This window comes from Nuphar pumila, chromosome 5 (genome assembly GCF_984573655.1).
Source record: "Nuphar pumila chromosome 5, dmNupPumi1.hap1.1, whole genome shotgun sequence".
NCBI classification, from domain to species: domain Eukaryota; kingdom Viridiplantae; phylum Streptophyta; class Magnoliopsida; order Nymphaeales; family Nymphaeaceae; genus Nuphar; species Nuphar pumila.
The window spans coordinates 118,061,879-118,133,967 of NC_143253.1; the positions used below are offsets into that span (position 1 = coordinate 118,061,879).

General features: G+C 38.4%; 2 protein-coding genes and 2 long non-coding RNA genes across 4 annotated transcripts in view; 1 reads left to right on the forward strand and 3 right to left on the reverse strand.

Moving 5' to 3' along the window:
• Window positions 1–1,309, forward strand: part of LOC149838325 (putative magnesium transporter NIPA6) — a 7,857-nt gene extending 6,548 nt beyond the window's left edge. The window contains exons 8-9 of the mRNA XM_090006518.1: window positions 40–157; window positions 659–1,309. Coding sequence (XP_089862644.1) covers window positions 40–157; window positions 659–792 — 252 coding nt within the window. The 3' untranslated portion in view covers window positions 793–1,309. The remainder of the gene's footprint in view (window positions 1–39; window positions 158–658) is intronic.
• A 13,674-nt stretch (window positions 1,310–14,983) lies between these two features.
• On the reverse strand, window positions 14,984–16,176 carry LOC149838326 (uncharacterized). The gene is made up of 2 exons (XR_016432178.1): window positions 15,433–16,176; window positions 14,984–15,312 (listed from the first exon to the last, which is right to left on the reverse strand). It is a non-coding gene; the product is annotated as an uncharacterized LOC149838326 (long non-coding RNA).
• A 25,600-nt stretch (window positions 16,177–41,776) lies between these two features.
• Window positions 41,777–53,225, reverse strand: LOC149838327 (putative 1-phosphatidylinositol-3-phosphate 5-kinase FAB1D). Its single transcript, XM_090006519.1, has 13 exons — window positions 52,910–53,225; window positions 52,036–52,258; window positions 51,888–51,921; window positions 50,974–51,759; window positions 50,738–50,885; window positions 50,317–50,655; window positions 45,615–46,541; window positions 45,167–45,501; window positions 44,935–45,061; window positions 44,683–44,850; window positions 42,864–44,561; window positions 42,509–42,775; window positions 41,777–42,410 (listed from the first exon to the last, which is right to left on the reverse strand). Exons 2-13 carry the CDS (start codon window positions 52,088–52,090, stop codon window positions 42,114–42,116), a joined length of 5,181 nt encoding a protein of 1,726 aa, XP_089862645.1. The 5' UTR covers window positions 52,091–52,258; window positions 52,910–53,225; the 3' UTR covers window positions 41,777–42,113.
• Window positions 48,594–50,305, reverse strand: LOC149838328 (uncharacterized). The gene is made up of 2 exons (XR_016431953.1): window positions 49,687–50,305; window positions 48,594–49,515 (listed from the first exon to the last, which is right to left on the reverse strand). It is a non-coding gene; the product is annotated as an uncharacterized LOC149838328 (long non-coding RNA).
• Window positions 53,226–72,089: the final 18,864 nt, after the last annotated feature.

The window sequence follows — 72,089 nt, forward strand, 5'->3', positions numbered from 1 at the left end:
GGCATTTTATATCGTTTTTCCTTGTTGTACATCATACAGGACTGGTCTGGCCAGAGTGCAAGTAGCATAGCATCAGAGATTTGTGGAATCATCACAGTGCTTTCAGGAACTACAATATTGCATACGACAAAAGAACCTGAACCACCTCCAAAAGCAAGTAAGTCCGGAGTTATTTGATATTTCTTGCATCTGCCATTTTTCTACTAAAAACTTGGTCTGACAATGTAATTTGCCATGTTTGTTGGTCAAACTGAAGCTGAAAATTCATCATGTTTAATGTGATCTTGTGTGGTATATTCATGCTTGAATTCAGGGTCTACTGGAGCCACCAAGTCATGCATACCAGATGCATGGGCAGCCTCATTGGCTCTTTACTGATATAAATCGTTTAATACTATTTCTCTTTCCTTGGAAAGGAAAAGAAGACCCCCTCTGAAACTATAAGGCAGAGCCCTTTAATATTCCTAGTACGCATAATTGTTCTTTTTATTCTTTAAATTTTCTGGGTTTTCCAGCTGGACTGTTTTCTACTGGATCACCCCAATTTTCAACATTGTGGTTCCCCCCAAAACTGAGTCTGTCTGCTCTTATTCTGCATACAGTCTTCATTCTTTAAGTTGATTACTTATGTTATACTAATCTCAAGGAACTTATGCAGACTTATATTCACCACTTTCTCCTTCAATATCATGGCATGTGCGTCTACCCAACGGAGAGCTTGAGAAGCAAAAGGATGAGGATGGATTAACTCCAGATTTTATTACTATTCTCCGCCAGGATTACTTTGTGTAGAGCAGGAGGTTTTCCATGGCTTTCATAGTACTGCTGCTGCACTTGAGTTTGGAGTAACTGGTGAATTCATGGATCAGTGATTCGCCCAGTTCTGGTAGTTCTCGCATTGCGGTATTCCGCTTTTAGGATCCACATCAGCAGTTCATTGACTGTTATATCACGGAGAGATCCATCGCTTACTGATGCAGAGCCTATCAGTAGCTCCAGATCAGTGCTTGCATATTAATCAAATAATTTATTTGTCTGTTTCCTTCCCCATAACTGTTTCTTTGGAACAGCCAGTTATCTGTTGTGATGGCCTTGTGTATTTTGGTCTCTTCCATTTGTTTTGTTTTTTACTTCAGGTGCCTTCATTTTTGTTGCCTGTACAAGTCAAGAAATGATGCAGGAACTGTATATCAACGCTCTACCGATTATATTTGTAAGTCCAATCATTAATTCATGTGTAATTTTTTTGGAGCATTACTGTGTCCAAATGAAAAGAAAGCAAAGAAACAATGCTGCCAGAATGAATCAATAGCGGAAATTAACTGCCTTCAGGTTGATTTCCATGTATACGATTAGGACTTGCATCTTAATGTCCCATCTGTTTTTTGAAATTTTGATATGATGTATTGATATATTTTTATCCTTCTATTGTGGCGGTGGTGCACGCATAGAGGAACCTCTTGGTAACCAATATTTGTTTCCATCCCAGCAATGGCACATCGCTCATCTCAAAATTACTGTTGAGGCATCTCTGTTGGTAATGAAATCACGTCAGGCATACATAATTCGATGCATCTTTCATATGTTTGATTCAGTTAGATGGGTCTCAAACTGACCTAAAAATCAAGTGTCCTGGTGATACCGATGCATGTAAGGTGTGTTGGAAGGGAGATGAGAAGGGTGGGAAAAGGATTAGTCAACTACATTCTCGTGAGGATATAGTTGAAATCGGAAGATAGGAGGCCAAATGCCTTCCATTGTCCCAAATCCGGGACCCCAAACAGCAGACGGTGCAGGGGATTCTGTGAAACCTCATCTCCACTATCATCTCCCTCTCAAATTCAGCTTCCAAACAGAGCCTAAATATATATTGGGAAGGCACTGCAAGAAGTTAATTGGAAAAAACAATTGGGAGTTTAAACTTTGGAACTCCAGTGTAACTGGTGATCATAAAGTGCCTTATTGTCATTCAGCTAAGAAAAGACTAAACTTTTTATTATAATGGCATCGACTTGTTTATCATTGTTTACATGTGAACGGATGATCATGTTAGATCATATTTCAGATCACATCGTTTCACAATCAACATCATGATATAAATTCGAATATGTATTAACAAAATAAACATGATTAACAGTCAATCGAAATGAAAACAGGGAGTAGACATGTCGTTTTCATATTATACCAAAATTCAGACAAATACAAAGGACCAAACAGATGCATAGAACATAATAAAAATAATAGTAACATGTTAATTCTATGTAACAGGCTAAGGTGTATGAAAATACTCCCTTTAGAAAAGATTCGCCTTTACATACGGTGCAAAAAGGGTCCGGCGTCTTTCTCTCAGGATACAATAGCCTCGACGATCTAGATTGGTGCACTCCGACGGTAGATCGCCCTTTGAAGACTACCTCTCAGAACTGTTGTTGCAGAAAACCCTTTTCTGGAAAACGCAGGAGAGAAAAAAAAAAGAAGAAACCTTTCACGTTTTGTGGATCTACGGTAACTCTCTAACCATGCCCTTTTATAACTCCTGAACGGTTACAAAAGACGTGGAAGAGACTCGTTATCATTCGATCTAACGGATGTGACCATCCAACTGATCGATCTGTTATCCATGCTCCTTTTCCTATTTATTTTAATCTAAATAAAAATGGTAATGCGGGACAAAAAGAACATTGGACTTAGAATGGAAATGGCCCTAAAGGGCCAAGAACCTGGACCCGAGCCTGAGCCTGACCCGGCTCAGCTCGGTGGGCGGGCGCATGCGCATGTGTGTGGTAGTCATCCCACTCCCTTATTCTTAGAATCTCTATGTAGGTTATAAAGCTTACAACTTTCTTGAGATTCTTCAATATGGGATTATTCCATATCATCAAAGTTCAAACACACTCCATAAAGGAGTGGTCCCCACATATTTTCTTTATTTGAATTCACTCATCTCCTCTTTCTACATCCAACATTCTCCCACAAATTCAAAGAATGAAAACATGAGGAAACAAAGAGGCAAGATGGAGTAATCTGCAGCAGGACATAACATGCTTTCAGTAATAGTACCTTTCGGTTTGAACTACTACCTTAATTGACTAACTTTATCCCTACAAGAACGAAGTGAACTAAAGTCTTGAACTTGAACCTTTGATGTAGGAGTGTCCATTAGCAACAACACGATAAAGGTTCTAATTGTAATCTATAGGGGTTGTGCGTTAATCGCCATGCGTCCGAATCCTATTTCATGAGTGACTTCATGAATAACCCAATTCCTTAAACTGTGGCCACACAGTCACACTCACATAGGTGGGCTTCTTCAGAGATGCACTGCTAACATCTCGCCTCGAAGGCTTTAAACCCATTCAGAGTTTTAACTCTTCCTTAACTTGCAACTACAACACCTTTTCAGAGTAATCAAGGGAAAAGACACAAATACATAGTATCACATTAAGAATGTGCTATCCAGTTCACCTTATAGCTTGCTATTATCACATTGAACATACTTTGTGGGATCTCCAATCAGATAGGTTGGGTTGCTACTGTAGATGAATTATTGATGGGTTTCAGTCTCATCCTCTCTCTGGATTTCAAGACTAATGACTTATTTAGTTCTTTTGTTAATGGATCAGTTGTGTTTTCTTTGGATTCAACATAGTCCACAACAACCACTAACTAAGACACCAGTTCCCTTACGGATTTTATTCTGACTTGGATGTGTCTTCTCTGCTTTTGATTTTTGCAATTGTAGTCATATTGTCACAATGCACAGATATTGCAAGAATTGATTTTCTCATTAAAGAAAGTTTCTCTAGAAGTCTCTTTAACCACTCAACTTTCATTTCTGTGATATCTAAAGCACGAAGCTCAACATCAAAAGTAGATCGTGACAAGATGATCTGCTTTACTGATCTCCAAGCGACTGCACCGCCACCCAAGGTAAATATATACCCTGTTACGCCATAACTCTTAGAATTCATGGCTATCCAGCTTGCATCAATATATCCCTCAAGAACGGTAGGGAATCTCTTGTAATACAAACTCAAGGAGATAGTTTCTTTCAAGTACCTAAGTACATTGTCCAATGCCTTCCAATGAGTGTGATTTGGACAACTTGTGTATCTACTTAATTTTATCACAGAGAACGAAATATCTAGTCTCATGCAATTTGCAAGATACATCAAACTTTCAATAATCTGAGAATATCTTAATTGAGACACAGGGACACCAGTCGTATTCTTATAAAGAGGAGTAGAAGAGTCATATGGAGTTGCTACAGATCTTTCTTGGTTATAGTGAAATTTCTCAAATACTTTCTCAACATAATGAGATTGGAAAATAGTTATATCATCAGTTGAACGAGTCAACTTTAAGCGTAAGATCACATTTGCAATTCTCATATCTTTCATATCAAATTTACTACTAAGAAATGACTTTGTCTCATTCACAATTCGCATATTGGAACCAAATAATAGAATATCATCTACATACAAGCATAAAATAATGCATGCATCACTTTTAATTTTATAATAAATACATTTATCAGATTCATTAACAACAAAGTCAAATGATAAAATAACTTTATCAAACTTCTCATGTCATTGTTTAGGAGCTTGTTTTAGTTCATATAATGATTTAACAAGTCTACAAACTTTATTTTCATTACTAGGAGCCACAAAACCCTCAGGTTGATCCATATAGATCTCTTCTTCAAGATCATCATATAAAAAAACAATCTTCACGTCCATTTGATGGACTAAGAGATCATAAATGGAGGCCAGTGTAATAAACACCCTAATCGTAGTCATCCGGGTAACCAGAGAATAGGTGTCAAAATAATTTATTCCTTCCTTTTGTTTGAACCCCTTGGTAACCAGTCTCGCCTTGTATTTATTAATGGATTCATCTGGTTTTAACTTCTTCTTAAAGATCCATTTGCACCCAATAGTGGAACTACCACGAGGGAGGTCAACCAGTTTTCAAGTGCCATTAGAAACAATGGAGTCCATTTCACTATTTATGGCTTCTTTCCAATGTCTTGCTTCTGGAGAAGTCATTGCATCATGAAAAGTGAGAGGATTATCCTCCATAAGATAAGTGATATAATCACTTTCCAAATCCTTATTTATCTATGGTCTCTTGCTCATTCTTGGTTCAACCACTTTCTCAGACTCAATTAGTCTAGAGTGGGAACAAGATGGCTCAACCCTCACATCTGTCATTATTTCCACATGTTCAGGAATGAAACTAGAAGTTGAAGGTATATCTAAAGAAGAAAGATTCTGAGGTACACCAACTTTCATAGGAAATACATCCTCAAAGAATATAGCTTCTCGAAGCTCAATAATAGAGTTTACATCTATGTCAGATATCTCAGATTTAATTACTAAGAACTTATAGGCATAGTTGTTTTCTACATAACCCAAAAAGACATCATCTATGGTTTTAGGACTCAGTTTTTTCCTGTTGTGCTATGGGACAAGTACCTTTGCAAGGCACCCCCACACTTTGAGGTATTTCAAGCTAGATTTTCTATTTCTCCAGAGTTTAAATGGGTTATTATCCTTATGCTTCTGGAGAACTCTATTTAGAATATGGCAAGCCGTATTCAGAGCATCCCCCCACATATAGGTAGGTAATCTGGAACTCCCAAGTAGAGCATTTATCATGTCAGTTAGGGTTCTATTCTTTCTTTCTGCAATCCCATTATATTGAGGAGAATATGGAGTGGTAAACTCATGAACTACGCCAACAGATTTGCAATATTCATCAAGTTTGTTAAAGATATATTCTCCCCCTCTATCAGACCCCAATCTTTTAAGTTTTCTACCAGCTTGTGTTTCTGCTTCATTCTTAAAAATAAGAAACTTATCAAATCTTCGTCTTTTGATTTTAGCATATACACATAACAATATTTAGTGTCATTATCTATAAAAGTAATAAAGTACTTTTTATGATTTCTGGTTAACACTCTATTAAACTCACAGATATCTGTGTGCACCAGATCCAATATTTCATAATCTCTAACAATCATATGAAATGGTTTCCTACATTGTTTTGCTTGCACACAAATCTCATATTTTTTTAGTTTTATCTATGGAATGTTCAGGAATTATCTTCAAGTTCATCATGCATTTTACAAAATTAAAATTCACATGACTCAATCTATTATGCCACAAATCAGATGATTCTATGTTATAAGCAATATTAGACAATGAATCAAAAGAAACATCATTCTCTAATTTATTACTGCAAACATGTTCAACACGAAGTTTAAACAAATCATCATCTAAATACTCTTTGCCAATAAAGGTTTCAGAATGTAAAATAACAACTTTATTACATTTAAAATTAAATTCATAACCCTCTCTAACTAAACATTAACCACTTAAAATGTTCCTTCTAACTACAGGCACATGGTGCACTTTGTGTAGAGAAAGAATTCGTCCTTAAGAAAACTTCAGATCCACGCATCCAATTCCCAACACCTTTGCAGCAGTGGAGTTGCTCATAGTCACGGATCTACCTTCAGCAGCCTGGTATGAGACAAAGACAGACTTATCAACACAAACGTGCATATTAGCTCCAGTATCAACCAACCACTCAGTTGGCTCATAAGCAAGATATATTTGAGGGTTAACAGAGACATACTCAGTGCTGGTACCAATGACCTCAGTCACCATGTTGACTTGAGGAGTATCATCTGTAGTCCTATGAGCTTTGGCTTTCTTGGAAGGATATTCCTTGTCCCAGTGCCCAACCTGTCCACAGTTCCATCACGGTTTGCTCTGTATCTTTTTCTGGATTTTGGCCTTAGGTTTGAATTGGTTTTTCATTACAGGTTTAGATTTTTGACCTTTGCCTTTAAAAGATCTGATCATTACATTGACTTTAGGTTGTTCAGTTGGCATCACAACTTGTTTCTGACTCATATGTTCTTCTTCAATGGCTATGGCTACCATAAGATCATTCAGGGAAATCTTTCTTCTACGGTGTTTGAGACACATACCAAAGTCTACCCAAGACTTAAGAAATTTTTTCATAATAGTCATTACTTGAAATTTCTCAGAAAGTTTCATATCAGCCTCAGCCAAACTATGGAGCAACAACAGAAACTCGTGTGTTTGTTCAACGACCGACTTACCCTCAACCATCTGGTACTTCAAAAACTTGGCAACCGAGTACTTTTCAAGACCTTGGTCTTCGATATTGTACTTTTTATCAAGTTGGTCCCATAAGGTTTTAGCAGTGGAAGAGGAGAAACTGTATACGTCGAACAAAGTGTTGGACAGAGCCAACATAATACAATCATGACATATACCATCCTTCTCTTTTCATGTTACTGCCGCAGTAACAGAGGCTGAATCAGGATCTATTTCAGAAACAATAGGGCATTCAAATTCTAGAATAGAAATCAAGCCTATAGTCGTGAACCAGATTTTCATACGTTGTTGTCAACGCTTGAAATTCTTACTGATACATTTTTTAGGCATACCGGCATGTCTACTTTCAGTATAAAAACTAGATGAAGTCGACATGCTTAGAATCTTCTCTAAGACCGTTAGATCATATTTCAGATCACATCGTTTTACAATCAATATCATGATATAAATTCGAATAGGTATTAACAAAATAAGCATGATTAACAGTCGATCGAAACGAAAACAGGGAACAAACATGTTGATTTTCATATTATACCAAAATCCAGACAAATACAAAGGACCAAACAGATGCATAGAACATAATAAAAACAATAGTAACATGTTAATTCTATGTAACAGGCTAAGGCGTATGAAAATACTCCCCTTAGAGAAGATTCGACCTCACATACGGTGCAAAAAGGGTTTGACGTTCTTCTTCCAAGATACAATAGCCTCAATGATCTGGATCGATGTACTCCGACAGTAGATCGCCCTTCAAAGATTACCTCTCGGGAAACTTTTCACGTTATGTGAATCTGCAGTAACCCTCTAACCACACCCTTTTATAACTCCTGAACGGTTACAAAAGACGTGGAAGGGACCCGTTACCATTTGATCCAACTGATGTAACCATCCAACGGATTCGTTATCCATTCTCCTTTTCTTATTTATTTTAATCCAAATAAAAACAGTAATGCGAGACAAAAAAAATATTGAACTTAGAATGAAAATGACCCTAAAGGGCCAAGAACCCGAACCGACATGGCGGGCGGGCGGGTGCGTGTGGTAGTCATCCCAATCCCTTATTCTTTGAAACAAGTGTTAGAATATTCATGTAGGTTATAAAGCCCACAACTTTCTTGAGATTCTTTAATATGAGACTATTGTACATCATCAAAGTCCAAACACACTCCATAAAGAATTGGTTTCCGCATGTTTTCTTTATTCAAATTCCCTCCACTCCTCTTCCTACATCCAACAGATCATTGTTTTTAATAGGAAAGTACAGGCATGGCTAATGTCATAATCGCGATTGGTACATACTTCAGCCTAATGTTACCAGATATCAGGTATACCAATGTCATAAAACGTTAGGAACGTTAATAAATATCAATAAAGCTCATGCTCAAATGGTTAATAAACTCACCTTATGTCTAATTAAAGCTCATTTCGAACACATGAAAACAAACATCAATGTTTTTTCAATAATATAAATTACTGAAATCACATCTCATGGACATTGGAGGACTAATGGAGAGCAGATCAGGTCATCTGCCAAATCACACTTATAAAGTGTTCTAAAATCATGAACGTTCATCTTGTTAGCAGTGGGACCCACTCAAAACGGGGCCTGACGGTCGACTGTCATTTACCCTGGATGCCAAATCATTACCTAAAATCACCTAAAAATAGGACATTTTTGTGTCCGGTTCAGAAAGCCCCGCCAAGTCCACCTCTCTGTTTCATATCATTGGCGATTCACCTTTTTCCGATTGCAAGGGTTTTCCGGTGAGAAAAACTCCGCTCAATGGAGTGTTCTATGGAATAGAGCCCCATGGGAGATGCTGGTGTCCCTCCCTCCTATGTCCTTCCGATGGTGCATTCCAAACAATGATGGCAGTGCCCAGATGCCAGATGTCATGTGTCCTTGCAACAATCTGACCCCCTGAACACAATGGTACATGCCCTCTCTGGTATTTATCTTATTAGTAATTAGTGAAATCTAGAGTTCGAATTGTTTCAAGGTTCTCTGTTAGTTTGATTGTTGTAAGACATTCCTTGCGGGTTACTTGCAACATTGGTCAGATATCCATTGTAATGAAATGAAATTATTCCCACTGTATTCTTGCAGGCTTAGCTTTTGCATGGACTCCTTGATTGCCTCCTTGTTGAAGTTTTCAATTATTTTCTTCTTTTTGTGAGTGTTTTCATAGTGTGAATGTGTCATGCTACTAGTCATTTTCAAAGGTTGGTCTTGGCTCATCTTGGTCACTCACAGTTGCTCAACACTGTTGCAAACTGTATGCATCCAATATAAAATAAAGAATTTGAAATCAATACCACCGTAGAGGCAAAGGATTTATCAATCTTGAAGGAGGCACTAATACCTGCACTACTGATCTGGTTTCGTGGGTTGTAGTTCTTGTGGTACACCTAGAGTCCCCAGTAAAATAAATGGGCACTTGTGAACAGTGGCTATTGACATCAACACTTCATGGACATGAGCAGTATCAATTATTGAGACAAGCATAAAAGGCATTTGGGTAGAGATTAAGAATATTGTCAATCTTTCTTTAGGGTTTTTTTTTGTCACAAAGTGTTCAATTTTCTACTACTTTCATGGTTTAAGTTTTATGTTAAACTCTTTTAATGAAACCACTCAATCATTGTTTAAGAATTATGAGAACTTTTTCTACTTAAGTTTTAGCATGTTATATGAACATAGTTTTCCCTCACTTCATTGAGGGCTCCTGGTCATAAAAAATGAATAATGTATTTTATCCCAAATTTGTTTGTAATTGAACCGAGGAATCATCCACCTAGGCATATAGCAGACTTGCACAACCAACCATAGAATCGGATTTTTTCATCAAAAAAAACATGATCCAACAATTGATTCCTAACAAATGAATCTTGCTAAACACATTTATAGGATTTGAGTTATAAAATTTAACTTAGAATATTGAAAATCACACACCATGCAGACGGTAGAAGGAACCAATCTCTCTCTCTCTCTCTCTCTCTCTCTCTCTCTCTCTCTCTCTCTCTCTCTCTCTCTCTCTCTCTCTATCTATCTATCTATCTATCTATCTATCTATCTATCTATATATATATATATATATATATAGAGAGAGAGAGAGAGAGAGGGAGAGGGGGGGGTTATATTTGGTACAAACGATTGTACCTACAATCTAGTTTCAATCTCACGATGTGAGTTGTTTAGACACAATCTAATCTTATAGATGTATTCAGCATGCTCAATTTAGTAGGAATCAACTCTTGGATCTTGTTTTCGATGAAAAACCATGTTTTAATGAGTAGGAAAAAATCAATATCTTTATAGCCATTGATTTTTGGATCACAGGAAAAACCTGTGTACATGTCGGATACAATCCAATAACCGGTTCCACTAAACAAAACATGTACATCACATCTATGATGTTAGATGTGAGAAAAAAAACAAAACCAAACAAGAGGCTTCCACCCCATTTGCTTGGTAGTTTGTACCTACAAACACTGTAGCAAATCTTTATATATATATATATATATATATAGAGAGAGAGAGAGAGAGTGAGATAGATAGATAGATAGAGAGAGAGAGAGAGAGAGAGAGAGAGCTGCCGTGTTGGTCCAATACTAATGGGCCAGCCCCTTGCCCAGCTGCAAACCCATGAAACCTAGCACAAAGAAGGCCAGATGCAGCAGCATGCCCATTGGCTGGACTTCCTGTACAGGACCAAACTAGAACCCTTACTCTCCATATTGGTGCACATCTGGATCCTGCTGGGCCTTGCCCAACCCAATATGGTGGATCAGTAGTTTCTCCATTATGCATGTAAATGAATCCCATACGTCTCATAGTTGGATCATCTATCCCAATCTGATCCAATATGCATGTAAATGGATCCCGGCCTCACTTATCATAGTTGGATCACCTATTTATATATAGAATAGTGTGTAGGTGCATGACCACTTTCAAACATGACCAAAACGAACTTGAGCTGAGCGTCCAGCGCCATTGTTTTTGCAAAAAGACTTTTAGGATCTCTGTCACATGGATACGGATTGCTAACACAAACGAAAACGGAATCGGAATGAAACGTAAGACATGTAAACATTTAGCGTATGAAAGCGTAACTTTAATCATTTATATGTATAATGTATTTATTAATCATAGCATATATATATATATATATAAGCTATTTAAGAATACAAATAATGTAGATGCGTGTCATGTGGCATGTCCTTGTATGGTATCCTAAAATGTGTACCCGATCGATTAGACTGCACACCCATACCCGCCCAAGTAACAAACATTCTGGTTCAGGTTATGTTGGACCAAAGAAAATAAAATCCCAAAATCATGGCCTAAACCCAGATAACATTCTGGTGGACCTGAATAACACTATGGTTGGCACTTTCTGTGCCCATACCCAGATACTCGCGTTCAGGTCAGCCAGGTATCCAGGACAAACCCGAACCGTTAACAGCCCTAATAGTACTATATAATATAATGTGTCCCTCTCACACAGGTTAGGATCGTCATTGCAATTGACTGCCTTAAGACACTATGATACTGCAGTAAACTCTTTCTGTACCTACTAAAGTAAGTGATTGGTCACCATGCAATTGGTCCAACAAACTTTGTACTGGTAAGAAGACATTTTTGAATCGGACGGTCAGAGATCAAAGATGCGCCAACAAGTGAAGATCATCCTTGAGTTTCAAAAGTACTTGGGAGATCAAGAACCGGTGCATTAGGTGAAGGGTAGGGATGGCAGTGGGGCGGGGCGGGGGACAAGGTCTCCACCCCCGCCCCGCCTCAAGATTTTATCCTCCACCCCCGCCTCCATCCCCGGCGGGGAATGGATTTTATCCTCCATCCCCGCCTTCATCCCCGTTTCATGTCCTCCATCCCCGGTTCAAACGGGGATGAGGCGGGGCGGGGAAAAGTACACGTCCATCCCCGCCTCCACCCCCGGACGGGGATGGATTTTAACCTTCGTCCCCGCCTCCATCCCTGTTTCATACCCTTCATCCCCGGTCCAAACGGGGCGGGGCCCCGCTTTCCCCCGGTCCACTGCCATCCCTAGTGAAGGGACATTATATTCTGCTCTTTCATGCTTCAATCAACTGGTAACAGTACCATCACCTTCACTCAATATGTGAAGTGGACGCAAAGATATCAACAGCATAAATAATGGTCACAACGCTCAGGCCTTCATCCACTCATTTATCTTTCTTGCTCAAGGATGGAGAACCTTTCATCTCTTCCCTTGAACCAACCAGCCGAGATTGACACAAGTAGGCCGTTCCGATCGCTGAAAGAAGCCGTCGCTCTCTTCGGCAAACGTTTCCTTGTCGGCGACATATACGCCGAGAAGCTGACTTCTCCAGTCCCTGTCAATGGTAAATCTATCACGCTCAAATTTGATAGTCCTACTAATGAAGTTGACTTAGCAAGATCACTGCAAAGATTGGAAGCTGAACTTGATGGTCTAAGCTAGAGGTTAAGAATCTCAAGGCTAGAGAGTCAGCCACCAAGGTCACGATCGCATCGTTGAGCCGCGAGTTTCGAAAGAACATGTCAAAGATGGCCATGGCTGAAGCTTCTGCAACCGCACTGGCTGGTAACAAAGAAGAGAAAAGAAAAGGAGTTGAAGGCCATGATGACAACAATGGTTGTGGTGAGAGGTATAAGAAAAGACCATCCTTAGCTGAACTGACTAGTATGTGTGAAGAGGAAGATGGCTATGACATAGAATGGAAGCAACAAAGTGGCAAGATACTGAAGAAGCCTATCATGGCTCTAGTTAGTGATATGTTTCACAAAAAGCGGATGATGAGTAAATAAGGATAATATGGTATCTGCAAGTTAATGTCATATTTGGTAAAGATTGAAAGTGAAAAATGTGACTTGACCTTTGAAGTAACTGAGACTAGGGCAAAGATTTAAAAAAAAAAAAAAAACTTTGTTGGGGTGAACTATAATTTTGAAGGGCGCACTTCTTTTGAATGTACTTTGCTTCCTTTATCTTTACTTTGAAATTTTCAACTATAATTTACCCTTGTTTATAAAGAAAAGGGCTTCCCAAAAGTTCCATATTTTGTTAAATGTCATAGCATACATTACAAGAAATTGAATGGCTTGAGTTTCTTCAGTGTCAACTGAAAGGAGAAATAAGCGGTAAAAGGAATGTGTAAGTTTTCGTTTGTGAAATAAATAAAATAAAACAAACATTTATTTTCTTATATTGCTGCCTTCATGAAATTATTATATTGACCTTGTTTTCCTACTTTATTTACATTTCCGATTCTTTACCCTTTATTATTTGAATATCACTGTTTCAACAAAAGCCATGAGAAGTAATAATATATATTTAGCAAGTCATGGGCTTTCTATGCATTACTGGAATTAAAATAATTATGCATTTTTGGACTATTTCTAAATGGAGTAATTTCCAAATAAATGATCCACATTTCTATGACGCATCCTTTGCAACCATTTATAATTATAATTGTGTCGTTTATGGACCATAGCCACAAATGTCATTATCGGGATTTTCTCAACAAAGGAAATTTTCGTGATAAATTAAAAAAATTGAGAAAAATATTGGGAAATATAAAAATATATATGAAAAGATTAAAATATAATAAATATAAATGTTGCATTAATAATGTGATATTTATCAAAAATTAAAATATGATATTTTCAAAATAGGCAATACATTAAAAATATTGCATTTTGAGGATTGTATCAGTGTTTGAAAATGATGCGGGAGTGAAGAAACTACAATTCAGGCCCATAAGAGATCCGTTTGGATCCAATTTAGTTTAGAATGATTTGAGTTTGTTTATTTGGATTTTTTATGTAATAGATCTATCTTGAATCCAAAATAGATCTATGGTTTCTCTTGTTTCTCTGTAAATACTCGTTATAAGGGTTTCTCAAAGAGAGTTGATGAATTGAGTTATTATTATTTTTTCTTGAATTTATGCATTACTTTTCTTGGATTTTCATTGCTTCTGCTTTCGTAGCTTATAGAAATAGCGTATCTTCATAAATCAAGTTTTTTTTTTTATTTGCATCAAAGTCGTTTCTGTCAATTACAGGGCATTCAATCCAGGGATCCAACAACACCATGCGTCTGTTAGATTGAAGACTCTGAACTATAAAGATACAAACTCAAGTGTTAAGCTTTAGTAATGTATGGCAGTCTAATTTTTAAGGGTGCGATTTGAATGTCTTGGATCCAAGATCCATGTAGTATTGACCCTAGCATAAGGGTCACACCAATGATACAAGTAAACAAACACTAACTCTGAAATCCATGCAAGGACGAAGATATGAGATTTTTCATCCCCGCCCCAACTGGAGAGAATTCGGGTACCAGACCCAGATTATGTCGGGTCAACAAAATGAATCCCAAACCCAACCCATACAATTTAAAGGGTGTTTAAAATGCACAATTTCCATAAAAACTTGGGTCAGCCAGGTCCCGATGGATATCCAGAAAAATTTGTCCCAAACATGCCTGCATGTTACTCCGGTCGGATTCAGGTCGACCCGAATAATATTCAGTATGGAATTTTTCATGTCCATATACTCGAGAACTTGGGTTCAGTTTGGGCTGGGTATCCAACGCAAAACCGACCAGTTGACAGGCCTACTTATTTTTCTCTCAATTTGAAGATGGAAAATGGAAAAGGAACGTATAGTAATATCAGTCAATAAATGTCTAACAAGAAAAAAGCACATCAGATACCCATTACACTAGGAAATTTTAGTTCATGACTGCACGTGATAAAATCATATAAAATTGTATCCATGATATAAACTGAGAAATCACTTCCACAAATTTTCATAAGATTGATAAAAGTTTCTACTACAATTTTACAGAAATCAAAGTACAAAATCATTACAAGAATTAAAGCAGATAAATGAGCAAAGTTCAGGCTGACATTTATAAAATTCCATGAACCGGAAAATACATGTTTGTTTCAAGCTCATCTCAACTCTTGTTCCCTCTCACAGATGGCGTGATCCTCTCGATACAAACTTCACACACAATCTCATATATCACATCCCCCTCCAGTACTAATTCCAAAGTGACAACACTGGAAATGGCTCATAATGAAATGCCAGATCTTGGGAATTATAATATTCACTTGAGTCATCCTGTCAATGCTTGCAACTCATAAATAACATCAGATAATTAGAAGAAAAAATAAAACACAACTATAGAAAATCGAACATCACTGCCTTCATATTTTGCAACATCCTCACCGAAATTATTACCTTTTGAATCGCTGCATCAATCAAGACAAAATTGTCCAGACATTATCAGCAACATCCTTATCATTACCTCTTCCCATTAGCACCTTCTATGTTTCCTGGAAAATGAAACTTGATGATTGGTTAAAACTACTGTATACGTGTGTACATGCACGAACTCCATATCAACCACAATGAGACATGCCTGAACACGCTGGGGAAAAACAGTCAGATTTTCTAGCACTAAATGTTCAGCTCCACTCCTAGATGGCAATCGATTCCAAATATTGATTATCAAGGAATCTCTGTTATACAACTCGAAGAAGTCACATCAAAATATAAGCACAATTATGAAGAGGGATCGGATAAAAATAGTGCATGGGTGTATCTACTGTGGTTCTGAACCACAATATGTTATTGTGGCAAAATCTAGGTTTACATAAGCCCAAAACAAAAGTCAAAAACTAGCCCTTAGATCATTTTGTGCATGTTCTATTTACTATTTTCATGTGTTAAACTTGACACCAACATAATGTTTTGGCATTGCTAAACGATATTTATCATCATGAATTGTAAGCTAATGAGTGTTCATACTGATAAAAATTGATTCCTATAACATATTGACAGATGATTAAACCTACTAGAATGGCAAATAAACTACACCAGTTTAGTTAGGTCTAACATTTGGTGCATAATTATCAAAAACGCGCCTCAAGGTGCAAATAGCGTGCCTCGCCTTGAGGTGAGGCCCTCTGCGCCTTGAGCCGCAGGTAAATAGCACAAGAAAGAAAAAAAAGAAAAACAAAGAAAGAAAAGAAAGAAAAGAAAGGAAAAGAAAGAAATGGAAGGAAAGAAAGAAAAGGAAGAAAGAAAGAAAGAAAAAAATAAAGAAAACTATTTATATTTGCAATTTTCTGTAGAAGAAGAAAAAAATGTTAATTTCGTTATTTATTTGCAATTTTCTGCTTCTTATTGAGTGTTACTTTATCAAAAAAGTATTTTTATTATTTATTTGTATTTTTAGATATTTTTAAAGGTTTTTTTTGAAGTTAAAGAAAAAAATTCTGAGGCTTATGCCTTACGCCTCGCTTCAGTTTTCGGTGGAGCGCTACGCTACACAACACTTTTCACAACATTGATTTGGTATCTCAACACAAGCAAACAAGAGAATATATGGCATCATAGTTCGAATCCATAACATATCTTGTCATATATATACAATTTTAAACGGCCATGCTGTTTAGCTCACCAGAACTTTCCAACCCTAACAAATTATTTTGAAATTCTAAGTTGATGCTTTACATCAACTTACATCAACTTTCATCAGTACTGATATTTCAGTAATTTGTATAAAAATGTGCATCATCAATTCCTTATATTATGAAAGTACAACAAACAAACACCCCCAATGATAACGTGTAATAACCTCAATTTTTGACAACTATTTGTTTAAATTTATTTGAAAATAATGGGTATTTTTCTAAATTTGGGCCTCAGATCCACATTTCGGATCTAAGATCCATAAAGTGGTCTTTATATCCACATCTAAAATAAAACTAATAATAACAATAATAATAATAAATGAATAAAATTTTAATTTTTAAAATTTATCCGAGGATCCACAGTTGGATCCATTTGGATCCAACTTGTGGATCCATATCGTTTAGGGTCGGGTTACGGGTCTCGGGTCCGGACCCGAGCCGCGCCCCTGTGTAAACAACCTTTTAAAGAAAAGGGGCAACCCGATAAGGGTTGCCCGATAAAACTGTAACACAAACAAGAAAGGGGGGTAGGGAGGTTACGCAGGGCGTAACCGACCCCGCGCCTCTCGGCAGAGGAGGGGGGTCTGGGCCGATAAAAGGAGGAGTGGAGAGAGGGTTTTTCCCTCTTCACTCAGTGTCTCTCTCTTTCTGTCTGTGTGCGCACGCTGGAGGAAGGGGTTTCGATCGCCGGAAAACCTGCGGCAAACAACAGCCGAGTCTACCTGCCACAGTTGCAGTGAGGAGCGACACCCGCAGCCCTGCCTTCGCGTCCCCAGCCTCCGATCGCCGAAGAAATCTTCAAAAAGGTACGGGTCTTCTTGGAATCGGGGTGAGGAATTGAACATGGGTTCGATTCCGTGAGTGGATTTAAGGGGAGGATTTGGGGTTTCTGTCAACCCTAAACCTAAAACCCCAAATCTATGATTTGGGGGTTTCGGAGTTTTTCCTAATGAGGGGTGTTTTCTTTTGTTTTTGTTGGATTTCTGGAAAAAGGGGCGGCTCAAGAGAAGTTGTGGCATTATCGACTTTGATATCGTTATGATGAGCCTGTTAAAATTTTTTTTTTCAAAGGGTCGTTAGTCATTCAGTCCTAAGAAGATAGTTCTTGTGATAATGCTGAAATTTTCTTGTGTTTAAAAATCATTTGATACTATTTAGTTGAATAAATGAAATAGCTTCATTTACACTTTAGTTTAGGCATTAAGATGTTTGGGGATTTTCATTAGGTGACTTTAAGTCTTATTTCCTAAGAGTTTTGTGGATGATTTTCTTAGTACACAGGATTTTCTTCATTAAGCATGAGTGCACAGTTTCCATATTTATAGCTCCATGGCCCGATCCCTTCTTTTAGAAGAAAAAAATTTCTGTGCAAGTTAATGAGCCCAACCTAGTCTTTTGCTCCTGTTGAAATCCTTGCGTTTGATTTGCTTTTGCTTTTGCTTTTGCTGTTTCGATTTGGGTTATCAAGCCTCAGAAATCTATTTCAAATTTTGTCTTGCAATTTCATATTGTGATGTGCCAAATAGGAGGACAGAATTATCAAGTATACATAGCCGACCTCCACTCTTTTGTACAGTCCTCCATTCATATTCGATATAACATGTAAACTGGGCACATTTGTTATCACTAGCTCACTGAATTTTTGTTTGTTTCAAAAGCTTATTGAGAGTTTGACTGTTTTCATTAATGTGTTCTAAGTTGTCCATTTACAGAAGTATTGGTCATCCGCACTGATATTTCAGGTTGTTCATTAACAAAATCTTGAATGGGTTCATTTGTGTTTTTCTGTAGGCGTTCTATTGATAGAAGTTGAAATTCCTTTACTTTACTTTTCACTTTCACATTGACAGAATGTTGCACATCAACCTAATACCCTATAGCTTGAGGGTTATTATTTGTTACACTGTAGCAGGTATATTACTGCTTCTGTTAGACAGGTTTATCATATAAGTTATGCACAAGCCTTATATGAAGGCTACCTGAAATCGTAGGCCCTGGGTAGTGATCAGTTGATCCTTGTGATTTCAAATGTGATTATTTTTCCTAGTACTGGTTGCAAACTGTATTCTTCTTTCCTGTAAATCTATGTAATTTCAATATGATTGGTGGATATGTAGTCGGCTGAATTGAATGGACTGTTTAGTTAGGAAGATGGGGGTCCAGGATAGGTAAGCCCGACCATCTTACCTAGCATATGTCTAACCTTACATTTCTGTCTGATAATTGGTAAATGTTATTTTTGCATTACATGATATCGGTTGTACAATCATGCATGTGAGCATGACTCGGTTACTGGTTTTCTTTTGAGCACGTATGTTTGATGAATATGTGAAACTTTACATATACACTCACACACTCAAAAGAAATATGCATTGGTTAATACACACATATGATGTAGGTACCACGCATAGTGGAAATGCATATGAATGAGCAATGACATGCATATGTTTGGGTTTATGATTGCATGAGTGCACATGCTTTTGGCACTTTGCCCTAGTGTTATGAATGAAACACTAATTTGGTTTTATTATGTGGTGCATCGATGGCCTAAATGGACCATCACCGGCCTGGGGTGCCGTGGGTTTGGTTTGCTTTCACGTATGTTTTAACTGCATTACTTGAACCACATAAGATGGTTTGGCACATTACTACACTGTTTTAGTTGATTATACGGGGTGGAGTTCCGTAAGGGCCCCCGCAAGGGAGGATGCAAGTTTTCACTTTACTATTGCATCACTTGAACCACATAAGATGGTTTGGCACATTACTACACTGTTCTAGTTGATTATACGGGCTGGAGTTCCGTAAGGGCCCCCGCAAGGGAGGATGCGGGTTTTCACTTTACTTTTGCATATGATGTTGCAAACTTAAAGAATTAACTTTAATAAAAATATAATAAAAACAGTGTAATATACATTCTGGGATATCTCATCTGGAGTATGAGAATCTTAGAGATCCGGTCTTGGAGAGACTGTGAGGATACAAAAAAACTCCGTGTGCTATAATTTTGTCACCTGAACTCGATATTGAGGTTCTTTCTCCTGGCTACGGTTTTAGGGAGAGTCCGGCATTTTATCCGAGAGTGGTGTGTTTGACACAGTTGTTGTTTATGGTACCAAGGAAGTAGCACTTGTGGGCGTGGGGTGTCCCATGTGTCCCCAACATTAGATGTGGAGGTCTAATGTTCCGAAGGTGATTCGGTCGAGGGCTAAGTTGGAACCCAGTAATAAAATACAAATTGTGTGCTAAGCTACCCTGGGAACCTACTTGACCTCGGGGATTGTACCCGTTTGGTGTATCCGCGGGCACGGTAATTAAAAAGAGGAACTTAAAGTTGCGTGCATTTAATAGGGCATGCATATGGAAAGATGAAACTTAAATGAAAGATAACAGAAGAAATCATGCATTGCACATAACCATGCATTTTCCTGTTATGCATTAGATCATGCATGTTTGAATCATTCTCTATATCATGACATGATTTGGTGGTAGCATATGATTTACTTCTTGAAATCATGTTGCAAGGTTTGGTTATTTAGTTCTTGATATATGGTACTGCTTTACTGTTCTTGACTGGTGAGCATATGTAATTGTTGGTAGGTATGGATATTTGAATGCTGCAAATTTTATATCTGCACTCACTCAAATCATTGCATGAAATCTTATCCATGTTCTTTGTCTCACCTGGTTTCTTTAGAAATAGATGTGCTCAGAATTTCGGTTCTGACACCCTACTTTGTTGGTTTTTCACAGGAAATGGTGAACAGTGAAGTTGGGCATGCATCTGGGGATGGATGAGAGTGATACTTGAGCTTGACCGCTTTAGTAGGGGACAGAGTGGCTCTTTCTTTTGTCTTAGTTCTTTTTAATTTCTGCAGTTGTTACTTCACTTTTGAGTTGTGTATGACTCTTATTGGTTCATTAATAAAAGAGTTTTAGTTGGTTCTCATGGATGATGGTTGCAAGTTCGTTTGTGGTGGTTGGGCTATCCAATGGAAATTGAAACTGTGAGGACCCCGGATCTCTGGGAAGGTTTCCGCATTGAAATATATATATATATATATATATATATATATATATATATATATATATATATATATATATTCCGCATTTTTAAAGGGTATGGATTGGGGTCGTTACATAACGCCTAAAATTAGCACAGGATTTTAATATTTTATAGAGCAAATACAATTTATAAACTTGTTATTGACCATGTAAAAGCTGATATCACACACACATACATCTTATTGTGTGGTGCCGAACCAATGTAACTTATCATTATACATGATTTAGATAGATTTAATCTCCAAAACCAAAGATCATGCTCGGCCTATTCCATTCACTATTCTCATGCACCAAAATTGAGCCCAACACTATGTCACATGGGTGCGGGTGCGGCGCAATTTCAAAAATTTTGGACACGGGGACTCTGCTATATATATATATATATATATATATATATATATATATATATATATATATATATATATATATAACAATAAATTAATAATAAGATTGTAAATTTTAAGGCAAAAATAAAAAAGTAATTCTTATATATATATATATATATATATATATAATTATATATATAACAATAAATTAATAATAAGATTGTAAATTTTAAAACAAAAATAAAAAAGTAATTCTTAACAACACAGTATGGCAGGGGCCTCCGCCCCCTGCCGGAAAAAAAGAATGAGGCAGGGGGCTCCGCCCCTTGCCGAAAAATAAGAACGAGGCAGGGGGCAGCCCCTGCAGGAAAATACATCTGAGGCAGGGGCAGCCCCCTGCAGGAAAATACATCTGAGGCAGGAGCAGCCCCCTGCAGGAAAATAAAGTATGGCAGGGGCCTCCGCCCCCTGTCGGAAAACAAGGAGGAAGGGGGAGCCCCCTGTCGAACGAAGAGGAAGAAGAACGGAAGAGGGAGGAGGCATACCTGAGACCGGTGGCTGGTGTCGCCTGCGGCTACGGTCGTCGGGGTCTGGGTAGCCGACGTGACTGTAGGGGATGAAGACCGGACGACTAGGGGGAGGCAAAGATCGACAGGGTAAGCCCCTCCCCCTGTGGTAAACCCCTCTTTAGGGTTCGGCCCCGACGCAGGTAACATTTTGGATTTGGGTGGGGTCTGGATCCGAACCTGACCCGAATCCAAAATGAGTTTGAAAATGGACATTTATAGACTCAGTCAAAGTTGACCGAGTCTATAAAGTGGACAGACTCAGCCCAGGTGCATTGACCGCGTCTGACACCTATTGACCGAGTTTGCCCTATGTCGGGGCGTGTCGATGCGGGTGCGTCGCCTCCCTAGCCGAGTCCGTGTGACATAGGTCCAACATGATATTTTGGACCCTTTATAAATAATGCTTATCACCATGAAATTGTACACTTAATTTTTCACATATTGAAAGTTTTATGACACAATGGTAGTGATCTACTAGCCTAGTAAATAAACCATGCTAAACATGTCTGCAAGTTAGATCTAAAATTCGATGGTTAATCCAACCAAACAAGGAAGTGCACCCACCATAAGGTAACATGGTTCAGAATGGCAATAAATTTTCCAATATACATATATATATATATATATATATATATATATATATATATATATATATATATATATATATATATATCATGTATTTGAGTTGGTACCAAAACCAATACTAGTTTCCAGCCATTTTGGCTATGTGGTTATTGCCAATAAAAAAGGGATATTTAGCTTCTGACGCTAAGATGGCTAAAGCTTGTAGGACAATGTGTTTTTGGAGGATTCTCATTATCCCTAATAAATTCCAAAATTCAAATTACTTTATATATATATAAGGGGGAGAGTATATATATATATATATATATAGAGAGAGAGAGAGAGAGAGAGAGAGAAACTGGAATATGTTTACCAACCAAATATGTTTGTCGGTATGAATCGAGATTTTCATAGGATTTTTTGCAAATCTAACCCTGCAGATGCATTCGGCATGGTCCATTTTCTAGAAATCGACTGTTGGATCATCATAATCAGATCAAAAAATGTGATTTTTTATGCTTGAATATTCATGAAAATTCTAAGCCATTGATTTTCAAACTTTAAAATATCCTTCTTAGACATCGTAATTGGAAGATCCAAGAGTCTATTTCTATAAAACCAAGAATCTATATCACATCCGAATGGTGAAATTTTCAAAAAAAAAAAAAAACCTTATGAAAATCATGGTTCATACCAGTAATGAGTAAACATATTTGGTTGGTAAACAAATTTCAGTTACCTTTATATATATATATATATATATGAGCTTAAGAGATATCTTCTTATAATTCACTTAGCAGAAAACAAGCTTTAGGGCATGTTTGGAAGAGAGAAAAACTCTCATAGGAAAAGAAAGTTTTGCCCATGAGAGTTTTTTATATAAAAAGTTTTCCAAAAGAAAGTTTTTCGCTTGTTTGTGTAGCATGAGAAAAACAAAGTGAAAAAATGAGAGAGAGGAGGAGGGTGGTGGTGAGATGGATGGTGGGAAGTGTAAAAATAAATTTTCTCTTGGTAGGAAACATTCCTCCACACACCCCTCCCCCATGGAGGAATGTTTCCTATCAAAAAATGTACTTTTTAGAAAAACTCTACAACAACAAACAACAACAACTACGCCTTCATCCCAAAACAATTGGGGTCAGCGATATGAACCAAAAAAGAAATTCATTTTGGGTCTTCCACATGAATCCTTTTCCTCCAATCATTTCTATCCAACGCCATGTCCTCGGTGAGGTTCAAAGCATTCATATCCTTTCCTATCATCTCCATCCAAGTCTTCCTAGGCCTACCCCGACCTCTTTTAACTAATATATTTTCCCATTTCTCCAACCTTCTAACTGGAGCATCATTAGGCCTTCGCCGAATATGTCCAAACCACCGTAAACGATTCTCTCGCATCTTATTTTTAATGGGTGCAACACCTACCTTCTTACGTATCTCTTCGTTCCGAATCTTATCTTTTATTGTATTTCCACACATCCATCTAAGCATCCGCATCTCAGCTACACTCATTTTTTGAATATGATGTCTCTTGGCAGCCCAACATTCCGTACCATATAGTAAAGTGGGTCAAATAGTCGTCCTATAAAACTTTCCCTTCAACCGCAATGGCATTCTACGATCGCACAGCACTCCAGTAGCACTTTTCCATTTCATCCACCCAACCTTTATCCTATGATTTACATCTCCATCAATTTCTCCATACATTTGAATGATGGATCCCAAATATTTGAAATAATCATTCACCGGTATATCTTGCTCACCAAGCTTCACTACACTCCCATCACTACTTCGTTGCTTACTAAACCGACATTCCATATATTCAGTCTTACTCTTACTCAACTTAAAACCTCTAGCTTCCAATGTCTGTCTCCATAATTCTAACTTAGCATTAACCCCAGCTCTAGACTCATCAATCAAAACAATATCATCAGCAAACAACATACACCACGGTACATTTTCTTGAATTGATCTCGTAAGCTCATCCATCACTATCGCAAATAGGAAAGGGCTTAAAGCAGATCCTTGATGTAACCCAACCGTTATCGGAAAATTGGTTGTCACCCCTCCACAAGTGCGGACATTGGTTACTACTCCTTCATACATATCTTTAATTATACTAATGTACTTGAGAGAAACACCTTTCTTCATCATTGTCCACCAGAGAACGTCCCTAGGTACTCTATCGTATGCCTTCTCTAAATCAATAAAAACCATATGCAAATCTTTGTTCCTCTCTCTATATCTTTCAATAAGTTGTCTAAGAAGATGTATAGCTTCCATAGTTGATCGTCCAGGCATAAAACCAAATTGATTCTCCGATATCATGACAACCTTCCTCAACCTAGACTCAATCACCCTCTCCCAAAGTTTCATAGTATGACTCATGAGTTTTATACCACGATAGTTTGTGCAATCTTGTATATCACCCTTATTCTTATATAAAGGCACCAAAGTACTCTTCCTCCACTCATTAGGCATCTTATTTGTTCGCCAAATCAAGTTAAAAAGATTTGTCAACCATTCTAAACCTTTCTCTCCCAAGCATTTCCAAGCCTCGATAGGTATACCATCTGGGCCAACTGCCCTTCTTGATTTCATTTTCTTCAAAGCCTCTGCAATTTCTTTCTTTTGAATCTTGCGCATGAAGTCACGATTTATCTCATGAAAAGGAATGGAGAAGTCTCCAAGATCTTGAGCATGACTATCATTAAATAGCTTATCAAAATAATTTTTTCATCTCTCCTTAATCTCCTCATCTTTGACTAAAACCCTTTGCGTTTCATCTTTGATACATCTAACCATACCCAAATCCTTCGATTTCCTATCTCTCATCTTTGCAAGCCTATAAATATCCTTCTCGCCTTCTTTGGTATCCAACTTGTCATAAAACTCTCTAAGAGAAAAAGTCTCTCTCGTTTGGAAGGGTCGGAAAGTACGGATTTTCCATTTTGCATCACTTTTCCTACATCTTTCTCGCTTCCAAATGTGCCCTTAGATCAGACACTTTTCATGTTTAGATGTGTTTTTGGAGAGAAAAAATCAATGGCTCATATTGCACTAAAACTCTATCATAAAAAGAATCAAATGTTTTGGTTAAATTGATTCTATTCACAGCATTATTTTTAGTAAACAAACAATGATAAACACATTGACAAGTTCAGATTAAGCAAAAAAAATACTTGTAACTATGTTTTTTTAAAGTGTTTAGGATGTTTAGGTCCTTTAGGAGATAAAACTGTTTACGAGCTACTAATTTTCGTATAGATATATATCTGCTACCATCTCCTGTATGTGCAATCTAGTTGGAAAATCATATGTGCAAGTTGTATCCACTCAATCTGACCTCAGATATGATTAGCATAGTTTGTTAGGGATCACGCTTTCAATCATCTTTTTTAATGTAAAAATATGATTTTCTTGAGTCATAAAAATTTGTTACATTGCAGGCCCTTGATTATTTTAAACCCTTGCAAAGCCAACTTACATGTTCTAAAACATGGTCCAAAACCTGTTTTATACCAAAGAAACTACATAGATCACAACTATAAGGTTAAATCTACAAAAGTAGAACAATGTAAAACAAGTGTTTTCTACTAGATTGCATGTACAAAAGACTAGCAAATTTATGTCCTATATATAGGTTAAATACTCGGTACTAATGAAGGTAAGAAACTATTGAGCTGGAAACCATAGGTGCAAGTTGCATCAACTCAAATTGACCACATATACATGTTCAACATGGTTTGTTTAATGAGATCAGCCTTTAGATAGACTTTTTCCAGTAAAAGCACTATTTTTGAGTCATGAAGTTTCAGTATATCGTAGGTGGTTGATTTTTGGATCCTTGAGGAACCTGTTTACATGTCACAATCACATTATTCAAAAGTCATTACCTACCAAATGAACAAGATAGATCAGATCTGTAGTGTCCAATCTATAAAAAATAAAAAATAAAAAATAAAAACTGAAAAAAGGTTATTTCTACTCAATAGTTCTAATCCTTCATTAGTGCCAAATATATATATATATATAGGTTAAAGATTCCTACTCTCCTCTAAGATGGTCATGCTTGTCACATATGGTCAACCCTCATATTTTACTCAAAATAATCAAGGCATCTGACCCAACTCAACCGGAACTAAATGGACAAAAATAAGAACTATTGGTAATTTGTTTCCTTCTGGTTGTTTCATTTATATGGATAGAATCAGTGTTATCAGTATTGTATCGTACAGAACAATAAGATGACCGATACAATTTGAGACCCATATCATATTTGGTACGATTATTGTACCAATACGATATGAATCGTACGATACATAGGTGTATCATACCGTATTGTATGATACGCCCCGCATCGTACGAGTCGAGCACTTTTTTTTTACTTTTTTAGCACTGGAAAAGTGGTGACCACTTATGGGGATCACTTTTTAGCCCCCAAGAGTCATTTTGACCCTGTTTTTGCATGTTCTCCCTGAAAGAAAGGAGCCTTCGATCTCCACGTTTGCCTGTCACAGAGAAAGAGAGAGAGATTTCAGAGAAAGGGGTTCAGTCAATGATCGGCTGACCCTATCATTCTATTAAATGTATTAAGTAAAGTAAAACTAGGGTACAAAAATACCCCTTTGTACATGTTAATTTACATATACACCAATTGGGTCTGGACCCGATCCAATATATAAATGGATCGGGTCAGACATATACACGGTGATGACTTCTTTTCAGCTTCCCTCAAGTTGTGCATGGTGCTGAACCATGTACAACTTGCTTTTCAGAAACCAAAATCTGTCCTTCGTCAACCCTTTAGTGAGAATGTCAGCAATTTGTTTTTCAGTTGGCACATACATAGGCTTAATCTCTTTATCTTCAACCTTTTTTCTAATAAAATGTTGATCTATTTCAATGTGTTTTGCTCGACTATGGTAGATGGGATTGAAGGACATATTGATGGCACTTTGATTGTCACACAGCAACAGTGACCGAGCAATCGGTTCTCCCATTTCTGTCAGGAGATGTCTTATCCATGCAGCCTCGGTCGTGGCAGTGGCCATGGATCTGTATTCAGCCTCAGTGCTCGATCTAGCAACCGTCTTTTGTTTTCTACTGCTCCAGGATATCAAGTTTGGCCCAATGAAGCTGCAATAACCGGATACTGATCGTCGTTCGTCTGGATCACCCGCCCAATCAGCATCAGCATAAGTGACGATCTCATGGCCCTCATGGCCCCCCGCCTGGATCTAATTCCCTTTTTTTGTATACCAGCCCATCACCAAATGTACCCTTCAGGTGATAAAGTATATGTTTAACTGCCTCCATATGTGACATACGAGGTTCATGCATAAACTGGGATACCTGATTAACCGAATATACTATATCAGGTTTAGTAAAAGTCAGATATTGCAACGTGCCAACTAAGTTGCGATACTTAGTGGGATCTTCATATATGTCCCCTTCTTTTGAACTCAGTTTCTGATGAATGACACTTGGAGTTGTCAACGGCTTACAATCTGTCATGCCTGCTCTGCTGAGAATGTCCAACGTGTATTTATGCTGAGTAAGGGTGAGTGTATCATTTCTTTTATCAACTTCTACCCCAAGAAAATATCGCAGCTCTCCCAAATCTTTCATCTTAAATCTCTGATTTAATAACTTCTTCACCTGCTCAATGTGACTTTTACAGTTTCCTGTGAAGATGATGTCATCTACATATATTAATAGGAAAGTAGTGACTCCTTGTTCATTGTGAATAAATAATGAGTGATCTAGAAGGGACCGAGAGAAGCCATGTTGTATCTCTAGAGAAAAACTGTCGAACCAGGAACGAGAGGCTTGTTTCAAACCATAGAGTGCTCTCTTTAACTTGCATACATATTCTTTGGCTTCTCGTTCTGCATATCCAGTGGGTTGTTCCATGTAAACTTCCTCTTTTAAATCCCCGTGCAAAAAAGCATTTTTTACATCCAGTTGGCTCAATGTCCATCCATATTTAATGGCTAGACCCAACACAATGCGAATGGTCCCCATTTTAACTACAGAACTGAAAGTTTCATCAAAGTCTTGGCCTTCCTCTTGTGTAAATCCCTTAGCTACAAGTCTAGCCTTGTACCTTTCAATGCTCCCGTCTGGTTTATACTTTATCTTATACACCCATTTTGACCCAACAACATTTTTGTTTTGTGGCCTGGGTACAATCTCCCATGTTTCACATTCATGTAGAGACGAATGTCTGTTGTCTGTGAAGATGGATCCGTACTCGTACAAGAGACGAATGAGGGCTCTTTCTCTCGCCGAGTGTACACAATACCTTTATACCTTGCTGGTTCCAAGACATGTGGAACAGTTTCTTCCGTTTGAGTTCCATTTGCTGATTCCTTATGTGTCTCCTTCTGACTGCAATTTTTTGGAGAGTCTACTTTACCATTTGAAAAAAGTTCTGAAGTTAACCATGGGTAGTATACCTTAATGTTGGGGCTTGAGTTATCAGCATGAAGGGTTGAATTAGCATCCTGAGCATCAAAGTTCATCTCATCGAAAATTACATTCCTTGATATCTTGACACGCTTACTCAGAGGATCATAGCACCTGTACCCTTTGTAGTCTTCTGCATATCCTATAAACCTGCATTTTAAGGCTTTATCTTGGAACTTGTGTCTGAGTGAGTTGTCAATGTGAACATAGCAAACAGACCCAAACACACGTAATGCATGGTAATCAGGTTGTATGCCAAAAAGAGAGAAATATGGTGACTTATTTTCTAAGATACTCATGGGCAATCGATTTATCACATGGACTGTGGAGTGAAAGGCCTCAGTTCATAATGATACAGGAAGATTGCTCCCGTGCATCATCCTCATTGCAGTCTCTATAATATGTCGATGCTTCCTCTCAGCAATCCCATTTTGTTGAGGTCTATGCGGGCAAGACACTCTTCTCTTTATTCCATTATGTTGAAGGAAACCAACAAAGTCATTCGAGGAGAATTCACCTCCTCCATCACACTGGAAATTGAGAATGTTGGTAGAAAAATGATTTTGAACAAAAGAATGAAATCTTTGGAACAATCCAAAAACTTCTGATTTGTGCTTCATAAAAAATATCCAAGTATAACGTGAGTAACTATCAATGAAAATAAGATAGTATTTACTGCCAGAAAGAAAAGTAATTGGAGCAGGACCCCAGACATCTGAACAAATGACCTCAAATGGCCTTGAAGCTCTTTTATTGATGGAAGCAAATGGTAAGACATGACTCTTACATAAAAGACAACTAGAACACTTTGTATCAACGACCTCTGAACTCAGACTGGACTTAGGAATAAAATTATTCAAGACAAGTTTTTCAATAAAATGACGACCACAATGGCCAAGACGACTATGCCAAAGTCTTGGCTTATTACATTCAGAAATATTAAATATAAAATCAGAATCAAAAAATTGGCGTTGGTGAGGCTTCAAGGATGAATAGTCGGAATGAATGGAGGAAGGATCTTCTTGAAAGATATACATGTTGCCCCATCGTTTTCCTTCAGCGAATGTCTTCCTCGTGCGAAGATCCTTGACATAAACAGAAAAGGGAGTAAATTCAACTGAAGCATTGGCATCATCAACAAGTTTTGAGACAGAAACAATGTTCTTTTGAATATTAGGTGCATGGATGACACTTGGAAGTTTAAGAGAGGACTTTGACATTGGTATAATGGCATTTCCAGTATGTGAGATTGAGTGATGAGATCCATCTGCTGTGACTATGCTATTCTTACCAACATAAGGAGTAAGAGTCAAGAATTTACCTGCATCACCTGTGACATGAGTAGCTGCTCCAGAGTCGACATACCAAATTCCTTTATCATTTTGCTTCATATTCAATCCTGCCAAGGCTGCCAACAGCAACTCCTTTACTTCTCCATCCTTCCTAGCCTCTGCTTGTAGAGTTTTCCCTTTGTTTTAAGGATTAAACCAACAATTTGCTTTAATGTGTTCTTTCTTATTGCATAGAAAACAAGTGGGAATGGGTCTTTGTCCTTGTATATTGGGTGTCGGAAGTATGCCACGACCTCCATAGGTGTTTCTCCCTTGGCCTCCTTTTCCTCGAAAAGAACTTCCTCGTCCTCGGCCATAATTCATTCCCATAGCCAGCACATCTTGTGTTCCTGAATTCCCATGAGAATCTTCAGAAGATCCTTTCAGAGTCATCTCATATTGCAATAATTTCGCACGAAGATCTTCAAACTTTGGAAGTTCTGGTAAACATAATAAGATAGTCGTCATAACATGATAGTCTGACCCCAATCCATTCAAGGTTTATTGTACTTTATCCTTTTCACTGACAAGACACCCAACGACAGCCAGTTGGTCCGTGATGCCTTTCATTTTGTTCAAGTATTCCATAACAGACATGGAATCTTTCTTCAGCATTTGAAACTCTCGCTTAAGATACATAATTCTTGCCTCAGAAATTTGTGAATAAGTCTGAACTAACTCATCCCACCAAGGAACCGAACAATCATCAGGAAGAGCAATAAGGACTTCCTGTGAGAGAGTTGAAGTGATGTAGGCCACTAACGATTGATCCCTCTTCATCCAAGTAACATATTCTGGGTTCTTAAGAAGAACAACAGATTGTTCTCCTTTATCGTCCGCCTTTTCCTGTGAGAGGAATTCTGGAGGCGGTGGAACAGATCCATCCAAATGATCAGAGAAGTCCTGACTCTTTATAAATGGAATGATCTGTCTTTTCCAGGTTAAGAAATTAGAGTTATTCAATTTTTCAGAGACTAGTTGACCGAGAAAGCTTGAGGACAGACATGACTGTCCATAAGAGGAATCCATGAAAACCTGGACTGACACTTAGGTATATCACAGCAGAGGACTCGGCTAACAGGGTTTTAGGTATATCACAACCGAGGTCTCGGCTGACAGGGCACTCGGTTGACACTTAGGTATAGATCAGCAGAGATACAGCAGTTCCAGAACCCACGAAAACAGCAGTTTTAGAATCACGCACAGCAGTTCCAACATGAGAGATACAACAGTTCCAGAACCCACGAAAATAGCAGTTTTAGAATCACGCACAGCAGTTCCAGAACCCACGAAAACAGCAGTTTCAGAATCACGAACTCAGAAATATTTTTCACACAGCTGAAATACTTCCAGAACCCACGAAACAGCAGTTTCAGAATCACGAACTCAGAAATATATTTTTCAGAATCACGAACTCACCGTGAATACTTCCAGAAAGGGTCGATTTCCAGAACCCACGAAACAGCGGTTTCAGAATCACGAACTTAGAAATATATATTTCAGAATCACGAACTCACCGTGAATACTTCCAGAAAGGGTCGATTTAGAATCATGAACTCACCGTGAAAAACTTTCAGAAAGGATCGACTGTCACCGTGAAACAGTCACCGTAAAAAGGATTTGTCTTTTACCGTGAAATCGAGCCACCGTGAAACAAAGGCAGCTCTTCAAGCACAGTCGTCACGCTGCTCTGATATCATGAAAGAAAGGAGCCTTCGATCTCCACGTTTGGCTGTCACATAGAAAGAGAGAGAGGGGAGAGAGAGAGAGAGAGAAGAGAGAGGGGTTCAATCAATGATCGGCTGACCCTATCATTCTATTAAATGTATTAAGTAAAGTAAAACTAGGGTACAAAAATACCCCTTTGTACATGTTAATTTACATATACACCAATTCTCCCTCCCCAAACCCCTTTTCTAAGCCTACCCACACTATTTTGAGATCAAATCTACCCTAGAAATTGGAGCTTTTGCTAGATGTGAGTCCTAGAAGTATGATTTTCCTCAAATCTCATCCATTTCCATCCTACTCAACCTTTTTTTGCTTCTAACCCACAAAACTGAACCCTAAAGCTCCTCTTTTACCCTAAAACCCCTCATTTCCATCATTCGCACTCGTTTTTTGGCTTTTAACTAGAGTTAGAGGAAGCGCTAGTAAGTATGGAGAAGCACGCTTTCCCGAAACGTGTTTCAAATGCGCAAAATGTGGCACTTTTGAAATGTTCGAAGAAGCGCACTTTTAAATGGGAAGTGAGCTTCCCATTAATGGGAAATGAGCTTCTCTTTTGAAGAAAACGAGATTCCCAACTCTGAGAATCATGTTTCCTTGTATTTTGGGGCTCAAACAATTTTGCACCTTATATAATTGATTTTTACCAAAAAATAAAAAGAAACATTATATTTTTGAAAGGGCAAATTTTTCCATCGTGAAAAAATATGTTAAAATTATGGAGACAGACATTGGAAGCTAGAGGTTTTAAGTTGAGTAAGAGTAAGACTGAATATATGGAATGTCGGTTTAGTAAGCAACGAAGTAGTGATGGGAGTGTAGTGAAGCTTGGTGAGCAAGATATACCGGTGAATGATTATTTCAAATATTTGGGATCCATCATTCAAAAGTATGGAGAAATTGATGGAGATGTAAATCATAGGATAAAGGTTGGGTGGATGAAATGGAAAAGTGCTACTGGAGTGCTGTGCGATCGTAGAATGCCATTGCGGTTGAAGGGAAAGTTTTATAGGACGACTATTAGACCCGCTTTACTATATGGTACGGAATGTTGGGCTGCCAAGAGACATCATATTCAAAAAATGAGTGTAGCTGAGATGCGGATGCTTAGATGGATGTGTGGAAATACAATAAAAGATAAGATTCGGAACGAAGAGATACGTAAGAAGGTAGGTGTTGCACCCATTGAAAATAAGATGCGAGAGAATCGTTTACGGTGGTTTGGACATATTCGGCGAAGGCCTAATGATGCTCCAGTTAGAAGGTTGGAGAAATGGGAAAATATATTAGTTAAAAGAGGTCGGGGTAGGCCTAGGAAGACTTGGATGGAGATGATAGGAAAGGATATGAATGCTTTGAACCTCACCGAGGACATGGCGTTGGATAGAAATGATTGGAGGAAAAGGATTCATGTGGAAGACCCAAAATGAATTTCTTTTTTGGTTCATATCGCTGACCCCAATTGTTTTGGGATGAAGGCGTAGTTGTTGTTGTTGTTGTTGTTGTAAAAAATATGTTAAAAGAGGGAAATGGGGAGGTTTTTCAAGTTTTTAGTGTTTGTGAAAGTGGTTTCTCCCTCTCTCATTCTCCAGCAACTTCGACAATCTCCAGCAACTCCAACGATCTCCGGCAACCATGGGGTCCTCAACTTAAGGTATGCCCTCTCTCTCTCTCTCTTTGCATTTCTTGTTTGTTGTTTTAAACTCTAATGAAGTTCAGTTCAGAGTTTTGGATTATTTTAAGATAATCTATTTCCTCTTTGCCTATGAGTTCCCTATAAGCCATTTGCTATGTTGTTTAGTTCTTCATCAAAAAGATTGGTGTTTGCTTTTGTCATTAGCAAGTTGTGAGGCTATGAGATTTTAAAGTTTTTGGTTTGACATACCATGCTCGATTAGTGATAGTACCTGTGACTGAATTACGATTAGGGTATTATGCCTTATAGGCTCATTCTATTTCTTCTTGCAAATTAGTAGGGGCTTAAGTAATTTTAGATTCACTAAAAGAAGAATACATTGCAAAAGCTTGAAGTTTGTGCTTGCAAGCAGAAATGTTTAACTTTGTTACTGTCCTAGGAAAGTATTCATAGATTTGGAAACTTAAATGAGCTTTTGAAATTCAAAGGTTAATGGTTTGGATTTGTTGGTAGTTGTCATGGTTTTTCAAATAAAAAGTTGGGTGATTTCTGGAATATGAAAACACTTTTAGAAATTCTTGTTTCTTTCTCGTAATCTTATTTATATTGTTCAAAATGTTGTATGTATATACATAATACATAAATTTTATATTTTGGTAAATTAGGAATAATATAATTACATTTCCACTTCTTGTTAGATTCCTATTTGCTTCTCTTTTGCTTCTCACTCGAATCCTAGGTTGCTTCCCTCTTTGTTTTCCCTTCGAATACTAGTTCGCTTTTCTTCCCGCTTCTTAGACGATTCTAGGTTCACTTCTAAGTCGTTCTGCACTTTTCGCTTCTTAAAATTTTAAAAGTGCCTCTCTTCTCGCTTCTGCTTCCCGCTCCCACTTGCTCGACCGAGAACTTTGCTTTTAACTCTTAAAACCGAGTCATAGTGGCGTGATTTATCCTAAATCTGCCCATTTCCATCATATACATTTTTGTGTCCTCTAACCCTCAAATCCAAACCTTAAGAGGGTTTGATTCAACATATTTGGAGCAAGGCTGCATCAAGAGACCCGGCATGAGATCATTGTACGCAGGTTTATGAAGGAAATATGATATTAAACCGGTGCAATTATTGTAAGAGGCAGATTCATGGAAACATTTTTAGGATGAAACTTTATTTAGTCGGCACAAGGCTTAACATAGTAGCATGCACTTCTAAGAATCTATTAAATGTTGTGAAATGACAGATGCAGCAAACTTAAAAGTTGTTAAATTAATGTTGTTTGATGTTCATGCGCAGCGCATTGCATTGATCTCATGCTTGAAGATATTCGTAAGATGGAGGGCATTTTGGAGTGCATTGAAATGTGCAAAAAGTAACAAAAATCATTTATAATCATTCGGCCATCCTAAACTTGATGAGGAGGTTTACCAGCCGAATTGATATTGTAAAACCCCATTTAAAAAAAAAAATTGGACCCGGGCCGGGTCGGGTCCGGACCCGACCCGGGCCCCTTTTTTTTAGGGTTTTAAGTAACCCGAGCTCACCCGAGCTTTCGGGCGCCGCAAACCCCCCCTCTTCTCCCCCTTCGTTTTCTAGTAGATTGGGGAAACCCACCGAGGTTTCCCCTTTCATCGCACCCCCGAGCTCTTTAAGAGCATTGCAGGAGGGTGAGGGGAGGCACGCCTCCCCCCCTCGAGCTTCCTCCTCCTCGTGCCGACCTGCCGTCACTGCGCCCCACCGCCGACGCCGGCCACCACTCCCAGGTACGCCACCCTCTTCTCTTCTTCACCCCCCCCCTCTGTCACCTCGTCGGAAGGCCGACAGGCAGCGCACGGCCCCTGCCGCGCCCTCCCACGTCCCATGTGCCTTTCGGAGGGTCAACAGGGAGCCCTCAGGCCCTGTCGCCATTTTTTCCCCCTTTCTACTGGGGCTGTCGAAGGGCCGGCAGGGGTCCAGTCACCCCTGCGGCACCTGTTTGCTTGTCGTCGTTTTGGGGTCGTCGTGACTCGGTCTGGCAGGGGCTGGGGCCCCTGCCATTCGTTGACTCTACCAAGCAGGGGCCGAGGCCCTGCCACCTCACCGCCATCGGCAGGGGCTGGGCCCCTGCCGTCTCGTGTCTGTCGGCAGGGGCTCAGCCCCTGCCGATTCGATGATTCCGGCAAGGGCTCAACCCCTGCCACTTTTCTATTGCCGGCAGGGGCTCAGCCCCTGCCACGTAATTGTTGCTGGCAGGGGCTCAGCCCCTGCCACTTAATCGTTGCTGGCAGGGGCTCAGCCCCTGCCACTTTCATTTTGCCGGCAGGGGCTCAGCCCCTGCCACTTGACTGTTGCTGGCAGGGGCTCAGCCCCTGCCACTTGATTGTTCTGGCAGAGGCTCAGCCCTACCACTCTAGCTGTTCTGGCAGGGGCTCAGCCCCTGCCACTTTCATTTTGTCGGAAGGGGCCCAGCCCCTGCCACCTTTTTATTGCAGGCAGGGGCTCAGCCCCTGCCACCTAATCGTTTCTGGCAGGGGCTCAGCCCCTGCCACTTGGCTGTTGTTGGCAGGGGCTCAGCCCCTGCCACTTGATTGTTCTGGCAGGGGCTCGGCCCCTGCCACTTGATTGTTCTGGCAGGGGCTCGGCCCCTGCCACTTTATGTTGTCGGCAGGGGCTCAGCCCCTGCCACTTTAATGCTGCTGACAGGGCCTCAGCCCTGCCACTTGGATGTTGCCGGCAGGGGCTCAGCCCCTGCCACTTTGTCGTTGTCGGCAGGGGCTCAGCCCCTGCCGCTTCGTTGTGTTCGGCAGGGGCTCCCCCCCCCTGTCGCCTTGGTGTTTTTGACAGAGGGCTCAGCACCTGTCACCCCGTGGCTGTCTGCAGGCAAGGGCTCGCCCCTTGTCATTTTTCTGATTTCGGCCAGCAGGGGCACATCCCTGCTGCCTCTCTCTTTTTCTATAGGCAGGCTTGTTTTTCTATTTCTCCGCATAATAATTAACGTAGCATTGTTGCAGACCTCGCATCGAACCCCCCGCTCTGGCTCCGCGGCCCGAGCCTCGTATCATCTACACGCGTAGACACACGCAGCTGCACGACATCCCGAGGTAGGGGAAAGTCGCACGAAAAGTTTGTATGAACAAAATAAAATAAGACTTCTGAGATAGAATAGTTATTTTACATACCTGCTTATCTGAAAAAGTATTGGTTGGTCAGAGGTTACTCATTTTGATTCTTTTGAAATTGCATGCTTAATGTAAATTCTGTGGTTAGACTCATTCTAGAAAGAATCAAGTAGTTTAATTGGCATACTTGTTTACGTATAGGATTTCTTAACTCGTGATTGTCTGTTCGGCATGCTTATTCTTTTGAAACTGCATACTTAAGGTAGACTTTGTGAATAGACTCATTTCTGGAAAGAAAACCACTGCAATTACTGTTATAACCAAACCTTACGGCAGGTATGGTATAAATTTGACGAGAGGTCATGGAGAACCTTGAATTAGGAACTCAACACTTTATATAGATGGGTTAATGTTGGCCTCCACAGGCCAAATTTCTCGAAAGAGCAATACATGTCATTTATGAACCAAAAGAATCATAAAACATTATGTTGCCCTCTCATCGTAGTTGTACCTCTAGGAAGGTACGATCGTACTTTTGGACAAGTACGTCCCATGTGGGTTACGATGGTGGGATGATGAGGTTGTAGCAACCTCGATGAGTGCAATTAGCACAATGCTGAGATCACATAAATGGTGACCATTCGCCTTCACAGGCAAGATGCTCGAGTGGGTCTAATGGACTAGAGCATGTAGGATGGGGCGGCGGTTAAGAAACCCCCGTCGTACTCATCCGATCTTCACGGTTCATCAAGGGAGAAGATGGATGGTACAAAGACTCCGATGGACAGGTTGTTAACAACCACCCTACGGGCAAAAGACTCGGTTTCCCCAGTCATCGGAGTTAGGGGAATTGGGATTACCATAAATTATCATAGGTGGTAACTCCCAGGCACTTCTGCAGAAGTTGGATGCATCCATGGGCCACGAATGCCTTTGGGGATTTACTCTCTTGGTCACTGACCGTCCCCTTAGGAGCGGACTCAGTCAGCCATCCGGGTTAATGAAAACACCTGACATAATAAACCCCCGGATCGGTCTCGGCTGTTTCTACGTTTCGCGTCTGTGCGTACCCACAGGCCAGTTAATATCAGAAATTAAGGAATATCTTCATGAATAGTTGTAGATGACTGAGACTTACACTGCTTCAACTAACAGCTCTTTGCACTTATTACATTTGTTAGAATAGACTACAATTGTTTTAATTGCTTAAATATCATAACTGCTTATCTCATGAATGTCCTGTTTTATTTTCATTCTACTTATTTGTTCGTGCACCTACTGGTTTGTTATGAAATTGACCCATTTTATGGGCAGGTGAGGAGTAGGACTTCACTGGCGGCCGATGGCGTGGTGCAATATGGATCAAGATTTATCTTCTTTCTGCTGGCGGCTTGGCTCTGGGTCTTTTGGAGTTTTCTTTAGATTTATTGAACTTTGCAACAAAATGCTCATTTTGTAATAAACTACAGATTTTTAATCTATTGCCTTATTTCTTAAATTCTTTTAAGTTGTTGTACATGTGAATGATGGTTTTCAGCTAACGTACCCAGGATTGTTGACTTGTGTTCCTTTCTAAATGTCTTCCGCTGTCGTTTTTAAAAAATTAAAACTTTAAATCTTTGAAAGGTTTTTCGATAAGGTTTTCGAAATCACAAGTCGAAATTTTAGGGCGTTACAGATATGCCTTGCATTGACAAGGTTTGCTACGAATGTTTTGACTATACAGAGCATTTCCATTCATCAAAATGAATTAAAGCAATCAGATGAGTGGTTTGCAAATGAAGATTGCGCAGAAACTTATTGGGGTTGAGATAGTGGAGATAGTTTTCTCTATGAAGATTTAGAGGAGGTGCAGTATGTTTTTTGAGGATGACAATGCCACTCGTGAAAGTGTTAAGGACAGTGGACAGTGATGAGGCTTCAGTTATGCCCTACTTGTATGATGATATAGACAGAGCAAACGAACATATTATAGATATTTTCAACAGCAAGAAAAAGTATTATATGCCAGTTTGGAGGGTGATTGATAAAAAATGGATTCACCAACTCCATCAAAGCATTCATGTTGTTGCCTCTTTACTTCAATCTTGCCATCAAATTCTCCCCCACATTCGTATATGATAGGGAAGTACAAACGAACGTCCTAAACTCCATTGAAAAACTTAATGTAGATCATACTCTCCAAAGACAAATTCATGTGGAGTTAAACAAGTACGAACAAAACGAGGGGGACTTTGGACGAAAGAACACAATCCAATTATGTAGCTCATTGCGGCCAAGTATGAATTTGAAATTCAATGTTAGTATATTTAATTATGTATTTTTTTTTGTTGCAAGGATTTTCTCTCATGATATTTTTTTTCTTTTGTTGGTTTAAATCAATGGTGGAATAGGTTTGGTGGAGATGCTCCCTTCATTATCTAGGTTTGCACAGCATATATTGAGTCAAGGATGCAGCGCGAGTGGATGTGAGAGAAATTGGAGTTTTTTTTAGTGCATCCACACAAAGAAAAAGAATAGAATGGAGCACTCTTGATTAAATGATCTTGTATTTGTCGCCTACAACATGAGATTGAAGCAAAGGTAACATTAAGATATACGTTAGTGGATCTACTTTAATACAATTTGTATTCTAATTAATATCTGAATATTGCAGACAAATTCAAAGAGAATAAAGAAGACACCAGAGGAGCAGATATGATCACATCCTATGTCACACGGACTCAGCTAAGGAGGCACCGCACCCGAGTTGACACGCCCCGACACGGGTGCGGCCTCGGACACGGCCCGGACTCGGTCAACGCCGAGTCCGTCCTTGTTTTGGACTCGATCAACGTTGACTGAGTCAAAAAATGTCCATTTTTAGAGCAAAAAACAAAAAAAGTTGATCTTTTTATATATTTTTTTAATATATATATATATAGCATGAGTCTCAAACATAAGCCCCAGAAAAAAAAAATTATTCTTAAATATTATCATTTAATTCTCTCTCTCAATCTTAAAAGCTAGTAAATTCTCATCCACGAGTACCAACACTTTTCATCCACCCAGTTCTCTCTCTTATAAAAGCTAATAAATTCTCATCCACGAGTAGCAACACTTTCTCATCCACCGAGATCTCTCCCTCTCTCTCTTTTTCAAATCTAGCTTTGAAAAATTAAAAGTTTTTAATGCTTTTAATTAATGTTATGAATTTTAGCAAAACTGCAAAAGATGTTTAATGCATTTACCAGAACATGCTTTTAGTTAATGCTTTTAATTAATACCATGATGATGTTTTATTCCCATGGTAGCTAAGACTCGGCCGAGTCAATGATAAACCCAGCCGAGTTTGGTTCTAACCCAGTTATACTACTATTTTAACTCGGTTAGTTCAGGATCCGAGACAACTTGGAAGAGTCACGAGCTCAGTCCCCGTGTCCAAAATTTATATAGATATATGCACACACTGGATATATATATATATATAGCCGAGTCCCCGTGTCCAAAAATTTTAAAATTGCGTCGCACCCGCACCCGCACCCATGTGACATAGATCACATCAGTAGTGACAACTTTCATATATTAGATGAGTGAGTAGAAGAAGAGCCGGCAGAAATGGATTTAGCTAAAGAAAAAACTTTTACAGCTGCCCAATATCCCTTTCTCTTCCAAAAATTTTTACAAATATGCTTTTTGATATAGTACATTTTTTTGAACCCGCAATGCAAAAAACAAGTAATTAACTTTTCTAAGTTGAATGTGAAAGACATGTATTGATTAAAATAGATCATTAATTCTTTCTATTCATATAGGTTTTCTTCAAAACATACAAATGAGCGCATATAGCATTATAGAGGCTTAGGTGGATAATGATAATGATTATGTTGGCCAAGAGATGAATGTGGATGAAGGAGGAGAAGAAGAAGATCCACCATCTGAATAATGTTTTCGTTATTGATAGATTAGGATGCTTCTTGTTTTGTTTTGTTATATAATATGTAACTTTGATATCAAACATTCATGATTGTGACTTGTGACTTTTGTTAAATGTTCAGTATCATATGTCCAATGTTTTACTAGTGCATGTTTACGTTTAATTACTCATAATTAGGGGTGTCAATGGGTCAGGTTTGGTTCGGTACCAGGTGGAACCAGACCTGGACCCAATTTTCAAGTACGGTATCGGGTCCGGACTAGGTCTAATCGGACCCACCATAAGAGAAACCATACCCAGACTTGATAAGAACTACATGAACCAGACCCGGACCATACCCGGTAAAATAGTATTTTTTATCATTTTTACATTGAAAAAATGCAGGCCTTAATCAAAATTTGGATCTGGCCCAGGTCTGGTATAAAATTTCACAAACTACACCTGGCTCCATGTATTAATCGGACCCTTCGGGTCCGGACCTGGGTCTTAATCAGGCCTTCATATTTATCACCATACCCGATAAAATAATATTTTTTATCATTTTTACATTGAAAAATTGTGGGTCTTAATCGAAAATTGGGTTGGGCCCAGGTCTGGTATAAAATTTCACAAACTATACCCAGCTCCATGTATTAATCGGACCCTTCGGGTCCAGACCTGGGTCTTAATCAGGTCTTCATATTTATCACCATACCGAGACCCTATAGGGTTTGGTACAGGTCGGGTAAGCCCGACCTGTTGACACCCCTGCTCATAATGCATATAATCATGTTCTTTTTTTGCTATTCCATTCTATATTTTTTTCTGAAATTTTTGAATTTTTTTTGGAGATTTTTCTCTATTTTTTGTAATTTTTCAGATTTTTTTTGTGATTTTTAATTCAAGTTTTTCCCCATATCTTACGATATGATACAGTCTGGTACACCCATATCTCATACTCATGCAATACGGGTTCTGATATGCTAATTACAACATTAGATAGAATGACTGAACAAAATAAACTTAGCAAAGAAAACATATTTATGTTAATGTACGCATGTAAAGAGAACTTAGCATTAGAAGTAGCCAGAATACAAAACCTGATGTTGGAAAGTACCACTAAATTGGTCAGATATAAAGACTTGTAGACATGAGATAATGAATGTTCCACAACATAACAGTGTTCTTGGCAATGAACCCGCACATCTGCATAAACCAAAATAATTGATGTCACTTTTTGGAGTTTTATAGCAATATAAGAAACTTTTAGCACCAAGATGGGAAGAGCACTTTACCTCTTGTTTAAACTATAGAAGCTAATTATGCAGATCTGCCTGAATGTATCCATTCTGATCCTGACTCCTAGTGGAGCCAAGTACTGTGTACATTAACAAGATTACTGAGCATATCCAGTATATGGAAAGGAACTTCTGCTGAATAAACTTTCATGCCTAGATTTCTTAAAAGAAAAAGAATTACATTGGTCAAGATTCTTTTGATAACAATTCTATACAACTGCTTTGCAAAATAACATAATTCAAGAATCAACAACCCTCACTAAAGTATGACTAACAGTACGATCCCCTGGACTGTGCTTATAAAAAACGCTGAGACATGGGGATACAACGGATCTGTACATGCCTTACAAGATCAACAAAAAGAATAGTATGTGAAAATAACCCAAGTATGTCGAAACAGCCTGCTTTTCAGATTGACCAGGTGGAACTCAGGCTCATAGAAAACTTTGACTTCTACAATTTCCCATTCAGTGAGAAGAATCATCACTGCCATCATCACAAGAACCTCTAATTTGCTCAGCACACCAAGGATCAGGAACCGTTAAGAAGTAGGTAGACATGGCCTTCCTAAACCTTTTCTTGTACTCTTTAGGATAAATAACTGTAGGCAGTGAATTTTTGGGAACAACTAGAGAAGTCTTAACCCATGTCTCCAGATGCTTGTCCCAGGTGTACTGCCGCATATAATCAATGATCCCAAGTACAAGTTCATGACGTTGAGTGTCCACTCCGACAAGCAACGAGTAATCCATGACATTGATAGACTGCATTTATCAGAAACATGTGCATAAATATTGAAACCAGAAACTCAGTGTGTGTGTGTGCATGTAACCACAATGATTGATGTGAAGATAGCACTCACAGTAAGAAAAGCTGTGTCATTCCAAATAGCCCGTTGCAGAAGATGCTTGGCTTTTCTTCCCACGAATAAGGGAGTGGTACGAATGTCCTCCATTAAGTTCTGATCTAGAAGGACTTTTTCCGTTCCCTTTGCATTTGAAGTGTATCGAGAATAAAGAGCTCCTTTAAGATCATACTTACGAGAAACATTTCGGCCGAAGAGGAGATTTTCCATAACCATCACGTCCATTCTTAAATCTTTGCCTCCTTTTGGTTGCCTTACATTTACCTGCAACATTAAATTCAGAAGTAGACATTACAAATCACAAGATGATTTACTTTTATTTGAAGATTGAAGCAAAAATAGCAGTTTTAACCTGATATATTCCAAGAATCTTTGCAAGACATGTTTGGCTCCTTGAGTTCAAGGATTGCGAGATATATTTGAAATATTCAGGTCCAAACTTCAAAAATGAATCAAATTCAGTCTTCTTCACTTGTTTTATTATGAACCTATCATCCAATGTCTTTGCAAAGAAAGCTTTACTCTTTCCACCTTCGGCGTCCCACTTCCTACAGTGACTAAGGGAAGAGATGTAATCAAGTTCAGCAGGACAGCATCTTTTTCGAAGTGCATAGAATTGCTGTGCATAGACACAAACTACTGAATATTTTCCCTTTGTCGCTGATTTGTCATTCCCTAGAAAGATCTCTGGATGCAGATCCTTTGAATATAACAAAGGATTCACAGACGATGTACTCTCAAAACCAGAAGCAGAAAGTTCTTCAGATGAGGTGTTACCCTCTTGATGCCCCTCTGATGTAGCACAAGAAACCCCTGAAGACCATGATCTTAGAACCATACTATCACCGATGAACAGACCATTCTGTACATCACCATTACCGTGTTCTCCATCTGTGTTCTTTGGTGATTCATCAACTGCACTTTTTAATGGCTCAGATTTATCATGCAATAAAGCCAGAGCACATGCAATGATGCTTGTCAATTCATCCTCATAGACAGACACAATATTGTCCTCCACGCCCACTGGGAAGTGCAATCTGGTCGCCTCTTCCATGATGAACTGTCTGGCTGTGGAGAGGTATAGAGGAGTATAATGTCTGATGAAGTCAAACTTCAGTGAATAGCCTCTCTGAAGGTCCTTCCTGAATGCCTTACGAGATTCTGAAAATGGAAGCCAAACCCATCTTTCAGGGTCCTCAAAGTTATCAAACTGTGAGTTTTTATCTGAAGGCATGATAGAAGATGGTTTCTCAAGTGCAGAAGCTGAAGAAGCACACTCCAACGTCGAGGAAGTCTTTTTCTGTATGTCATTGATATCCGACTCCATGGCTATATCAATAGATGTCTCTTCAGAAGCACCAGAAGCTGTGTCTATCTTTGGATGGTCAGCAACAGGCAAGTAATTTTCGTGATGGACTTCAATATTCCATGGAATAACAGAAGAACCATTAGAAAGACCAGCAAATTGACGTTCATCAACAGAATCTTGAAACCCCTTGTAGTCCAGGCATTTCACCAGACCATCACTACTTGATTCTGCATGGATCTTCTCAATTGAACTGGTTTCAGATGTGCAGTTACAAGCCCCAGCATTTAAAATCGCACAGTCAGATTCAGAACAGCTTTCTGTCTGTAAAGGTTGAACAAATATATCACCAGCAGGCAGCTGTAAATCATGAGCATCTTTAACTCCATTTGCATCCTGAAAGCATGGTTGAGAGACCGTTTTTTCCAATCCAATTCTTTCAAGATGCACCGGCACGTGGTTTGAATCATAAGATAAAGATGCATAACCATTTACAGGCAAGTTATCATCATCTGGCTTGTTCTCATTGCCACTTCCTTTTACTCCTAACAGATCTGCATGAGTAAGATTCTCTGTTTTCTGAGCCTTTTTCTTTGTGTGACAATACAAAGCCAAATACTGTAAACGCTGGTCCCAAATGTATGATTCTAGCAGAAGTTCGCGCACCAAATTATTCAAATGAAGCATCTCATGAATAGTCTGGCCTGACTGCCAAGATTTACTTATAACACTCTGCAAAGTTGTCTGCATCATTGAAAACACAAACCAGAAAAATGGGGGGGAAAAGGACCATAAGTTTTTATTCTAAATCAAACAAGACACTGATAGATGATAGACAAAAGCAGACTCATAAATTCACACTAACCTCAAAATCAGATATCTCCTCCCTCAACATCTCCTCTAGATCAGTGAAGTCTTTTACTGGAATAGGAAATTTAAGAAACTTATCCATAGTAGAACCGAAAAGTTCAATCTCTCCTGTCTGTATCAATTTTTTGACTTCTGCAAATAACATGCGCCCCTTTTCCAGGACCTGACAACAGACAAACTTAGGTAGTCATATTATCTTAAACACAAAATTTAGCTAATTAAATATTTTAAAAGCTTAATAGCATACATCTTTGACTTTATTCTCAAACCACTCTTTTCCATTTTGATCATAGAAATCAATAAGAGGTGGGGGCATTTGTACACTGTATATTTCCACAGTCGAATAACTGAACATTGCCACCAAGGGACCCAACCTGCCAAACAAACAAACAGAACCAGGTGTAACTAACTGATTCCACTTGGCAATAGTTGGATTAATGATATAATGAAATCGAAAACAAAATCAAAATTATCATTACCCATAGAAACGGAGGCAATCCCTGTTAAGAGAATGCCCACAGCTGGCGAGCCTATCAGACACAGAGTGGTTGGCAAAGCTTAGTTCCAAGAACTTCCCAAATGATAAACCATGAGCAGCAGCCGACATCACCACTCTTGGTGTTGGCTTGGAGATACGGTTCTTCCTATCACATTTTAAACACCTGGTCCACATCCAAAGTTTCCCTTCTTCTTGGCCAGGTAACTGGCAGTCCTGGGGGAGTTGCTTGACAAGAACTGTTAGCCTTCCATTCTGGTGGGTATACCAGTAAACATGCCCATATGGGGCTTCACCACATGTGGAACAACGATGTGCCTGGCCATAATAACAAGTGCTAAATATATGAATTACTTCTTTTACTAACTTGAGCGAATGAAAAGAACAACAAAACAAATAAATGTTTTCAAAATAGTAAGCATTCAAATGACCTGACTGAGCAGGTTGTCGCGCAAAAATCTTCCAAGAGACTTGTCAAAATTCCCATAGTACTTTATGCGAGAAAGATGGCTCCTCTCGCATACGCTTTCCTTTGAGATGCAATAGCTAGAGCGCAAAATCAAAATGCTTTGAGGATCCAGTGCAGGTTTAACAGAATGTTTCTGTGCCACTTCAGAGTCACTGAAGATGTTGTTTAATTTAAAATCAGTGGAAACTGAATTTAACTCAGGCTTTTCACTGTTATGAGTCCCATTATTTAGCTTCTCTTCATTAACCTCAACTCTTGCATCCATTTCTGATATAAGAATATTGTCAGATAAATAAAGAGGAGGAGCACCAGCACCACTTAAAGTTCCAAATTCCTTGTCCCTTAACCCAAAATATGAAGAAACCGATTGGTATGAAGAGTGAGAAACAGCAGGAAAGCTTTCTACCAGAACCTTCCTTAGAGATGCAGAGAGTGAGGAGAATAACTGCTTCGGAAGCATTAATGGAACATAAGATTCAAATACCATGGCTTCCTCAGAATTGTTGTCCTCATTTCTTGTTGTATTGTCATGAAGAGTCATCGGATTCTCAGAGAGGGAGATGGAACCAGAGAATTCAGATCTGTCTTCTAAACTTTTATCAACATCATGAACCACACCCTCCTTGGGGAACTTGTCTGAGGATCCTTGATCACTACGATTATTTGCTTGTGAACCATTTTTTTCCTTGATTCTGGACACAGATCCATCAATTTGTTCAATTTCCAGTGAACTGAGTGTGGCTGGAGTAGGAACAATGCTAGGAAAAATTGCCCGCTGATCCACAAGGAATGAAGTTTCTAAGATTAAATGATATGCTGCAAAAACAGCATAATGAATCACCTGTTTAATCTTTTTCAGATCACCACCATTAGCTCCCTTCAACAAGATCTGAAATCACAGCAAAATAATCAATTCATATACAAGCTACTAACAGGATAGCACCACAGTAGATATAAATGCAATTTAAGGACTTTAGTTATTTCACCAAATAGATTCAGTAATGGAAATATAGACACTTTGGCCTATGAAAACGAATCAGTATCAATATGTACCATTTTGTGCTATAAATCTTCTGTATATAGACACTCCAATCTATCGCTTCTAAAGAACAATATAACTGCTACAATAAAAGGGAAACTAGATAAAAAAAAAGTTTGTTCTATGCTTTTCTAATTTTCCTTGATAGTAATCTACTGCTAACATATCACAAGACAGAGGCAATAACTTTAGCAAAATTTTGTTAGAGAAAGATTTGAACATGGTACTTTAGATTTTAAATCAGCCATCATATTCTTAATTTCACTTTTGTTTATGTTCTTTTATAAAGCATAACATGAACAAGTAATAAATTCTCTTCAGACCAGTTGACCTGAAATTTTATGCAGATGAATCTACAAGGTTAATATCGACAACCAATAACATGCATGAAAAGATGAAGTAGAAAGATGATTACCAGCAATTATTTAAATAAGCTCTTGAAACACTTCATAGAGTGCAAAACTAAACTGTTATTCTTCCCATCCTCCATCAATATGCAAGTCCTTGTAATAAGTGTATACATACATACATATATATATATGGAAAATTATTGTTTACACTCTAAGGGTATGGTACTCTCTAGCTGAATCTGACAGGTGTGAGCTCCACTTGGTCGATTTGACTCCATGAATGTGTTCAGCATGGTCCATTTAATAGGAAATGCACTTTGGATCAGGTGGTTTCATTGTAGAAATACGATTTTCTTACTATTGAAATTTGGATACATTGTAGACCATTGAATTTCAACCCTCAGAAAATCTGCTTATACAACAAGATCACATGTTCTTGACTAAACAAACCGTATAGATCATATTTGTAGGGCTTGATTCACAAACAAATCAAGAGAATGTGAAAGAACGGACAGTTTCTACTAAGGGGTATGGTAAACTCAAGGGCAACCAATATTTTCCCAATATATATATATATATATATATATGTGTGTGTGGGGGGGGGGGGGGGGGTGCCATTACGTACAAATGCCTATGGATCTGCATGGCGCAGGTTGTTTTGTTCCAATCCAGCCTCATGGATGGATTCAACATGTTCAAATTAGTGGGAACCGGCTTTTGGGTCATGTTTTTTTTTATGAAAAAAACACAGTTTTATGACCCGGAAAAGTATCACACTTTGTAGGCCGTTGATTTTTTAAGCCTTATAAAAAACTACCTATGTGTCGTAATCGGACAATCTAAGAGCCAATTCCCACTAATCTAAACATGTAGATCACATCTATAAGGTTAGTTTCATGAAAAAACAACAAAAATTGAAAAAGAAAACTCATTTGTAGGTAATGGCAAGATAACCAAATGTAATCCCTATCTATCTATATATATATATATATATATACCATGCACTTAATCATGTTGGACTAATGACCATAACCTGGGTATAGGGTCTCCAAGTACCTTGCGGTCCATGATCCAATAATCTGCATCTTATGTCTCATCCTCACATAGTCCTGGGGACTGTAATCACAAGATGAATGGCTTCTAGAAGTCTTATGTTTTTTTTTTTTTTTTTGGGGGGGGGGGGGGGGGGGGAATATCTAAAAAGAATTGGATGTAAACCTTTGGACCGAAAGTAGACTAGTAGAGAGTAAGGAATAATTGCAGTGCACCACATTAGACAACTGAACTATAAACATTAGCTTGGTCTATAGCCACAGATATCGGCGATATTTTCAAAATATCGCAATGTTATCGTTGTAAATTCAGCAAACGATAATGTAGGTAAAATATCATGGTATTTTGAAAATATTGCCAATTTGATAATATTGCGATATTATCAATTAGTTTTACTGTTTTTTTATATTTTAAATATGTTTTTCTTATTTCTTTTACATTTTTTACTTATTTCTTTTATTATTTATGTATTTTTTGTCTAAACATGATATTTTATTACTTATTTTTTATATTTTTTAAGCTCCAAGATTTTTCCAAGATTTATCACCAAACCTATAATATTGCGAGAAGTAGCCTCGCCGAGATATAGCCGATACCGATATTTGTGACTATGGTTTGGTATTGTTTATCTCTGAAGAGAATACACATTGTAAGCAATTTTGGAAATAATGCTGATTTTTCTAGAAGATGCTGTGTTAAACTCTTAATATAAAAGATATTTATGCTAAGGCTCTATTCTCTATTGGATAATAAAGTTAGGAAGAATCTCTTGAGAAGCTTTCTGCAGCATTTAATCATCAATCAGACCTGTTACTTTCCTTAGCAGGAAGCTTTTGGTTAGAAACCATCCAGGAGCTCCATAACATTGAGGCTGTTACTTCATCCAGCCAGTGGCTTACATTAGGACAGACAAAAGGAGCAGATGAAATACCGACTGCTACTAGGAAGGCCCTACAGAGACAACATTTGGTTTGGCCACATAGACCATCCACTTGGACTGTTACTTTTGCTTATACACTTTGTATTGGACCAATCAGATGGCAATTCATCAGGGTTAGTAACTCAAGAGAAACATTTGGCTTAAGTGAGAAATCAGAATAGCAGTGTCAATGGAGAGATAACATGTTATTCCAGTCATAAGATGATGCACCTTTACATAGACTCGAACCAAGGGACCCGTGGACAATATTCCCAGTCCCACACATGGAGATGCATGATTCATTACATCATCTTCCACATTCTGGCAATACCGTGTCCAGCTCAACTTTTACACTGATTTTATCATTTCAATAAATATTTTATATCATCAATCTGTAGCAAGTCGCTTCTAGTAAGAAGAATACATAACTACGTCTTCCAGACATGCCTCACAATCCACATGAAAAAACAATCTGCCGTCCACAATGTAGAGTAGCTAGCTGCTTCCTTAACCAAAAAAAAAAAAAAAGCCTTTTCACATCATCAGTAATAAATAAAATATGAAATTCAGTGGGTAACAATAGTTATCCACTCTAGTCAAAACCTCACAAAGTGAAGTTCATTATTTCCATGCCTTGAAGTTAAAGTTAAACACTAGAAGTCAGAAATGTTACACTTTTCTTTTTGCTTTGTAATGGGCACGTTGGTGGTGAACCAGCAGGACAAGAACTCTGTATTAAGATAGTGTCGCCCACCAATCCGGCAATAAAATTCAACCCCACTGTTGTTTAAATTACAAGTTACAAATATCCACCACACTAGACCAAACAGAAAGACTTGTACAACGTAGTAGCAGATACTGTACTGCTAAATGGAATAAAAAAGGAAAGAACAACAATGGATCAGAAAAGAATTCGCAAACAGAAATATCAGGTATTCCATCACGCTCCTCTCACATGAAAACAAAGAACCAAAAGATGAAGAAAAAAGAAAATAGACGTAAAAAAAGAAGCAAATAACCAAAAAGAAATCACTAAAATGGACAGAGAGAACACTTATATATGGTAATTGTCAAAGCTTGTTGCACACAAAAGCCTCAAATAATACCATAGCTACAGAAACAGAAATAGAGTAGAAGAAAAGCAAAAATGTATAAAGGGAACCCCCACATAGCTGATATAGTTCATTGCAAACAAAAGCTGAACTATATATAACATCTACAGAAACAGAACTGAAATAGAAACACGTATAGATGCAAGAAGAAAATCAGAGTATGAGTCAGAAGATATTCATCTCAGACATACCGTACAGCCCAGTGGTCTTGGACAACCCTCAAAGAACATCAAGGTCTTCTTTGGTGGTTTGCCACCTTCCCCACCAATTTCATGTTCTTCCATAACCTTTTCAATGTGGAATAGATCACAACCCTTGATATCCAAGTTCTTATCAGCAGATGAAAAAATCTGTGAGCCGGTACAGCGAGCAATGCGTTGTAGACGTGGAAGCTTCATGTCCAAGACCAATGTTATTCCCTTTTTCAAGAGAGACTCCTGCACATCCCGAGAGACATTCTTCTCCACAAGCACAACATGAGGATGACATAACTCCATCATTTCAGTTACTGATTTAAGATCATCCTTCTCCTGTTTGTATAAGCAGAAAGTCGTGAGATATCCACATGGAATATTCGCACCACAGAGCAAGAGAACAAAGAAAGGAACATACCTGATCCTTAAGGGAATTGAAAGATGATAACCCATTGGCACCTTGTCCAAGCATCCCACGAATCAACAGCAACCTAGGATTTTTTACTGTAGTTGGCATATGCTTATGTGCAGCATTCTTCTTAAAGACGAGGCCCTTGATCAGTTGACTGGACCAAAGGAAATGTCATAAATAAGTGACCGGCCCATATTGGTGATCCAGGCAAATTTTCAGATAAAATGAGCTAATTAACCTACCTTTGACTCGGAAGACCTGAGGCAATACATTTCACCTTCACATAGCAACCAGGGTCCATTTCTCTTCCTTCATTTGCATCGGGCTTAACCAGAACTGCAGCCTCCCATGACAGAGAAGTAACTATATCCAACCAGTCGTTGCCTGCACTGCTATTCAATGGAATACCCTCAGATATAAGAAGTTGGCCTACAAGTGCCCGGAAATGCCCATTCATAACCTCTACCATCACCTTATGCCTTTCCTCCTTACTTCGGTAGCCGTTACTATATTTCATGCTAAGGTTGCCTAGGGGGCTACTGTCGTCCCATTTTCCACAAGTACCATTGTAGTTATCATCATCATCATCGTTACGGGTCACACTCATTCCCATTTCATCCTCCTGGTCTTCAGGGTCAGGTGGAATCCAAATGAATTTATCATCACTTCTAAAATCGAACAATGGAGGAACCTCTATCTCTTCCCTGACACCAAAAGGCCCAAGGATCCCTCGATTACTACCCTCCGTTCCATCCGACTCCTCCTCAGGCCTTACAGATTGTCCTTCAGCAGCTGTATGATTACGAGAGCGCGAAGAATTTGCTTCATTACAATCTTCAGCATGTTCCATACCTCTTGACTTTGACACGGAGTCGGTCATATCCATAGCTGCTGACGAGCTTGCAGCATCAGAGTTTTCCCGAATAACATGCCCTTCATACAGCTGCTCTTCTGAGTGCCCCCGATTTGAACTACTGAGGAACTCTTGGTCTGACAACTCCTGAGAACCTGCTTCTCCATCCTCCATACTAGATCAACCACCAAGGGAAGGATATATGATCAAATCATAAATATAACCAAACAATGAAGGAAGAAAACCGAGTATCGGCACGCCAAAATTAGAAAGACTATGCGCTGTTAAAGAAACCCCCTATACCTGAACCGTGAGATCAGATCCACAGGGAGCTCACCTGAAACAGCAAGAACAAGGAGATGAATTTCTACACAATTCTCACATGAGGCTATACATATATCCTCGTTGTGGATGTAACAATCAGTTGATCTTAAAAGAAAACCTAAATTACCAAAGCTCGATGCACAGCTTGCGTAACTTGAAAGCGAACTTTTTGAGCTGATCATTGTTGCACAAGGAATTAGATAAATCTCTTCTTCAGTCCTTGACCCTTCTTACTCCATACAGATTTGGGAAACTTGATTTTTGCCATTCCAATCAAATTCCACACAGATCCTATCTACTCGTTGATCATAGAAACCGGTAACGGTGCACACAATCGATATTTTCTAAATCTGGAACACAAACATGAAGCGTTGTAAACATTTCTATCCTAAATAGCCTACAATCGACTCCAATCAATACAAGAAGCGATCCCCACATCCCACAACACGCTCTCAATTTAAGAAACAATCCACTTTCCTACTACAGACATCATTTTCAATCTATTCTCAATAACTCAGCGAGAAAAAAAACAAAAAAAAATCCTTATGGACCCCAAATTTTCAATAATCACATAACTCGGGAATTAAAAATTTTGTGAAACTTTCCCACTGGCAATCAACCAAAATATAAACCCAAAAAAAAGGGAAAAAAAAGGAACACAATATACAGAAATTGAAGATTACGGATCAGAAATTATCAAGAGTCCTAAAACTAACAGAAATCTTGAATCTTTAATAATCAAACAAACCAATCTTCTGTATGATTCATATGATTCCAATTCCTAAACACGCAGAAGGTAGATGAACTCATGATTTTCAGATAAACCAAAGTGGACAAAAAGGGGGGAAACACAAACCGAAAGGAGGAAACCCAACAAATTCTCTTTTCTTTTTTCTTTTTTATAAATGAAAAAACCAACAAAATCTCTTTCTTTCTTTTACAATTTCTTCTTCGATTCGATCACAAGAAATGAGAGAAAACGATATCCACGGATTGCTTACCACCAAAGGAAGGCAGCCGCAGACCCCAGACATAAGTCCTCCTTTTTAGGCCCCCGTTCGGTTCATGCAAATCAATCAATAAAGAAAAGAGAAAAGGAGGGGAGGGGAGGGGGCAGCAGAGTCGGGGTAGAGGGCAGACAGACAGGCAGGCAGAAGGGGTCAATCACCAGTACAAAGGGACCCACCACACTCTCTCTCTCTCTCTCTCTCTCTCTCTCTCTCTCTGTCGAGAGCTCCCTCTCTTCCTTTCTCCCTCCCTGTGAGCTTTTCCTCAACCATCCATGCACTAACGCATGCATGGCTACCTGTCCATCATCTATCCATTCACATATGTATGTATGTACATATATGTATATGCATGTGTATTTATATGCATGTGTATGTAAAACACGAAGGAAGTAGCCGCTGTAAGACAAAATCTGATTTACGCGTTTGAGAATGGCCCACTTAGGCTGTCAACTGGACCAGTCTCTATCATATGTCCACCATGTACCCCCGACCCAAACTCAAATTTTTGGTGTATGGGCATAGTTTGGGTCGACCCAAATCGGACCCAAGCTATGTGGGTCATATTTGGGTCATGATTTTTTCCGGGTACTGGACCTGGCTTTTGGGATTATTTATGTGACAGGACGAAATTCAAACCCGATTATTAGTTATATGGGCAAGTCTGAATCAACCCTGACCCGAACTGTTGCAGCCCCTAGGCCCACCCCCATCGGTTTCCAACGGCTCCCTTCCTCCCATGTATTCCTTACTGTATCCGTATATGTATTTCACTATTTCTCTCTATGTATTACTTACTATACCAGTATCCGTATCTCTCTCATTTGTGTATACGTATACATAAATATTAATTATGGTATATATGCACACATAAATACTAATTAAGGTTTGAGGAACGCCAGCCCATCCTTACGATTTTTACTGTCGGTCAGTCCTGGTCGCTTTCAATCCTTTGACTTGGTTGACTTTGCATCAGCACTTAAGAGTTTGTTTGGAAAATTGGAATTGGAATTGGAATTCGATCTTAGCAATGTAAATGGGTCAGATTTCGGCTCGAATGTGGGTATTATTATATCTGATTAAATGGGTGTGCCTTTAGTCGAATTAGCATTCAAGCTTATTATCTCCCCCTCCCGACCCCGGAACCCTAACCCCCCCCCCCCCCCCCCTCTCTCTCTCTCTCTCTCCGGTGCAGCGGCTGAACAGAGTCCAGCAGCGAGGCCGGCAGCGAAGCCACGATGAAAGGCTGCTCTTCCTTTTTCTTCTTTTTTGTTCCTCTCTCTCTCTCTCTCTCTCTCTCTCTCTCTCTCTCTCTCTCTCTCTCTCTCTCTCTTCTCTTTCTTTTTTATCTTTTTCTTTGATCTTTTTCTTATATTTTTTTCTTTGATTATGGTTCTAAATCAAATATTTTCTTTGATTAGGGTCTTTTTTTTATTAAGGATTTTTTCTTTGATTAGGGTTTGAATCAAACATTTTTAATTAAAAATTCTTATAGTTAATTTTATTATAGTTTTTCTTAGATTTGATTAGGGTTGTTTTTCTTTGAATTTCTTTGGTTAGGGTTTGAATTTATGATTTACTTTTTTTGTAATTTATGGGTTTTTTATTTATTTATAATTTTTTATAGTTAATTTGATTAAGGCTTTTCTTGTATTTGATTAGGATTGTTTTTTATTTTTTATTAGGGTTTGTTATATTTTCATTATAGTTTATTTGTGGTTTTTTTATTTTATGGCCTATTTATAGTTTATTGTTCTTGTAATTTAGGATTTTTTGTTTTGTTTATTATTTATGTTCTTCCACTTTAGGGTTTTAGAATTTATTTATAGTTTTTGTATTTGTATAAAAAAATTTATGAATTTTTATTTTTCTTAAATTACTTAAAATTTAAATATTTTTTACATGGATCTAGTTTGAGATCCATATTTAGGGTTAAAATTCATATATTTTTTATAAACTTTCATAATTAGATCCAATATGACACCGTTAAAGCATTTATATATATCAAAAAATATCAATTCTTATTTTTCTCAAATTATTCAAATTATAAACATATTTTAGTTTTTTAAATCCAATTTGAGATCTATATCTGAGGCTAAAATCCATAATAACGATTTCGAAACATGGATAATGGTGAGGCGGATCGGGTAGTATGATTCAAAACAAAGTTATTTGACCATGTATCCATGTGTGTCCAAGTTGTTTGCACAACTTAAATCAAACAATGAATATAAGAAACACAACTTCCGTGTATAGGGTCGAAATAAATGTTGGATTGAGTATAGTTGTTACTAATGTGTGTTTTGTCTATTTGGTAGTTCGTTTCGTCCAACCTATCTCAAGCTATCAAACATACCGATATATGTGTCTCTCTAATACCTCCCTTTAGAGAGTAAAATTTCACTAAGGATCCAGTTCTGAATCCAATTTGATTTTATCTAGAAACCAAACTTTACTAAACAGCCATTAACGCATTGACATCCTCGTTAACTATAGAGAACTAAGATTGTCAATTCCAGGTTGTGAGGGAAAAGAAAAATTTGATAAATCTTTTTTTTATGACAAGAGATATACTACTTTCTAGTAAAACAACTAGAAAACAACCCCTTCTTACGAACGAGTAGTGTGGGAAAGTAGGAATCAAAACATAAATACTAATTGAAAGCACGAAAAAACTAGTTTGGGTTGGCGTAGTGGGGTGGTGCCTTGGCTATTAGACAGACAACCAAGGTTCAATGCTCATAGGAGTCATCCCTCTATGCAAGCTGATGTCCAATGTTAAGCCCTAGGTGTGAGGCCCCAAGACTTGGAGTTTTATGTCATTGGCATAACTATCACAAGTACCTTAGACCGAGCCAGCATGACTAGATCTTTGTCTTGGGTGCAATTTCTTTGGGTTATAAATAAAAAAAAAAATTGAAAGAATAAAAAGAAAATTTTTGATGTCTTAATTTGGGATGCAGAACGAGCCCAGCTAGTTTGGGCTTGACTGGTTTAAGCTCGGGTCAAAGAAAAAATAAATAAGCCAAGCTTGAACAGGGTCCTAGACTTAGAGTTTTATGTCATTGGCATAACTATCACAAGTACGGTAGATCGAGCCAGCATGACTAGATCTTTGTGTTGGGTGTAATTTCTTTGGGTTATAAATAATAAAAAAAAAAGTGAAAGCATAAAAGGAAAATTTTAGATGTCTTAATTAGGGATGCACAACGAACCAAGCTAGTCCGGGTTTGACCCATTTAAGATCGTCTCAAACTTGTTCGAAAAAATAAATAAACTAAGCTTGAAGAGTCCGGCTCAGATAAGCTCGTTAAACCCTATTAAACTCAGTTCACATAGTTATATAAATAAATTATTAAAGGGATCTATTCATATCATCAGCCAGAGAGAGAGAGAGGGCTTGTGTTGGTAGCTTGGGTATTAAAAGGCCAAGCACCACCCATCAACCAGCAATTATGTGAAGATCGATGCTGGGGATAAGGTTGATCTTATCTTGAAAATATCGTGATTGAGATTATTCCTCTTATAAATTTTTTATGTCATATTAACTCGGAACTGTCTCTTATTCTATCATCTTATACATCCTAGATGCCATATTGGCTCAAGACGATCTCTTGTACTAGTATTATTTTACTTGGTGGATTTTACTAGTATTGTTCCATACTTTTTTTCTTCGATTAGAAGGTAGTTTTTTCCTTCGATTAGAAGGGTTTTCCACATAAAATTTTGTCGTTGGCATAATTTTGTGGTGTGTTTTTCTCTATTTTTTCACATAGACAGGAAAGCGTCACTTTCCAACAATTATGTCATTTGGCAACTCAAATGCAAGTCTGATTGAGTGGACGAGATGGTGGTAAATAAACCAAACAAGGGTCTTTTTGAAGCAAGAGATAAAGATCCAAAATTGTATATATATATATATATTTTACTTGTTCAAAGGCTAGAAAAAAATGTAAATTTCTATGAGAAGTTAAGGTTTTCTTTATGACTTTTTTTGGTCTACCATTTTTGGTTTTGGAAGGTGAATAAAACTTTGATGGTTGTTGTATGAAGAACGGGCAAACAATGGTTTGCATGCATACCACAATTAAAATTAAACATCTCTCTCTCTCTCTCTCTCTCTCTCTCTCTCTCTCTCTCTCTCTCTCTTTTGCCCCTCCTTAAGGAAGGGCAGCTTATCTAGTAAGAATTAGATGAACAAGATAGGGAGGAAATGCAGGTTGTCATTCAATTTTGAGGGCTAAGAAAAAAGCACTCCCTTTCCTTTAATATATAAGATTAATGTTGCAGCAAACTCTTTACCTTAAATTTACCAATGTTCAACCAACTTAAATGAACAAAATAGCCACAAAAGCTAATTTTCACATAGAGGATTTTGTAGGTTTATGCCAATTTAGTCTCTTAACCATCCTAATCAATCTTACAAAACATAATTGTTGGTGTTTGCTTGCTTTTTTGAACTTAAAGGTGTATCCTATATAGTCTACTTAGCAAGAATTATGCCTTGGCAGTTTTTAGAGAGAGAAAAAAAATGGCTCATATTGTATTAAAATTTTATGATATAAAATGAAGTTTATGAGTTAAATAAATTCAATGCAAAACATGTTTTGTAGTAAACATAACTAGATGATCAGGTCAAGCAGAAAACACCTACAACTAAGTTTTTCAGGATGGTTATGAGAATAAGTTGGTTTCTACAACATAATTTAAAGGATATATATATTACAGGCTTACTTTTTTCAATAAGCCAGTGCAGCGCGACAGCTCTTCCTTATCGCCGCAAGCCTTTCTATCACTTTGTCATGAGCATAGAATGTTTTGTAATCCCATGATGCACCAAGTTGGCCAGCCTAACAACCAAAGACCGTGTGTCAACACCTTTTCATGTGCTAAATCAATTTCATTAGCTCTGTGCACCACTCCATACACAACTGCCTAGCGAAAGTTGATCAAGCGCATTTCCAAATACGCATTCCATGTAGTCCATGTCGCTTAGTGCATAGTTATCACATACCAACTATCACTTCTGAAAAAGGCACAATTTTTGTCTTTATCTTGCATGCTATGAAGTGTATTGCAGCTTCATGTGCACGACATAACAAAACTTTGTCACTGAAAGAACAAGACATTGTGGCTCCTCAGTCCAAAGACCAGTTGATGATTGAACACCATACCGAAGAAAACTACCCAGACTCATTCGTTGAGGCCTAGGCATTCACTCACCTAGCCCTGAATTACCATACTCGATTGGAACCACCTTAGGTGATTCTTGGGAAAATTAACCATAATCCACACGCACCCTCGTGCGTCCAACCGCTATGCGTGAAAAGCTTGCAAGTCGAGAGATCCTTAATCAAATCTCCAAAGTCAACATCTTCTGATCCGTTGACACTGCTTAACCGAACAATGCTCCACGTTTGTGGCGCCACACAACGATGCACTAACGACGATACTGATACATATTGCATGTTGTGCTACCACCGCACGTCATCAATCAAGCGAATGCATACAGTGCGTTCCTACACATGATGCATTTTTCACTCAGTAGAGCTCTACACTGCATATGCTCCATTCTAAAAGATCAGCCCGGAACATTCTCCCTCACCCAAAACCATTGTCGTCTTCGACAATGCTGGTGCATGTAAGAACACAGTCTTCACTGATATGTCAGTTTTCCTTTTATACTTTGATTTACTTTTTTTCTCCAGCCTACTCAACTTGTTCTGGTTTGCATTTACCATCACTGTAACCTTTAACATGCTAAGTCTCATACCGTTAGCACATCTTTGATCACTTAGACAACAGTCTTCTGCTTTATCAACATCGAGCATTATCTACTCGTGAGACCCCAATATAGTCACAAACACAAACAGGTCATCCTCGCCCGCATGACAAACTTATGGTCATGATGCTCATAGTTGGGGTGCCTTCCAACCCCAGCAAGGGAAATTTCAAGCCCTTCGTGGTATTCGCAGATAAAGACGACCACCAATGCGCGTCATAGGGATATCAACTCCCTTAAGCACCAACTTGCAGTTTTTTAATAATCTAAAGTAGTCTTCAAGTAGGAAACGCCTTCTTGCGTATCACCCCAAAGTTATCCTTCAAAGTGTCTTTCTGAGAAATTGTCCTCACATGGGCACCTTTGGCCCAACACTAGAACTCCTCTCCCGAAGCCAGCATGTTGTACTCTCTCTCAAAGTCAACAAAACGTTCTTGCAAGAACCAACGAGCCACGAACAATAACTTTTTCTGCACACACAATCCGTTGAGGATCTGCCAACTCAAGAGACCAAAACAATGAGCCTTTTGCTCAATATGGACACTTCGCTGACCCACAATCTTGGAAGATAATCTAAAAGTTTAGTCGAGTCTCTCATACCCAAAGATGCAAATTCATCTAGCTGAATCCAACGTACATTTATTGCATGCACAAGGCAAATGTCACGCTCCACCTGTGAGCCTAACGTGCAACTGGTAGAAATCTTTGGTTTATCTATATTTCTTTAGCCAACTGAACAACAACCTTATACTTCTGTTTAACATCGACAAGATGTCACATACCATCTTGCCAACATCATGCTTTGGTGCTCGGCCAACCACACTTAAGTTGTGCAAAATTATGTAACCAAGATAAATCATCGTTGTCATCTACAGTGTCACACACAATAAAAAATAAGGTCTCCATGAATCTTTCTGCTCTGATGCTAATTTGTCACGGGCTTTTTTTTTTTCAATAAGTCAGCGAGGCGCAATGATCCTTCCTTACAATCGCAAGCCTTTCTATTGCTCTATCATAGGCATAGATTGCTTCGCAAACCCATGATACGCCAAGCTAGCCAACTTAACGGCCAAAGGCCGCGTGCCAACACTTTTTCATGTACTGAATCATTTTCATTGGCCCTGTGCACCACCCCGTGCACAGCTGCCTAGCAGAAGCTAATCAAGCGCATTTCCAAATGTGTATTTCATGTAGTATATGTCGCTTAATGCATAGTCATCTCATACCTGCTATCACTTTCGAAAGATGCACAAACTTCGCCTTTGCCTTGTATGTCATGAAGCGTATTGCAGCTCCATGTGCACGACATAGCAAAACCTCGCCATTAAAGGAACAAGACCTTGCGCTCCCTTAATCCGAAGACCAGTTGATGATTAAACACCATAAAAAAGAGCATCACCCATACTCATTCGTTGGTGCCTAGGTATTCACTCGCCTAGCCCCGAGTCATTATACTCGGTTGGAACTACCTAAGGTGATTCCTTGAGGAATTAGCCCTAACCTACACACACCCCCGTGTATCCAACCGCTACGCATGAAAAGCTTGCAAGCCGAGAAGTCTTTAACCAAATCTCTAAAGGCAATATCTTTTGATTTGCTGGCACTGCTTAACCGAACAACGCTCCACGTCTGTGCCACCACACAATGATGTACTAACAATGATATTGATGCCTATCGCATATCGTGCTACCATCGTACGTCATCGATCAAGCAAATGCATATCATGCATTCCTACACTTGATGCATTTTTCATTCAGTAGTGTTCCGCACTGCGCATGCCCTATTCTGAAAGATCAACCCGAGACAATATACACTATTTAAATATATAGAAAACTTGGATGAGCGAAATATCCAATACATCATAGCTAAAATTCACCCACATGTACTTAGGTTGGGTTCGGGTTGAACCGAGTAACATTGGATCACTTACCTAGATATTCGGGTTGGGGCTGAGTCTCGTGCACAAGACAAACTCAGTCCATTGACGACCCTTGTGTTGGGTTTCACTAGAATCGCATGGTAGAGCTTACATTTCCTATGGCCACCGGCTAAGATTGGTCTATTATGATGCCAATGCTAGACTGGTTTAAGTCCAGAAATTACCATGCCTTCGACCTTCAAAATGCGGAAGCAGATCAGGTCATGGGACATCGTGGCCGTCTGTTTGCATTTTGGATGAATGCCACGTGGTTTTGTTGACTTTTGAGCTTTTTAAAATGCAAATCGGATGGCCACGACTGCTTCCTCAAAATGCAGCCAAGCACAAGTATTATTTTTTTGGGAAAATTCCATTTAGAGTCCAACCTTTTGCCTTTAATTTCAAATATGGTCCAAACAATTTTAAATTTTCAAATATAAACAAGCTTTTTCTCAAACTGTCAAACATGGACCTCATGTCAACATCCATCGTATTGGAAAAACGCGAGTCTTTTTTTGTTTCATGTATTGTCGAACTCTTAATGTTGAAGGTTAGTATTGTAATTTGACTTTAGTTCAGTTAAAGGACAACAATAGATGTAGGTCATTGTTCGACAGTTTTCACAAAAAGTTTGGATATATTTGAAATTTTAAAAACGTGTGCCCATATTTGAAATTAGAGGAAAAAGTTGGCCCCTAAATGAATTTTTCCCTACTTTTGATTTCGACAGCCAACAACAAAGTTATTCCATAATTTCTTTTTTTTAAAGAAAGTTGTTCCATAATTTCACTGCAAGAAGGGAAAAGAAATGTGAAAAGAAATCAACCGGTTATAAGGGCCCGTTGTTTCAGTGGGCCCCGCGAGAGTGCCCCTTTCGTGGGAAAGGGCAGGAACTTGAAAAACATGTCTTTCCTCGCAGGAGAGGACTTTCCCACCTCTCTTGACAAGAGAACTTTCATGGGAAACAAGTGGGCCTACCGGGAAAGGAGGGGCCCACCAGCCAGCACCATGCCATGCAGAATTTATGCAGCCTTTCCCGCAAGGTCCGTTTGTTTTGCATCGCCTATTTTCCACAGGAAAAGTAGCGTTTCTCATGAAACAGTGGGACCCTAAAAGAAGCATCTCATCATAATATGATTTTTATGTTTGGTTTCATCTCATGTGTTTTGAAATCACATGAGATTCACTTGGAACGTGATTTCAAATCACAGTCTCTTTCTCATTTGCATAAGATCCCAAATCAGGTGTTTGGTTAGTTGTATAAATGATATATATTCTTTCATTTCCATGAGATTTCAAATCACATGTTTGTGTAACTGTGCAAATGAAATTCATTCTCTAGTTTACATGAGATTTCAAATCACATTTGAGTTCAACTAAATAAGAATTCATACTTACTGGGAGTCTTTTCTTTTTTCCAAAACTAGAGGTGGGAAGAACAGATTCCCAACTTTTCAAGTAAAATCACTGTGTATGGTGCATGAAAGGGACCGACCAAAGGAAACATATCGAGTAATTTTCTGGTACAGACCCACCTTTTACCTGATATTTCATATCAGATGCCAACTTTTCTGCAATTCCTGATGCAGTTCAATCAGAGACCGTGAATTAAGCTCCATTTGTGAAGATCTTTTAAGATATTAACTCAGGTTAACAGTAAGTTGTAACAGGTCATTCTCATAAGGGCTCCACACACCTGGCTATGTGGGTTAGCTTCAGGCTTTAAATTTGAAGGAGGTCAAGAGTTCGATACAGGATGTGCATCCTTTGCAGCAAGGCCTTTAAGTAAATGGAAAGCTACCTCAATGACATGAAATAAAAAAGTTAATAAGAGTCCCTTTTTTATCATTGTCTGTAAAATTTCTGTGGGGTATAAAGAATTTCATGAAAAGTTGTACCTGAAATGGAATATTATGTAAAATGTGAGTATGTATCAACAAATTGCTCAAATATATTTATTATCATTAAAAAAAAAAGGAAAAACATGGGGTCAAGTATGAACGTGAGTCAAAATTCCTAGCGTGCTCCATGACCCTAAACTAAACTAAAGACTCATCTAGGTCGGAAGTCCAAAATTCCTAGCGTGCTCCATATTATGTGGATGGTCAAAGACACATTGATGACCATATTGTCTTTCTCCCTGTTATTTTCATACGGCAGCTTGAAAACAGGAGCATAAACAATGTGAGAAATTGATCTGGATGTGGTTTGGAAGTGATACAAAATAGAAAATCGATACGTTTTTTCCAACCCTTTAAAAAAAATTTAATTGTAAGAGTTTTTTTCTAAAAAATACATTTTTTGATAGGAAACATTCCTCCCTGAGAGAAATGTTTCCTACCAAGAGAAAATGATGAGCTTCGCTCCCCACAACCCATCTCACTACCACTGTCATCCTCCCCATGATGATTTTCCATTATCCATCACCACTATCACTATCAGAAAATGGCACCGGAGAAAATCCATCACCCCTCCCCCCACAATGATTTTTCATCACCACCATCACTACCGCCCATCACACCACTACCCAACATCACTCACCTTCCGAAAAAACTGCCCTCCTCACCATCCATCACCATCCACCATTCATCACCACCCACTATCACCCACATCCTAGAAAACGATGCATGTGAAGCTTCACCACCACCACCTCACAATGATATTTTACCACCATCACCCACCTCTCGAAAAGCTACACCGCAGAAGCTCCACCACTACCACCCCCTCCTCCTCTCTTTCATTTTTTTAAGATTTTTCATTTTATTTTTCTCATGCTATCCAAATAAGTAAAAAAAAATATTTTTAAAAAATATTATCATATAAAAACTTTTCATAGGTAATTTATCCTATGAGAGTTTTTCTTGCTTCCAATCATGCCCTAAGTGATACAAGTTTTAGATAAGAATGGGTAAATATTTGACAATAAAGAAGGTACATAACTATTGAGTAATCACTTTATTTCATAGCTTTTTACAGTTTTAATTTTGTAGATACACTGTATAGATTTGATCAAGATTTTTAGAAGAAAGTAGACTTTGAACCATGCGGTTCTGATATATAAATGGTTTTTTCAAGAGCTTAAAAAATCAACAGCCTACCAAAATTTCATGACTAAAAAAAAAACATATTTTTACATAAAAAAACACCATCCAAGGTTTGATCATTAGCAAACAATCCATACTAGACATGATCAATGTGGTTGGATTGGGTCAATATAACTTGTTTGTATTATTTTCAGCTTAACAGTTTTGTGCCTTTATTAATACCAAATATAAACCCGATAAGAATACTTAGCCCACTAGAATGTCCTCGTTGATGATTCTTTATTTTGACAACACGACGATTATTTATTAAGACAGCATCTAGGTTCCTTGAGCAATGTGATATCTTACATGCCGCCTCCACCAGATCTGTTCGAGACTGCCTCCAAAAGAAACCTTTCTTTATCCTGCTTTTATTTTTCATGACAAAGAAAAATTGGACTTGCAACAATGAAGAACTGTTGAAGCTTCTAAGAAATTTAATATCTTTCTTTTTCCACAGTCAATCAAAGTGCGCATTTTTTGTCAGTATGCCATTAAAAAATCTAAATTTTTGTTTTCTTCCACTATTTCAATCTTGTATTGAAAAAATCAGCATGATTTTCCCCACTACTCGGGTGTTTGGATGTCCTTTTTAGCCAGAAAATGTTGGGATAAAGTGGAATATTGCACTGTGCTCTATGTTGCAACATCCCAACTTATTGCATATATCAGGATATAGGTTGTACATCCAAGGACACCAATTCGACCAAAATATCCAATAATTCAGTTTCTATTTGTAGCACAAAATTCAAACTTTTGAAGGCCATGAAATTATCATTTGCTGGGCATTAAATGCCCAAAACCAGAGGATTATTCTTGTCTTTGTGTTTTTTTGCATTGGTAGCGGGCATTGCAGTTATATTATAAAATATAACCATCTTGGTGATATTTAAAAATGGGATAAGTGGGGCCATCTTGTTGCTTTCATACATAAGCAACATGGTTGGTGTATATTTGTTAGGGAAATTTTCATTTAGGGGCCACGCTTTTGTCCTTAATTTAAAAAATAGGCCTTACTTTTCTGCAATTCTTAATATGAGAGCCACAGGTTTCCTGGAAACTGCAAATAAAAACCTCAAGTTAACATCCATCATCTGGAGAAAATTGTTTGGGTTTCTCATATTATCTTTCGGAATTGAGAAATACTTGTTTATCCTGATAAGAAAGAAATCGAGTAAATCTTATTTGATTGTGAATGTGATTACTATAATTTGACATGAGACTTAAACTAGGTTATAGATAATAATAAAGGTAGATATTTGTTTGGCACTTTAAAGGAAACCAGATGCCCATATCAGGATACTTTGCAGTATAAGGAACACTTTTTAAATTAGGGGCAAATGGTTGGCCTAAATGAAAATTTCCTATTTATTTCGATAATACCCTATTTGAGTGAAAGGAAGGGAAAATAAGGGATGGATAAAAGTCATATTCAATGGTTCTTCCCGGATTTTCCGTTTTAGTATTGTTAGAAAGTTGGCATGATTATTTGAAATTTCAACCTTGTGTGGAGCCCAGCCTGCCAATTGAAGTCTTTCGTGCATTCCTTTCGTTACCAACAAGTTTGTTTTTCTTTGAAAGGCAAGCTGGGGTTAGGCGAGTGAATATGATTGCACAAAAATTGTGCATTAAGCACAAAATCGCCCTCCATCAGGTCTTGAGCTCCACAACTGCCAAGCTTGTATCACTGGGGTTTGAACCTGCAACGTCCCACCACAAGAAGACGTGCACTGACAGCTCCTACCAACAACGCGGAGACCACCCCCCTTGTTGGTACCAACAAGTATGTCTTCAGTCAAGTAAAGCCCACATTTCGTGACCCATGAGAAGAAGTGTGGTTTGTCTAAAATCTAGAAACTAAAATGGGAAACCAAACAGTGGACATGGTGATGATCATCCATGCATAGATGGTAACATCTTCCATGATTGTGAACACAAGAAGAAAGAATGGCATTGTGCATCTAGAAATGTTTTTGGACATGACAATGCATGCACATGTAATTTAAGGTTAATACCAACGGTTGCTAGGAGCTGTCAGCACGTCTCCCTGTGATGGGACATTGCTTGCAGGTTCAGGTACGTTGGATAATAATGGGTCTGGCTAACCCCAGATAGACTTTAAAAAAAAAATTAGGGTCAACGGATCGGAGATCCAACCCATCAGGGTTTAACCAAAGAGCACTCAGGATTAGGTTACGTCAAGTTGAGAAAATGGCATTCCAGACCCACAAAGGCTTTGCTCATCTGGGTAAGGACAATTCATGAGCATAGGCGGAGCCAGGAATTTAGGCAAAGGTGGCCACAAAGTGCATAGTAACTAAGAAATAGGCTCGTCCACTAGTGAATTGTTAACATAGACTAATTGGGAAACAGTTTTTGAAGGTATTCCCTAAGGCCAAAAATGTACATGATGACTCATACCAAATACTTGGCAACTCTCTCTCTCTCTCTCTCTCTCTCTCTCTCTCTCTCTCTCAAGCTTGGGTCAATATTAATGGAAAATATGGATGGTGCCGATTGAGAGCATTTCACATCACAACACATGCAGACATGCAGCCTATATACACACAAGGAAACAAACAAAGAATAAACTACACTATCTGCTGCAGCTAGAGTCCATTTAGGCTCATAAATCCTAAGTCCTCTCTCTAATGAAGCAACTTTCTCTTGGGAAGGGGAAATCGAGTGCCTAGATGCCTTCAAGGCCCACAATTCCCACACATCAAGTTTGTATCGTTTAGGATCTTTCTAAAACCCCACAGAACATGCATTGGGTCATAAATTTGAAGTTTAACATAACACCGCTCATACTACTAGTATCATATCAAATATGAACAAATGTTAAAGAGTACGAGGCATACTGAATATGGAACAATTGAAGAAATAGAATCAATGAAGTCCACTGTTTATGTTACAAAATATAATGTTAAACTGAATTTAACATTCAAATCAACTCCCAGTTTAAGGTGAGCACAGAAATTTATTCAAATGGCCAAATTCATGTTCATGTTGCCTTAAGACAAGGAAGGCAAGAAAGAAAGGAAGAAAAGGCTGGAGAATGAAGACGTGATATGGATTGAATTCCTAACGAGAGAATTTGCTAACAATACTTGAAACAAAAAACAATGACTATGGGTTGAATTCCTTCCAACCTCCAAAGTTCAAAACAAAAAAATCAATCTCTCTCTCTCCCTCCCTGCAACCTCACTGTCCCCTCTCCGCCGCGACCCCATATCTAGACATCCCGGCAAAGCCCCCCCCCCCCTCTCTCTCCATATTTCTGTGGCTCCATCCTCTCCTGCACTCCACACAGCAAATCTCCATGGCTTTGCCCTTTCCGGTGATGCCCGAGAGGGAAACCCTATAGCCGGCGGCCCGGTGGATTTGCCCCTCCCCAGCTCCACATTTTTGTCAGTCTTTTGGTCCTTTAGCTATATTTGTTTATCTGACAAGCTTCAGAGAACAGCTAGTGACCCTGCAAAGGTAAATTAGTCTTCAACAATACCTGAGACAGTGTTCTTGTTGCTATTTAATCATATATTGGATTGGTGACAGTGGGGTCTTTGTCAACTCGTTGTTGCTTAATTTGCATTACTTCTTAGTTTTTGCTATAACATTACTATCTTTCAATTGATTCTAAGTACCATTGTTGTCTTTTTCTTACCTAGATTGTTTTACAAAAATTGGAAGACGGATCTGATGTCATTTGATTATTACATCTTGTGTTGGATATGCATAAAACTTACAGAAACAGAATCAGATTGTGTATAAGGATTAAGATAAGGCGTGTTATTTGGCATGCATCAAGACAATTGCAAGTGTTTCACATGTCTCTTCCATATTGCACATGTGGACTTGCTGGCATTGACATCTGTGGCCTTTTGGTTATGTTAAACTCAACACAACTAACACAACATTTTAGGACTCACTTTCCCTTGACTTCATCAATATCTTATTTTAAGTGGTTTATATCTGCGGAGATTGATATGAGATGCCACGGGAAGAAAAAAATGGTTGATATCAGAAACGTGCATTCAACTATTGTCTGAACATGTAATCTGCTGGCTTGCCTCTAGAACTTGAAGTTTTCCCTTTTTTTTACTTTGTTTTGGGTGGAATCCATTTAGGCCAAGAATGTTCCTTCACTTTCCTCTTCTTTTTTGTTAGTTATTTTTGCATTTTTTATTACCAATCTTGTTTACGAAATGAAATAATCATGTGAGTTTAAATACATTTGAGTGTTATCGATTTACATGGACGTTTTTCTTATCTCATTGTAACTTTCGTTCCCTCCCTCACGTAGGAATTACATTCTAGATCATGCAAACAAATAAATACTCATGTATGTGTATGCTTTTCAATTGTTTTTTTATTCAATTAACAAGTATTTGTTTTAATTAATTTAGTTCATATTCACTTATTGATTAGGGTTTAAATTTTTTATTTGTTTAAATGACATGAATTTGGATTATGCTTTTAGGGTGTCATGTATTTTTTTTTTTGATACTTTGACTGATGTGAACTGATCGGAGTGTGATGATAAAGGGACACCCTAATGCTGTTCGAACGCAAATCCTACGAAACTACAACCTAGGTGAGGCATCCCATATTCTTGAAATAAAAATTTCTCAAGACAGGAGTTCTAGACTTTTATGTTTAAGTCAAGAGAGACATTAACCATATACTTAAACATGACTTTAGGTCACTAGAAACTCCTATGGATAAAGGGGTCAAGTTGAGCAATAACGATTGTCATGGTGAAGGACAAGAGAAATTGAATGTCCCTTATGCTCAAGTTGTTGGAAGCTTGATTTATGTCATGTTATGCACCATATCGGATATTAGCTTTGTTGCGGGTCTCGTAAACCGATATCAAAGTAATCTTGGATGACCTCATTGGCAAACAGTAAAAAGAATATTTAGATATTTGAAAGGGACTAAAAACTTAAAATTGTGTTATCATGCAGATAATTTAGAGCTAATCAATTATTTCAATACTGATTTTGTTAGAAGCAGGGATAACAACAAATCTACTTCAGGCTATATTTTCCTCTTTGGAGGTGGTGATGTTTCTTGGTCATGCAAGAAACAAGGTTGTGTAGCTCTCTATACACAAGAATTAGAATATTTAGCATGCAATACGGATGTTACTTTTGTTGTCTAGATAAGTTGCTTCATAAAAGATTTGAAGTTGGGGATAGTCAATGGGCCGGTACAAATATATTGTGATAATCAATCTGATATTAGTCTGATGAAAAGTGGAGCAGATAGCTCCAGGAGCAAATATATAATGATAAAGTATCATTATATTCATGATATGATTGAAAAGAATGAGATTACAATCGATTATCTATTAATTACTGATATGACTGACAAAAGACATATATAATGAATTATTTTCTATACATGTTTCATGGATGGGTTTAAGATGTGTCTAGTATTCTAGTTATGATGGACAAGCCATATAAAAAAGCAACACTTCATTGTTAGATTTGAATGCAAGTGAAAACCCATGAATAGTGAGAGGTAAATCACTGCATTATTTGATGTACGACTCTCATGGCCAAGTGAGAGATGTTGGCCTACATTAGTGGGTCGTGGCCATGGTGCCTTCTTTGTGGGGCCCATGCATTTGAGGTGAATAGGGTCAATTCATCTCAAATGCATGAATGTGATAATCATTGTATTATCTTTATCCAAACTACCTTTTCCCATTTGGTTTTACCTTTATCAAAATTCTTTTCTAAAATTAATCATGTTTTAGGGACAAGACCCACTAGAGATGTGCTTTTTTGTGAGAGTCCGTTCGTTATTCTGGGCACTAGGCAACACCAGTACGTGAAACTATTGATTGCCCTGGTTTTGGTAGAAGAACCTTTAGCCCTCCTGAAGCAAGCCTCCTATTCCAATCTCTTTCTCTCTCTCTCTCTATCTCTCTCCACATATATGCTGGTAAGTGAGATCTAAGTTGGTGATTTAAGATAAGTCAAGAATCAGTTAGGGGGAATTTAAAACTCTGCCAGATCAAACGACCTTGCAAACCACCGAGGTGGTATCCCATGTGGTAAGCGGGGTCTTGTGTCAAGCTGAAGGCCTAGGATCAAATCCTTCTGCCACACGGAGCGGCTGTTGTTCCAGTAGGGGTCCGCCTAACCCCAGCTGGACTTTCAAAAAAATGGCCCTTGCAAACTGTTTTGATATCCCTTTCAGCTTAAAATACACAGATCTCTGGCCCAAGGGGGTGTAAAAATGTCTTCAAAAAGACAATACGCATACAAGCACTAATCCCTCACAAGAGATGTGCACAAAAGCACTCAAAGAACACTTGAACAAATATGCACAAAAGCATAAAACAATACAAACATGCACAAAGGCATGAAATGCCACAATATTAAAAAATAGGAAGAGCTTGAGCTCACAAGCTTGAAAGAACAAATAGGGAGAACCCCTATTTATAGGAGATTACATTGGGAACCTTGGAGGGGCTCCAATGTAGTCGTTGGAGCCCCCTCAATGGTCACAAATGTGACCGTTGGAGGGGTCCAACGTCTACATTGGGCCCCCCAAGGTGGAATAAAGAAAAAAAGAAAAAGAAAAAGAAAAAGAAAGAAACATAAAATTACAATCATATTCCAAATGGAATATGAGTAAAATGTGAAATTACAAAAATACCCTTTTCGGGTATTATAAGTTATATATATATACAACAAAAATTAAGATTACATTTTAACACCCCCCTCAAACTTACGGTGTAATGACCGCAAGTTTGCCAAGAAGGAAATGAAATCTAGGCGAACAAAGTGCCTTAGTGAAGAAGTCAGTTAGTTGGTACTCAGACGTCCCGTATGGGAGATCAATAACCTTCTTCAAGTATTCTTCCCTGGCATTAGGGGTAGCAAAATCTGACACGACCCGCCAACCCGCTTCTTAGGCGGGTTTGAGTTTGGCTTAAACGGGTTCGTGTCGTAAACGGGTCGACTTGCCTAACCCATTTATTAAACGGGTCGGGTTAGGGGTATGCCAACCCGACTGACCCGTTTAATAAACGGGTTAGGCGGGCGGGTAAACCCGTTTACCCAAACCCGACCCGTCAACACGTTTACCTGACCCCGATCCGCCCGCTAACACGAACCCGACCCGCTAACCTGCCAACCCATTTACCCGACCCGACCCATTTATTAAACGGGTTAACCGTGTCGTGTCAGGTTACCCGTTTAATAAATGGGCCGGGTTCGTGTTTGCCAAAGCCGACCTGTTTAATAAACGGGTCGGGTTCGTGTTGAGGTATGCTGACCCGCCAACCCGACCCAATTGCCACCCCTACCTAGCATAGTGGCAGTCCATCTCGATATGCTTCGTGCGCTCATGAAAAGTGTGATTCTTGGCAATATATTGCACTTTTATTGTGACAGCGTAACTTTGTTGGCTCTTTGATACAAACTCCCATATCTTCTAAAAGACGCTGAATCCATACAATTTTCAAGGTTGTGGATGTCATGACTCTATATTCGGCTTCAGTGGAGGTCAGAGAAACTTTTTGTAGGTTCTTACACTTTCAAGAGACCAATGATTCTCCTAAAAAGACACAAAAACCAGTGGTGGAATGACGATTATTAGGGTCACCTCCCCAATAAGAGTCAGTATAAGCAATTAAATTTAATTTTGAAGATGAGGACAAAAATACTCCCTTATTTGCAGTTCCCTTTAAGTATCTTATGATGCGAAGAACTGCACTCATGTGAACCGATGTAGGAGCATGTTGGAACTGACAGGCAATGTGGATTGCATGTGATATATCAGGCCTGGTGATACTAAGATACATTAGTGAGTCAACCAGTTGCCTGCAAGGAGTAAGATCTGTCAGAGGAATCCCATCATCAATTTTCATTTTTTAACCCACTATTTCAAGAGTTTCACAAATTTTGTCATATGAGATTCCTGATCTGTCAATAATCTCACAAGAAAGTTTAGTTTGAGATAAAAAATAACCACGTTGAGAGTAAGCAACCTCAATTCCCAAGAAATATGTCAGAAAACCTAAGTCTGACATTTCAAATTTCGAAGTCAAGATGGATTTAATGTTCTTGACTCCTTTAACATCATCACCTGTTATTAACATATCATCAACATATAATAATAATATAACAATACCTGCATTGAATTTTCTAATAAATAATGCAATATCTGTGTAACATGAAGAAAAACCATTTTCTAACATTACATTGTTAAATCTGTCATACCAGGCTTTGGGAGTCTATTTCAATCCATAAAGAACTTTCTGAAGACGAAAAACTTAATCTTTAGGAATTTTCATACCTGGTAGAGCATCCATATAAACTTCTCCATTAAGGTCACCATTTAAAAAAATATTTTTAATATCCATTAGAAAAA

Excerpts from the sequence above, each read along its gene's own strand:
- LOC149838327 (XM_090006519.1), bottom strand. The coding sequence starts at position 52,090 with ATGATCAGCTCAAAAAGTTCGCTTTCAAGTTACGCAAGCTGTGCATCG. Across the intron at positions 45,062-45,166 it reads GATTGCCTCCGTTTCTATGG|GTTGGGTCCCTTGGTGGCAA; the intron begins GTAATGATAATT and ends TTTGTTTGGCAG. Across the intron at positions 44,851-44,934 it reads TTGAGAATAAAGTCAAAGAT|GTCCTGGAAAAGGGGCGCAT; the intron begins GTATGCTATTAA and ends GTCTGTTGTCAG.